The 69,559-nt window shown below is 34.4% G+C and overlaps 11 protein-coding genes across 14 annotated transcripts; 6 read left to right on the forward strand and 5 right to left on the reverse strand.

Moving 5' to 3' along the window:
- Positions 1-3,064: 3,064 nt before the first annotated feature.
- Positions 3,065-9,140, forward strand: LOC140817433 (metal transporter Nramp7.2-like). 2 transcript variants are annotated; one of them, XM_073177104.1, is made up of 13 exons: positions 3,070-3,341; positions 3,657-3,735; positions 3,839-3,879; positions 4,005-4,083; positions 4,179-4,283; positions 4,755-4,864; positions 6,678-6,859; positions 6,941-7,010; positions 7,619-7,792; positions 7,872-7,976; positions 8,198-8,329; positions 8,399-8,494; positions 8,610-9,139. In XM_073177104.1, the coding sequence occupies exons 1-13, from the start codon at positions 3,195-3,197 to the stop codon at positions 8,952-8,954; spliced, it is 1,665 nt and encodes a 554-aa protein (XP_073033205.1). In that variant the 5' UTR covers positions 3,070-3,194; the 3' UTR covers positions 8,955-9,139. The 2 variants fall into 2 exon arrangements, with proteins under 2 accessions (XP_073033204.1, XP_073033205.1); XM_073177103.1 differs by having other exon boundaries at positions 3,065-3,341; positions 8,198-8,494; positions 8,610-9,140.
- Positions 9,141-10,710: 1,570 nt separating this feature from the next.
- Positions 10,711-11,887, forward strand: LOC140817262 (uncharacterized). The gene is made up of 2 exons (XM_073176901.1): positions 10,711-11,059; positions 11,184-11,887. Exons 1-2 carry the CDS (start codon positions 10,711-10,713, stop codon positions 11,885-11,887), a joined length of 1,053 nt encoding a protein of 350 aa, XP_073033002.1.
- Positions 11,888-20,433: 8,546 nt separating this feature from the next.
- LOC140817293 (uncharacterized) lies at positions 20,434-22,720 on the forward strand. 3 transcript variants are annotated; one of them, XM_073176935.1, is made up of 5 exons: positions 20,434-20,583; positions 21,269-21,456; positions 21,616-21,714; positions 21,837-21,988; positions 22,239-22,720. In XM_073176935.1, exons 2-5 carry the CDS (start codon positions 21,289-21,291, stop codon positions 22,624-22,626), a joined length of 807 nt encoding a protein of 268 aa, XP_073033036.1. In that variant the 5' UTR covers positions 20,434-20,583; positions 21,269-21,288; the 3' UTR covers positions 22,627-22,720. The 3 variants fall into 3 exon arrangements, with proteins under 3 accessions (XP_073033036.1, XP_073033038.1, XP_073033037.1); XM_073176937.1 differs by lacking the exon at positions 20,434-20,583 and adding an exon at positions 20,590-20,876; XM_073176936.1 differs by lacking the exon at positions 20,434-20,583 and adding an exon at positions 20,590-20,750.
- An 821-nt stretch (positions 22,721-23,541) lies between these two features.
- Positions 23,542-24,297, forward strand: LOC140816408 (acetyltransferase At1g77540). The gene is made up of 2 exons (XM_073175656.1): positions 23,542-23,976; positions 24,053-24,297. Exons 1-2 carry the CDS (start codon positions 23,701-23,703, stop codon positions 24,122-24,124), a joined length of 348 nt encoding a protein of 115 aa, XP_073031757.1. The 5' UTR covers positions 23,542-23,700; the 3' UTR covers positions 24,125-24,297.
- A 111-nt stretch (positions 24,298-24,408) lies between these two features.
- LOC140816407 (F-box protein 7-like) lies at positions 24,409-29,058 on the reverse strand. The gene is given in 12 exon segments (XM_073175655.1): positions 24,409-24,647; positions 25,235-25,445; positions 25,593-25,651; positions 25,730-25,789; positions 25,791-25,832; positions 25,933-25,986; positions 26,518-26,591; positions 26,953-27,049; positions 27,134-27,250; positions 28,053-28,165; positions 28,454-28,540; positions 28,901-29,058. Coding segments are annotated over 12 exon segments (1,020 nt in total). The 5' UTR covers positions 28,947-29,058; the 3' UTR covers positions 24,409-24,587.
- A 7,150-nt stretch (positions 29,059-36,208) lies between these two features.
- LOC140816930 (uncharacterized) lies at positions 36,209-37,768 on the reverse strand. Its single transcript, XM_073176439.1, has 3 exons — positions 37,248-37,768; positions 36,778-36,899; positions 36,209-36,577 (listed from the first exon to the last, which is right to left on the reverse strand). The coding sequence occupies exons 1-3, from the start codon at positions 37,581-37,583 to the stop codon at positions 36,427-36,429; spliced, it is 609 nt and encodes a 202-aa protein (XP_073032540.1). The 5' UTR covers positions 37,584-37,768; the 3' UTR covers positions 36,209-36,426.
- Positions 37,769-40,251: 2,483 nt separating this feature from the next.
- LOC140817556 (uncharacterized) lies at positions 40,252-51,671 on the reverse strand. Its single transcript, XM_073177308.1, is given in 20 exon segments — positions 40,252-40,842; positions 40,943-41,110; positions 41,296-41,585; positions 41,664-42,835; positions 43,407-43,536; positions 43,617-43,708; positions 43,816-44,132; positions 45,221-45,300; positions 45,771-45,830; positions 46,137-46,349; positions 47,332-47,416; positions 47,501-47,577; positions 47,823-48,002; positions 48,081-48,179; positions 48,299-48,397; positions 48,399-48,467; positions 48,599-48,802; positions 50,074-50,196; positions 50,358-50,424; positions 51,216-51,671. Coding segments are annotated over 17 exon segments (3,423 nt in total). The 5' UTR covers positions 48,740-48,802; positions 50,074-50,196; positions 50,358-50,424; positions 51,216-51,671; the 3' UTR covers positions 40,252-40,691.
- A 479-nt stretch (positions 51,672-52,150) lies between these two features.
- Positions 52,151-55,444, reverse strand: LOC140817451 (WAT1-related protein At4g08300-like). The gene is made up of 7 exons (XM_073177139.1): positions 55,071-55,444; positions 54,714-54,776; positions 53,864-53,980; positions 53,286-53,526; positions 53,034-53,192; positions 52,678-52,829; positions 52,151-52,563 (listed from the first exon to the last, which is right to left on the reverse strand). Exons 1-7 carry the CDS (start codon positions 55,385-55,387, stop codon positions 52,350-52,352), a joined length of 1,263 nt encoding a protein of 420 aa, XP_073033240.1. The 5' UTR covers positions 55,388-55,444; the 3' UTR covers positions 52,151-52,349.
- Positions 55,445-59,905: 4,461 nt separating this feature from the next.
- LOC140817007 (uncharacterized) lies at positions 59,906-61,324 on the forward strand. The gene is made up of 3 exons (XM_073176559.1): positions 59,906-60,262; positions 60,556-60,645; positions 61,148-61,324. Exons 1-3 carry the CDS (start codon positions 60,002-60,004, stop codon positions 61,223-61,225), a joined length of 429 nt encoding a protein of 142 aa, XP_073032660.1. The 5' UTR covers positions 59,906-60,001; the 3' UTR covers positions 61,226-61,324.
- Positions 61,325-61,513: 189 nt separating this feature from the next.
- LOC140817006 (transmembrane emp24 domain-containing protein p24delta4-like) lies at positions 61,514-63,637 on the reverse strand. The gene is made up of 4 exons (XM_073176558.1): positions 63,277-63,637; positions 62,422-62,634; positions 62,235-62,311; positions 61,514-61,744 (listed from the first exon to the last, which is right to left on the reverse strand). The coding sequence occupies exons 1-4, from the start codon at positions 63,475-63,477 to the stop codon at positions 61,600-61,602; spliced, it is 636 nt and encodes a 211-aa protein (XP_073032659.1). The 5' UTR covers positions 63,478-63,637; the 3' UTR covers positions 61,514-61,599.
- Positions 63,638-67,685: 4,048 nt separating this feature from the next.
- Positions 67,686-68,584, forward strand: LOC140817061 (uncharacterized). Its single transcript, XM_073176625.1, has one exon. It carries the CDS (start codon positions 67,744-67,746, stop codon positions 68,482-68,484), a length of 741 nt encoding a protein of 246 aa, XP_073032726.1. The 5' UTR covers positions 67,686-67,743; the 3' UTR covers positions 68,485-68,584.
- The last annotated feature ends 975 nt before the right edge of the window (positions 68,585-69,559 follow it).

Genomic DNA, 69,559 nt, shown 5'->3' on the forward strand with positions numbered 1-69,559 from the left:
TTACCTTGTAATAGCTAGACGTACGGGAGGGAGTACATTAATTCTGGTGTCCAAACCTAACACATTCCAAAAAGGTCTCGGAACATCCAAGAAAATCATTCATCTATCATACGCGACCTAAAAGCTCTAATGGTAAGAATCTGCATCCCCATGCATAGATAGAAAAACATCAACTCTTTTCCATAGCTTTCGGTCGGAAACATACAAAAGGAATTTGACAATTTAATTAAATATTTACATGAGATCAAACTTAAATTTTAATTAAGATATAAAATAATCAATTCCGGTTTGCACCCAACCCAATAGATTCGCTGTCGCTTTTAGCAATACTATTTTCAGTAGAAAGCAGGCTCTAGCTAGTGATCAAGATGGCGCACAATTAGGATACCGAGAATCATTTCTAAAACCTTCTAATTTTTTTTACCACCACTCGATAAGCATAATAGATTCGAAAGAGATATATAATTTTGTGCAAAGGGGGAGAATTTCTTACCACAAAATGATGAAGGCCCGCCAAACATCCCATTTGAGTAAGTACTGTTCTAAAAAAAGCGGGAGCATTGGTCTAAATTTGGTTTGCTAACGCGTTCTTGACCATTGATTGGCCACCTAAACTTTGGCCTAACTAATGGTTAGAGCTCTTTTGGGTTTATTTCATCCTACCTATGTGGGCATTGCCCCCATGATAGGATGGATGGTCAAGATTTGTCCATGCATATGTAAGACCCACAATTTTTTTTTGAAATTGTATGTTTGGCAAGATCTTGGCCATCCATCCTCTCATGGGGGCAATGCCCACATGGGTAGGATCTCATTAACCCTTTTGCTAAATAAATATTAGAGGTGAATGCCCCCATTTATGCCTTCTTCAAAATATTTAGTTTATATTTTTTTTATTGTTTATAACTTATCTGATCACAACAATGTCTTAGGTCGAGAACGTTATCTGAGTTCGAAACTCTATTGTAATAAACTTATCTCAAAACTCAACAAATATATAAATATTTATGTATGTGTTTCAAAATATATTTGTCAAAACTCCTCTTCATTTTTTTAGTTTACATATTTGTCATAATATGAAAAATAATTGTCACTTGTTTAATTTATTGCTTTCTAAAATATGTAATAAAAATAAATTTTCAATATTAATCAATATTATTTAAAAACATTAACTCATATTTTGGATTACAATTTAATGATTGATCAAATTTGTTTTTCGATCGGCCGGAGTGATTTCAATTGGAACTCGTGTTATGTTGTTTCTTTTGAATTTGCCATTTTCTAATTAACATCACTATTATTTAAATACTGTATTTTTTAAAATATGAATAAAGATTAATGGCATTTAAATATTTCTTATAGTAGACTACATAATCGTTTAAATTTAAAAGTCATTTTCCCTATGTAGTCATAGTTAAGTTCATTAATTGTAATTAATATAACATAATAAATTCAACTACTAGATTGTAATAATAAAATAAAAAATAAAAAAAGTATTACGTGATAGCTATCCATTGTGGTAATAATTTGAACATATTAATTTAGTACTCCATCCACTTTATATCAAGTAGAAATAAGTCACCGTTACCATTGTTCATTGGATAAATCCCGAGTTAACATAATAGCCAACGAATCACGTTAACCAGATAAGTGATACTGGGTAAGTCATGTACGACATGATCCTCCTATAAGATATAGATAGAGTATCGAACGCATAATCATTGGTCAAGCGTTTACTTATTCTACATCTATTGAGCGACAATTTACATTTTCCTTCCATATATTTAGCTAGAAGGAAATTAACCAGCCAAACATCGATCCACCATTAATACCGAACAAAATTGATTTGATTTATTTGACTAAAAAAACAAAACACAAATCCAATCAATTGGAAACGTATCTTAAATTATTATTATCATGAATTACTGTAAACAAAATAAAACTACAACTTTTCCTGAAAGCGTGCTTCTTCTTGTTCTTTTTCCAACATTGTACTCATTTAGTCTGTATTCGCGAAAACGTTGTTTAAATAGTCATAATTTCAAAGTATAATTTTCTCAATCCAGGTATATGAACGAAATATCTCTCTAGTGGAAGAGTAAAGCGGAAAAGATATGGCATCTTTTTTTTAGCATATAATCAATAGTAATTATCACAGTGGGGCCTCGGATTATATTTTTAAATTAAAAATATTACGTACGTACTCTCTTCTCTCTGAGGTTCTTACTTCCAACTTAAGGGAAGATATACTAAATATAAAAAAATTGTTAAAAATTCCATAATTACAATAAGAGAATTATTATCTCAGAAAGAAAATATTAATATCGTTAATAATATTGAATTTCATACAGTAGAAGAACCACACCGAGGAAATAAAACTAACTATCTTAATGAGTAGGTATGCATATATATAACAAATACTGGTTAATAATGAGGAATAAATTAATTATCTTAAAACTGTTAATGTTTTAACAATTTTGATTATAATATAAGTAATTAAATATTTTATAGATATTAATAAAATAATTATTTTAACAGTTTTATTAAAGTAAATTATTTAAATGTATATTTAGCAGAATAAAAATGCGTACGATTGTATCACTTGAAAAAATTGACATCGTCTTATTAATTATCCTTGGTTTTCATCAATAAGGTGGTCTTGGTCAAGAAAGTAAACTTTCTTAATTACCTAGGAAAAGTACCGCTATCTTTTACCATATTTTTTTAAGAGTAGGTCTCATGTGAGACCGTCTCACGAATCTTAATCTGTGAGACGGGTCAAATCTACCCATATTCACAATAAAAAATAATACTTTAGCATAAAAAGTAATACTTTTTCATGGATGACCCAAATAAGAGATCCGTCTCACAAGTATGACCTGTGAGACCGTCTCACACAAGTTTTTGCCTTTTTTTAATTAAAGTTCTGAAGCGTAATTCGTATGGTATAATATCTCCAAAAATCCCGACAATTAAGCTTTAAAAAATTAAAAATCTGATTCCAAAATGAGTAAACAAATAAATGAAAACAAAAGGGATGGAGAGTAAGTTTTTGAACAGGCGGTATTGTAATTCCATGAACTATAAATAAAGGGCATGCCAGTGAAACAAATCAAACAGGTTCAAAAGAAATCAATCAATTAATATAATTAGGAAAAAAAGTATTTTAAAATTGTGATATTAGGGAGAGGAGCATGGGAAACTTGCAAAAAGAAGAGCTGCAAAGTGGTGGGAGGAACAGCCACGGCCTTGGGGTCTCGGTGGTGGAGACACAGCCCGCAGGTGGCGTGAGCTCCGGCAGAAAACATTTTGATGTGGAAGAAGAATACCATGTGGAACGGGTGCCTTTCTTATTTCTCAACATTTTATAATATTTTTTGCCTTAATTTTCTATTTTTGCTTTGGTGATTTCGTCAAAGAAATTCCCAGAATAATTTTAGTGCAATGACAACTTTACTTATGCCAAGAATAACTAATTAATCACGTGGAGACCGAATCCAAAATTTAAAGGAAATCTTGATTCTTGAGGAGAAATCTGGATAAACAATTAAGCGATGGTTTGTGGAAATAACAAAAAAAATTTATTTTATTATTTAATTTTACATATGTTATGTTGAAAATGAATATTGATTTATGTTTCGGAAACTACGATGCAGAAACCAGGATGGAGAAACTTCTTGTCATATGTTGGCCCAGGTTTCTTGGTTTCTCTAGCTTACCTCGATCCCGGAAACTGTAAGTCTCACCAGCAATTCAGTGCTCTCTTAATTAATTATTTAGTACTACTTGCTAACTACAATAATTCATAATACTGCATGGAATGATTTAATTGTAACAGTGGAAACTGATTTACAAGCAGGAGCAAACCATGGATATGAAGTAATTACTCAACTCTGTACTCACATATATATTGAAATAAATACACACACATTCTAAATTAATTATAAATGATGTATATATATGACATATCTTATTTGTTTGTATCTTTTTTAATGGATTTCCAGTTACTATGGGTGGTCCTTATCGGATTGATTTTCGCTCTTATAATTCAATCTCTTGCTGCAAATCTTGGAGTTACCACGGGTCAAATTTAAGGATTACGACTTGATATTTAATTTCATACAAAATATACATGCTGCATGCTTTCTGGGTTTGATTTTATGTTCATCGATGTGCAGGCAAACATTTGTCTGAGTTATGCAGAGTGGAGTACCCGACACTAGTGAGATATTGTTTATGGCTCTTGGCTGAGGTTGCCGTCATAGCTGCAGACATTCCCGAAGGTACTTGCGTAGATAAGTTGTAAATTAATCACTCCATCCGTCTCAAATATATCATAGGTTTGTTTTCTTTCGTACATATTAAAAAATAAATGAATTTTTTTTTTCAAACAAACTTCTTATTTTATCTCGATTTGATTCAGTCATAAAATGAGTGTATGTTTTTCAAGAATTGGTTAATAAGATTATCTTAATAATAAAAAATTAGAAAACATGCTACTAAATATAGATACTAGATTATATATTTGGGATATATGAAAAATATATATGTAGAGTGTATATACAGCTCATACTCACTATATATATTGTGCAAGATTTTAGGCCTTTTCGCTGTTTTAAGTCGTGACATGAAAATAAATTAAATATATTTTTTTTGGTAACAAGCAACTTTTACAGAAAAGATGCATGAATCTTCGCAAAATGATAAATACTATTAATGAATGAATCCATGTGATAATTTATTAATTTTGACAGTGATTGGAACGGCATTTGCTCTGAACATATTGTTCCACATCCCACTTTCGGTTGGGGTGCTGTGCACCGGCTGCAGCACGCTGCTCTTGATCGGACTCCAAAGATATGGGGTAAGTGAAGGATTTAAAATTTTGGACAAAGTGAAAATTTTATATTTATAAATGAGAACTTATGTATACATTATTTTTTAAAAAATTAAATTTCACTGAGCTATATATATATATATATATATATATATATATATATATATATATATATATATATATATATATATATATATATATATATATGCTTAATTTATTATTTTTCAGATCTAAAATTTTGATAAGATAAGCGCGTTAAATATCGAAGCATCACGGACTCGTCCTCAATCGCCATGCCAAAGAGTTCAATATTGAATTTTTCTGCCTACCTATATCAAGTACACAGTACACCCCCCTCCAACCTCCTCCAAAAATATACCAAATATAACATGTGTGTCTATATATAAGTGTTTGCACAATATTTGGTCCCACCGGGCATGCCAAAAATATGTTTGCACAATATTTGGTGTTGCGAGTGTGCCAGGTACGAAGTGCACCAATTTGCGTAAAAACAACGAAAATCTAACTTCTAAAAACTTGACGATTATGGATACTAAATTCGACCGTCGGTTCTAATCTCCTAAAATGACTACGACGCCAAAATAAAGAAAACTACTGGAATTTGGGGAATAAACTCCTGACATCATTTATATTTTCAACAAACAGTAGGAATTTACAAAATATGGAAATATAACACAAATAATTGCTGAAATCTAGAACTAGAAGACGCTAGAAATGTACTGGAAATACTTGAAAACTAGTGCAATGAAAGATTGAATTTTGCAGAGAGTATTTGCAGATTTTGTCTGTGTCCTTCAGTTGTGTGTTAGCCGATTCCTTTTTCTTCCTGGCCGCTGCGTCCTTTTTCTCCACTCTCCCATGATCTCCACTATCTGCTCTCCTAATGCCACGATTTCTAACTATCCTCCCACGTTCTTTTTCTCTTCCGCGCTCAGTGCTCATTTTTGAATCGATTAAGAATTATTCTTTTATGGGCTTATTTAATTGGGCTTCAGAATTAACTTGGGCTTGTAATTAAATTATTTTTAGCCCAAACAATAAGAGCTCTCAAAGTGGATCGGACCAACTCGACCGCGAAAAATAAGTAGATTGATTCTACAATTTTTTAACCAACCAAAATGACGAGTCAACCTTCTCCGACCTGTTCCGCCAAGTGGTTGGTTGTGGTCTAACTCTCTCCACCAATAGGCAAGTTGGGTTGGCCATTTCCCAATCAACTCAAATGGCGGGCAGTCACATCAATTGGCGGGTTTTGATAGGTTGTGGGTTGTCTCGCGCGATTGATCTAATTTGACAGCTCTAATTTATATATATGAATTAAAAAAATATATAAAAGAATTAGGGAAGTTGGTGAAAAATCTTCAATCAAAACATTTCTTTGGGTTCAGTCCTTACCTACAAAATTGTGGTACTAGGTCATACAAAATGTGGTACACTTCATGTGGAAAATAGTTTTTTTCCATGGTTTTCAAAGTTTGATTTAGATACATTAACTTTTAATTTTTTAATTATTTTGGTCAAATTACTGATTTGTCAAATGTCATATCAATAATTTGACCAAAATAAGAAGATTAAAAGTCAGTGTATCTAAATTTAACTTTGAAAACTTAATGGATGAAAAGAATAAATTGAAAAGTTAATGGGAAAAAAAATATGAGCAACGAGGAGGAAACAAATAGAAAACAAAATCTTTAGAACTTAAGTTATTAATATTTTTTTCTGGTCGCCCCTTAAAACAAATTTCAAATCCACCGGGTATCGAATGATTTAGTCAAATTCAAATCTTATCGCCTAAAATCGATTTGAAAATTTGAAACAGGTGAGAAAACTGGAACTTTTAATAGCAACGTTAGTATTCGTGATGGCTGCTTGTTTTTTCGGGGAATTGAGTTATGTAAAGCCTCCCGCAGATGATGTGATGAAAGGAATGCTTGTACCTAAGCTTAAAGGCCAAGGTGCTACTGGCGATGCTATTGCGCTGCTTGGGGCTCTGATCATGCCGTACGATGAAGTTTCTTTACTAAATTCCTTCTGTTCTTTAGTTACTTTTATATTGATTTATTTAATCAATTTTGTACGCAGGCATAATCTTTTCCTTCATTCTGCACTTGTTCTCTCAAGAGAGAAACCCAACTCAGTCCGAGGCATCAATGTAAGTCAAAATTTATAAATTATTCTCTAGATAATAGTTTGATCAATGAGGAGTATTTGAAATCATGCACTCGTATCGTTGAAATATAACTTTTTTGTTCAATTTCAATTTCACTCCCACAAATTTTTAATCTAAACACTACATTAACATATTCGACAAAGGTATAAATTTTTGTTTTATAGTTCGCGTAGTTAATTTTTCATAATCAGAATCTGAAACTCCATTGTTATTTCATTTATAAGTAATTACGAACCTAACCTATGTTCTTAGAGATAATGGTAGGTGAATAACGGGAGACCTTGGAAATCCTTCTCCCAAAAAAAATAAACAAAGAAAAGAAAAGAAAAACACATTTTTTTTTTGAATTAAATAATTTCTTGATCAACTTGATATGATGTAATGAAATTAAATCTAACCATTCTTTTTTTTTTTTTTTTACCGACGATCAATAAAAATATTATGTGAATAACTTTCTTATCGTTGTTGACTTCTCAAGATAATTATGACAATTCCCTCGTTCAATATTAATTGTAACAAAATTGTCAAAAGTCAAAATTTGGCAATGATATGAGCAGACGGTGGATTTGACAATTGTCCATTAATGTCAGGATGCATGTCGATACTTTTTGATGGAGAGTGGATTTGCACTCTTTATAGCCTTTCTGATCAACGTCGCAATCATTTCTGTATCTGGCACGGTTTGCTCAGCCGATGACCTCTCTCAGGATAATACAGATATTTGCCAGGATTTAACTCTCAATTCTGCTTCATTCTTGCTGAAGGTCCGATCTATTTTATTCCATTCAAGATTTTTAACTAAATGGAAACAAATAATATGACTGTTTTTTTTTGTTATAACAGAATGTTTTGGGCAAATCAAGTTCAACAGTGTATGCAATGGCATTGCTTGCATCCGGTCAAAGTTCTACCATCACAGGCACTTATGCGGGACAATTCATCATGCAGGTACGTCCGTACAAAATTTAAGATTGCATCACAAGAAAGAATACTACTATAATTTTTTTACGAAAATAAATAATATTCTATTAAATTAGTCTCGTATATGTCTCCCCATCAATACCCACTGCGAGAAATTTGTTGATTGGCTAGCAGAGCGTATACATACGAATATTATATTGAAAGAATTAAAGGTACTTTATTTTTCACTTTGAATTATATTCCATTAGGGTTTCTTGGATCTCAAGATGAGAAAATGGCTTAGAAATTTGGTGACGAGGTGCATTGCTATAACACCCAGTCTAATTGTTTCAATTGTTGGAGGATCTCAAGCAGCTGGCCGATTAATCATCATCGCATCGGTTTGTTTGTACCCAAATTTATTTAACAAATTATGTAATCTTTCTAATTCAAATAATTTTCAATTGCAGATGATACTATCTTTTGAACTTCCGTTCGCTCTCATCCCGCTTCTTAAATTTAGTAGCACATCCACCAAGATGGGACCTCACAAGAATTCGATTTATGTAAGTTTATCATAGTACTATAAATAACATGCATGTGTGTTCTAAATTTTTGCGATATTCATTTTCCTAAGATTTTATTTTAATCGACTGAATCACATATAAAAATTAATGACAGATTATCGTTATATCATGGATACTGGGGCTCGGAATCATAGGCATCAACATCTACTATCTAAGCACAGCATTTGTGGGTTGGATCATCCACAATGGTTTGCCCAAAGTAGTGAATGTGTTGATCGGAATCGTAGTATTTCCGCTCATGGCGATCTATATAATATCGGTGATCTATCTAATGTTCCGAAAAGACAAGGTCTTGACGTTCGTCGAGCCGTCTAAGTTTGACCCTGTAACCCAAACCCAAATGCAAGTGGACGGGGGACACTTGAGCGCAAGTGGAAGAGTTGAGATGCAACAAGTTCCATTTAGGGATGACCTTGCGGATATCCCATTACCCCGATGAAAATATTTTTCCCAAGTAAATTTACAAGAAAGTCTGTTCTTGTTTTCGTAAGAATTTAAAGTTGTAGCAGCCCAATGGACCATGATGTAGTATATTGGGACATAGCGATATTAACTCCTTTTGTAGGTTGTGCCTTTACTTTCGATAAAATAAAACTAAGTTTTAAATTAAAATGTCACGTGTGAATTAATTTCATTCTGTTTCACATAAGGTAATGTTTAGTTGTAAATTAAATTTATTTGTGAAATAAAATATTATATACGATATCAACAAATAAAGTTTACAAACTCAAATGTATTATGTATTATTAGGGATGTACGTATACACAATCCAAACTAAGCTAAACAATATCTTGTTTGAGATTGGTTCGTAGATCTTTGAGCTCGATTCGAGCTTTTATCATCAGGCTCGAGCAAGAATTATCTTGAAATTACTAAATTCGCAAAAAGCTCGAGCTCGGCTATTTAAAAGCTCGTTTCTCATGTTAATCAAGCCGAGCTCGAGCGTGATTCATTAATAGCTCGTTTATTATGTTTGACAAGTCTGACTTGAGCTCGGCTCATTTTCGAGCTTTTAAAACATACAATTGAGCTTTATTCTAGTTCGTTTATCATGTTTGACAAGATAGAGCTTCTAGCTCGTTTATCATACAATTTACTTCAGACATACACGCAACGGAGCATTCACCAAGGTGAACCTCTTTCCATTTTTGTTTGTTCTTTTGTGTGCATGGCCTGTCAGAGATGCTATCCACGTTTCAGTATAGGGGACTTATACAAGGCATTAAATCTCCACTTATAGTCCTTCAATATCACAATCAGCAGAGATGACTCAATCTGAAGTTGCATTGAATCTTGGTGGAAATTCATGTGGTCTCTTTCGCTCCCACCCAAAGTCCGAATATTTTGGTGGAAATTCATGTGGTCTCTTTCGCTTCTGAAAGGAATTTTATTCCTTGATATACTTTCCATGTTTATCTTTAATATTTTGCCTTTCTAGACATGTGAATAATATTGAATATTTGATATGATATTATAATATTTTTATGATATGATATCACAATATCTTTAAGATATTATCCTTATGTTTAAAGAGTTTGTTTCCTAATGAAATTGCGTTTTTGTCTAGGTTAAATAGGACTACAAGAAGAAAAAAGGAGGCGACGACGAGTAGAGAGACGAAGGAGTTCGAGGAGTTTGGAGATCGAAGCTATCTCGTACTATTGTTTAAGTGTTGCTGAGAAGTGCTTACATCCGATGACGACAACACCTAATCATTGTGTTGATTAGTGTGTTGAATTTTTGAAGACTTTTTACTTCTCGGTTGATGCATACCTTGTATATTGGTTATACGGTTTGTTAGAGGTTTAGGATGCAATTTGTTACTCGTCTTAATAAGGGAGTTGTTTTATTCTTTCACTAGTATTGGTTTTTGTAAACTTACAAGTTTTATAGTGAATTATTTTGCCCTGAGGCACCGCACAAGTATTTTATAATTGTGCATAATTCATATCTCGTCTCTCTTATTTTTATTATAATTCAAGTTGTGTGTTAATTTCTGAAACTAAAACTTCCGCTGCATGTTGTCGTGAGTGTTGCAACACCTACGCACAACACCTATATTCTGTAACACACAACAATCACCCTCAACTCACACATACACTGTGGAAACAGAACTTTCAATTGGTATCAGAGCCTCCACTTGACGCTACTAAGTGAGATCCTGTTTTGTTTTGTTTTCAGAGTGAAAAAGAATTATGGAAGGATCAACAAATACTGTTTTTAGGCCTCCCGTGTTGGATGGATCAAACTATGCATTGTGGAAAGTAAAGATGAGGGTTTTTATTAAATCCATTGATGAAAGAGCTTGGCAACGTGTACTTGATGGTTGGAGTCCACCAAAACTCGATGATGCTGATGGAGACACATGGCTCAAACCTGAAAGTACATGGACTGTCGATGAAGTGCAAACTTCAAACTTTAATTTCAAGGCTCTCAATGCTATATTTTCATCTGTTGACACAAGGATGTTTAATTTAATCACCACTTGTGTATGCGCCAAAGATGCTTGGGAGATACTCCAGAAGCACTGTGAAGGATCCGCAAGTGTGCGTAAAACTAGGCTAAGGATGGTGACATCAAAGTTCGAAAGTTTGAGAATGGAGGACAAGGAGTATTCTTGAGTATGACTGCCGGTTGAGACAACTCTCAAATGAATCACATGGCCTAGGAGATCCCATACCAAATGAAAGATTGGTGAACAAGGTTCTAAGATCTCTTCCTGAGAGATTCAATGTCAAAGTCTGCGCTATTGAAGAATCTAAAGACACTTCAACGATCAACTTGGATGAACTAATGAGATCTCTCAGAACTTTTGAGATGAATCTTGATCTACAAAGGAAGGATAAAGGGAAGATAATAGCCTTTGAAGCCTCAACCAAATCTTATGATGAAATCCTTCAAATATCTAAAGAGGTGGATAAGTCTTATTTAGGTGAAGAATCGATCTCTCTTTTTACTAAGAAATTTGGTGATTATTTGAAGACTATGAGAGAAAAGAAGAAAATTGGACAAAAATCTGAGCTGCCCAATAACTCCACTTTTGCAAAAGCTCAAAAGTTTACTCCTATGAAAGGACAGTTTCGACTAAAGACCGAAGTGCAAATCCAATCTAATGTCAGAAACCTGGACTCTGTACAATGTAGAGAGTGTTCGGGATATGGACACTATGCCAATGAGTGTGCCAATCGACTTAGGAAAAACAAAGGCATGACTGTCACCCTGAGTGATGAAGAGTCTGATGATGATCAAGGATCAAGTGAATCTGAAAATCACACATTGTTATCTTCTGTGATCAAAGAAAAACGCTCAATGCAAATCAATCCTTTGGGTGTTGCCACCGGTGTTGCAATACCTGGCCGCAACACCTCTTAGAATTCAGTATGTCTTAAATCTACAACCCTTGCGGAGGCAATTCAGTCTGAAACTCAAGAGGTAGATGATGATGAAGTCACTCTAGAAAGTGTGCAGACGATGTACGAAGAATTATATGAAGACTGGATCAAAAGAACTAAAGGAAATGCAATTATCTCCAAAGAGAATGCTGAGCTAAAGTCACAAATTTCACCACTTGAAGTAATCTTAAGCAAGAAAGATTTGGAATTATGCAAAGTCAAAGAGGAACTTGGAGAAGCAACTCAGATTCTTGCCAAGATGAATTCAAGTTCATCCAAACTTGACTCACTTTTGATGACTGGACAGAATGACAAAGCTGGGCGTAGTTATCCGAACAGTCTGTTCGAAATTGGAGAATCTTCCAATACTGAGAGAAAACCAACTGTTTTTGTCAAAGGAAGTGTTGAAACCTCGAATGCTACACAAACTGAAAAAGGTACTCCATATAAAAGGCAAATATCTACCAAGAAGTCCAAATCCCGAAAACGTCACTTTATCTGCCACTATTGTTTTAGACCTGGTCATATCAAACCCTACAGCTTCAAACTGAGAGATGATTACAAGAGATGAGAATCAGAACAGGTGTTGCCACCGGTGTTGCATAACACCCGGCGCAACACTGCCAACAGAAAACCGACGGTAAAAAGGGTTTGGGTACCAAAGGCTAAGATTCAATGTTCCGTTATTTATACTTCATTAAAGACTAACATTGCAGGAATATGGTACTTTGACAGTGGCTGTTCACGCCACATGACAGGTTCTAAAAACCATTTGATTGACTATGTTGAACTGAGGAGTGGTCATGTGACGTATGGTGGTGGTGCTAAAGGAAGAATTGATGGCAAATGAACCTTGAATGTTGATGGACTGCCTAATCTACACAATATGCTTTATGTCGAAGGGCTTAACTCAAACTTAATAAGCATAAGCCAACTTTGTGATGACGGTTTGCATGTTAAGTTTGATAAAGACAATTGTGAAGTGTTTGATAATGCTAATACTCGTATTTTGACAGGTACAAGGTCTGCTGATAATTGTTATCAACTTGGAGAAGACTTAGTATGCAATCATTCAAAGGTGAGCGAATTAAACTTGTGGCATCAAAAATTGGGACATGCAAACTTCAAGACATTAAAGAATCTTGGTAAGTACGATGCTGTGAGAGGTATGCCTAATTTATCCTCTGGAATTCCGTATTTTTGTGGTGCATGTCAAAAAGTAAGCAAACACGTGTTCCCCATCAAGTGTTGCAACACTTTGGGACAACACGGTGTCTTGAACTCTTGCACATGGATCTTATGGGTCCAATGGAAGTGGAAAGCCTTGGAGGTAAGAAGTATTCATGTGTTTGTGTGGATGATTTCTCTCGCTTTACATAGGGTAAGATTTCTTAGAGAAAAATCCGATACATTTGATGTTTTTTAAGAAATTACATGCTAAGATTACTAATCTACATAATCTGAGGGTTGGTAAGATAAGGACCGATCATGGTAAAGAATTTGAAAACTCACACTTTATATCATTCTGTGAAAAGAGAGGGATAACTCATGAATTTTCGGCCCCTAAGACTCCTCCACAAAATGGAATAGCCGAAAGGAAGAATAGTACACTGCAAGAAATGGCTAGGGTCATGCTACGTTCAAAGAATATTTCAAAAAGATTTTGGGCCGAGGCCTTAAACACAGCATGTCATATTTCAAATCGTGTGTACTTAAGGAGTGGTTCTACTATGACATCCTATGAAATCATCATGGGAAAGAGGCCGAATCTTAAGTATTTTCATGTTTTTGGCTGTGTATGTTATGTGTTGAATGACCGAGACCATCTTGCGAAGTTTGACTCTAAAAGTGACAAATGTTTATTCATTGGTTATTCATCTAATAGTCGTGCATATCGCGTGTATAATCTAAGAACAAGAACGACTATGGAGTCTATTAATGTTGTTTTTGATGATCTTCCAGATCTAACTGGGAAAAACAATCGAGGATGATATTGATGGGCTGCTGAACGAAAGTGAGACACTGCCTAACACAGATGTTGCGCCCGGTGTTGTAACACCGGAGACAACACCCGCACTGGCAGAATCAAATGATGAACTAGGAAAGTATACTGAGGATGATGACGATGTAACCAATGAAGAGATTGATGTTCCCAGTAAGATTCAGAAAAATCATCCATCATCTCAGATCATTGGTGAAACTTTTGGAGGTATGCAAACTAGAAGAAAGGAGAAGGTAGACTATCGGAAAATGATGAGACTAGTATGCATGACTTCTGTATACTCCCAAGTAAGTCACTCTTGTTTTGTTTCGCTCATTGAACCCAAAAATATAAATGAAGCCTTAAAAGATGAATTTTGGGTTGATGCAATGCATGAGGAACTTGAACAATTTGTTAGGAATGATGTGTGGGATTTGGTTCCAAGACCTGATAATGTGAATGTTATTGGAACCAAATGGATTTTTAAAAACAAAACTGATGAATCTGGAATTGTTGTGAGAAACAAAGCTAGGCTAGTTGCTCAAGGGTATACTCAAATTGAAGGGATTGATTTTGATGAGACATTGCCCCTGTTGCTCGAATTGAATCAGTCCGACTGTTACTTGCTTTGCTTGTCACATGGACATAAAATTATATCAAATGGATGTGAAAAGTGCATTTTTGAATGGCATTTTGAAAGAAGAAGCGTATGTAAGCCAACCTAAAGGATTTGAAGAGCCACACCACCCGAACCATGTCTACAAGTTGAAGAAGGCACTGTATGGGCTTAAACAGGCTCCACGGGCATGGTATGGTAAGCTTACGGAATATCTGCTTGACTTGGGCTTCAAACGAGGTGAGGTTGATAAAACCCTTTTTATTAAAAAGTCAAAGCATGATATACTTGTGTGTCAAATTCATGTGGATGACATAATTTTTGGTGCTTCTTCTCAAAAGCATGTTACTGATTTTGTTAATTGTATGTCTACCACATTTGAAATGAGCATGGTAGGGGAATTGAGTTTCTTTCTTGGCTTAAAAATTAAACAAATGCATGATGGTATATTTCTATGTCAATCTAAGTATGCCAAGAATGTGGTAAAGAAATTTGCTGCCGAAAACACTAAACACTTGAAAACTCCAATGGGGTCGACTGAAAAATTGTCCAAAGACGATGTTGCCACCGGTGTTGACAACACCCAGTATCGCAGCATCATAGACAGTCTCCTTTACTTGAGTGCGAGTCGTCCCGACATTATGTTTAGTGTATGTTTGTGTGCCAGGTACCAGGCTGATCCTAAAGTCACTCATTTGAAAGCTGTTAAAAGAATTTGGCAGGTATATATCTGGAACAGTTGACTTAGGCTTGTGGTACACCAAAGAAACAAACACCAATTTAGTGGGATTTAGCGATGCTGACTGGGCTGGAAGTTTAGATGATAGAAAAAGTACCACTGGGGGATGTTTCTATCTTGGTAACAATTTGGTGTCATGGTATAGTAGAAAGCAAAATTGTGTATCTTTGTCCACTGCTGGATCTGAATATGTTGCAGCCGCGAGCTGCTGTTCACAACTTTTGTGGATGAATCAAATGATTAATGATTATGGATTCAACAGTGACACCTTATTTGTATACTGTGACAACTCAAGTGCAATTGATATTTCAAAAAACCCAGTACAACACTCTCGCACGAAACACATAGACATTAGACATCACTTTATTCAAGATTTGGTTGAAAAGGGTATAATTCGAATGGAATTTATTAGAACTGAGAACCAACTGGCTGATATCTTTACAAAACCATTGGACTTTGAGAGATTTTCCAATCTTAGGAAGTCTCTCAGCTTGTGTGCACAATGATCACTCACGGATGTTGTCCTCGGTGTTACAACACCCGCGGACAACACCTAGCATGCATGTGCATTTTATTTTTAGGATGCTAGACATATTGCATACATCCTGCTTTGTGTGAAGCCTGTACAAGTGTAGGATACTGAATGGCGGGCTCTCAGTTGTGAATCAAACTTTCCATCAAAATTCTCCAATGAAGACCGTTCTTCTAGTGTGGGAGCTACCACTTCTAAGTCAAAATACAGATGGAAAAAGCTACCTAGAGGAGTCCTATGAAGACCGTTCTTCTAGAGTGGGAGCTACCATGTCTGAACTAAACATGTTCAAGAAAGTTTGAGTCCAACCTATGAGTGTTGCCAAGAGGTGTTGCCAACACCTAAGTACAGACTTATCACAGTTTAATCACATGTGTGTGTATTTCATTTTTGATCATATTTTAGGCATAAACTTAAGTCACTCATACTGCTGTTTTGTGAATTCATCATGTCCAGTGGGCTACCAGTTTTTTTTTATTCATGACATTCGAAAAACACCCAAACCAACTTAATTTTGAAATATTTTGATTGCTAATTGTTTGTGGGGTTAATTCGACGTATTTTTGACTGGTTACTTGAGATAATAATTACACTGGTTCAGAAAAGTTACCGTTGGGTGAGAGGAAAAACTGATTCGGAAAGGTACTGTAGTCGCGGCTTAACAAAATATTACCGTTGGAGAGTAGTGCTTAAATACTTACGGGGGAATCCAGAATAGCTTTACTGTTTACTCTTTCCCTCACATTCTAAAATTATTGTCTACCCTTACTGTTCAGATTTCGTGCAAATTATCTGTGCTCTTCGCAAGTTCTTGTGCTCTTCGAATTGTTTTCTGCCTCTTTGCTTCTTGATTTTGCAGATGGCTGGCTTCGATCCTCAAGACATAAGGAGTGAAATGGCTGCGAGTATGGGTGTTGAATCACCAGTCACAACACCCTCCGCCGAAGCAAATGTCGAGGGGAAGGAAATTGTGCCTGCACCAGACGAACCAATGCCACTGGAGATTATCGTCCCAGGTGAACCTGGGAACGAGATCAATGTTAAGAATCCTCCGGACTTCGAAGCTTTGAATAAAGCGTTTCCCCCTGCCCCCATGCGCAGAAGGTGAAAGAGACAAGCAGGGTTCGACCCTGACTTTGTACCAACCAAGAAACCACGGGCATTTGCCTCCTCAAATCTTCTGGACCCTGATTTCTCATCTGGAGACGACTCTGATGATGATGATTTTGAGTTGGTGGCGCGCCCCAAACCATCTGTTGCTGCAAAAGAATCTGGTTCTACTTCTGGCAGTCAAAGGCCAAACCCCATCACAGATTCTCAAAATGTTGCAGAAGAAAGAGCTCCTGATGAACCTGAAGAAGATGAACAATCCTTGGCCGAGTTTCTTGCTCACCTTAAGGAAGAAAAGGCGGCCAAGAGACAAATGTCTAAGGAGGATGAACATGATTCAGAAATGATGAAGGAGTTTGAGCAAAATCGACCTGGAGCCTCTGATGGTTTCTCTTCCTCGTCTGTATCTGACTTTGAATCTGAGGAACATGATGATGATGAATCTGAGGACATTGGCTCTGAAGCTAGTGAGTCCTCTGGAGATGCTGCTGATGATGCTGCCGGTGTTGAGGAGGATGTTGACAACATCGAGCACAACACTGACTCTGCAGACTATGACTTAAGTAAGTCCTTTTCCCCCAAATTTTACTCTGAAGATGCCTTGGCGTTGTGGCCGCTGTTTGCTCAGAGAGGGCTGATAGAAAAGAAAAATATTGATGTTAATGCGTATGGGAGATACAACCTGATTGAGTTTCTCAAGAACAGAAGGTTGCTGTCCACCGTCGCTACAGCTGAGCCCTACTGCCGCCGTGTGGTGCTGGAATTTTATTGCAATCTCTTGAAGAGTGTTGGAGATGAGGATTCAGTGAAGTTTGGAAGAGTGTTTGTGGGTGATCATATTTACAACTTCTCCCCGTCAGTGATCAATGCATTCTACGACACTCCCGATTTTGAGGAAGCTGACGAGGATCTTGACATCCATGCTGTAACCTCCGTGCTGACTGGAGGTGTGATCAAAGTGTTTCCTGATTATCCCAAGAAATTGAGTGCTGCTAATCTCACCTCCTTTTTCTCTATACTGCACAAGACAGCAATCTGGACTTGGACACCATCAACTAATTCTACGACTGTGACCAGATCTCAGGCGTTGGTGCAGGGCCGTCTTCAGAAATTTGGAGGCCCCAGGCTATTTTTTTAGGTGAATGTTTTATATAATTTTTTTTAAAATTAAATATACAAATATCACATAAAAACTGATAATTAAAAGCCCAAAACTAAAGCCCTAATTATATTAGAGGCCCTAACAAAAAGAGAGGCCCTAGGCGGCTGCCTAGGGCGCCTACCCCTAGAGCCGGGTCTGCGTTGGTGCTATTTGCTATTGGCACTGGAAGATGCTTTAATTTTGGAAAGCTAGTATTTAGGACAGCTCTACAATATGCTGAAGGAGATTTCAAGAAAACAAAGCTGCCCTACCCCTCACTCATTTATGGAATCCTGGAATCGCAAGGTTTCATCAAGGATATTGATGAAGAACTCTGTCCTGTCGGAGGATCACTGAAGATTTCTCCTGTTTATTTTAAGAGCAACAGAAAGGTCGATCTGCCCTGGCAAAGTTCAAGTGTTGCTTCGGATGTTGGCCACACTGGAGACACAACATCTGAGCCCCAGCCTGACACTGCTGATACTTCTGAGCCTCTAACTGCGAGTCCACCTCCTACACCTCCTCCTGGTTATGTTACATTATCTGTCTCCTACATTCAAGCTCAAATTGACTATGGTCGACAACAGATTGCTCATGTCAAGCAGACCATTGATTATTACGAAAATCAAGTGGTAGATTATGAGCTTCTACTTGCTGCTAGCTACCATTCTGGACAAAAAGGGGGAGTATATGATACAGCTGGAACCAGTGGAGCCCAAATGGATGAAGATGATGAAGATGCTGATGGCAGTCATGATGAATAATGAGATTTTATTTTGAGTTATTTTCTCTCTTGATGTTTCTAGTACTTCAGTTGTTCTTTTATTCTCTCTGATATGTGTCACTCCTGATTAATGAAATATTCCGGTGTTATGATCTACATTGTTGCAACATCTAACATACAACACTGGCTAATTGTATCTGTCATCAGGTGAAGGCTTAAGTTCAGGGGGAGTCACTAAGTTATCCATTCAGGGGGAGTTCAGCAAAATACCATTTGTGGGTTGTTTTGTCCAGAAAGGCAAAAAGGGGGAGATTGAAAGGAATTTTATTCCTTGATATACTTTCCATGTTTATCTTTAATATTTTGTCTTTCTAGACATGTGAATAATATTGAATATTTGATATGATATTATAATATTTTTATGATATGATATCACAATATCTTTAAGATATTATCCTTATGTTTAAAGAGTTTGTTTCCTAATGAAATTGCGTTTTTGTCTAGATTAAATAGGACTACAAGAAGAAAAAAGGAGGCGACGACGAGTAGAGAGACGAAGGAGTTCGAGGAGTTTGGAGATCGAAGTTATCTCGTACTATTGTTTAAGTGTTGCTGAGAAGTGCTTACATCCGATGACGACAACACCTAATCATTGTGTTGATTAGTGTGTTGAATTTTTGAAGACTTTTTACTTCTCGGTTGATGCATCCCTTGTATATTGGTTATACGGTTTGTTAGAGGTTTAGGATGCAATTTGTTACTCGCCTTAATAAGGGAGTTGTTTTATTCTTTCACTAGTATTGGTTTTTGTAAACTTACAAGTTTTATAGTGAATTATTTTGCCCTGAGGCACCGCACAAGTATTTTATACTTGTGCATAATTCATATCTCGTCTCTCTTATTTTTATTATAATTCAAGTTGTGTTTTAACTTCTTAAACTGAAACTTCCGCTGCATGTTGTCGTGAGTGTTGCAACACCTACGCACAACACCTATATTCTGTAATACACAACACTCACCCTCAACTCACACATACACTGTGGAAACAGAACTTTCAGCTTCCATGATTCAATTACTAAGTTGTCATTTGTTGACTCATCATGTCCCGTTTAAGGTCGATGCCCCATATGCGATTTCGAAACGGAGATAACGAGTCATGCTCGTTTCTCACGCACAACCGATAAAGCTTGTTGGAATCAAAGGGATCGAATTTCTACCGCCTTATTGCTCGAATACAAGGCCATGATTCGAGGGATACATGTTATTGGCTGATGCACGAGCTCGGGCGTCGCGAGTTTTAGAAAATGGCTGATATTTGCATTTGGGCAGCAAACCAAGCGACCACTTTCACATGGTGAACTAATGGCCATACTGGAAGGACAAAGGATCTTACATGCGAAAAGATTTCAAAATGTTCAAATAAAGAGTTTTTTTTTTGGTGGTGCTAAAGATCTAATGGTTTCATCGTTTTTCCATATTATAAAACTATCAAAGAACATAATCATAATTTTCTGTTTTTATCCGTTTTTACGAATCTTGAATTTTTCCAAAAAACAATAACATAAATTTCGAGTCATGAAGTGAAGTTAGTGTTTCAGAGACTTTTTGATCAAGAAGAGTAATCTGGAACAATAGATCACTGTTCACTCCAATTATAGCCCAAAAATTGTGTGGCCCGCCAATCGACGGCCCATTTCGAATAATAATAGCCCAACCCATTACCATGTCAGAGAATTAAGAAACAACCCATCAAATTGAACGAACTGCGAATTCCGACTTTCATAATCGCCTGAAAGAGAGATAATCGGGGAATTCACTTCTCTTTGTAGATTGGTATGCTTCTTGTTCTTCTCGTTCTTTTTTGGTTTTTTCCCCGCGTTGGATTTTTTCTGATAAATCGTGTGCTTGGAACCCGAGCGTTGTGCTCCGCGTGCCCGCGGGATCCGATTTGGCATGGATCCGCCGCTCCGTATCGATTATTCAAGGATTCGATCTGTGTAGTAAGAAGATATGTTGATGTTTTTGTGCGTTCGTAGTGCTGCAGCAACTCTGTTTTCATTTGACAGATTTGAGAGTAGCTGCCCATTTTTTCCCTTGTTTTTGGAGTTTAAAATTTCTGAATGTGGGTAGGTTGTTTAAAGTTTATGCACTTGAGCCTCGTGATCTGAAGTTTTTGTAGTAGATGATAAGCAGCGATTTTGTTTTAAAAAAATGTTTATTATTTTAAGTTACTTCTAGGCCAAGAAAAAATAGTTCTTTTGAATCTTGTTTTATGCCTTGAGTTTTTTTTTTATCTACGAGATTGATCATTTTCCTGAAAAGTGTGGGCTGCAGTAGTAGTTTCTGAATTGGAAGGATCGAGTTCTAAAATTTCGCCAATTAAGTGTTCATTTAAGCGCGCGTTCTTGACCCATCAAGGGCAAAAAAAAAATAGTTTAAACATTTCTCAAAACGTTGCTTAGTAAATTTTCATTTTAGGGATCCCCTTTTTGTTATGATTTGATGTATTAAATTGCAGATCTTGCCTAATTTGCGGAGATGTATGATAATATTGGACCACAGACTGGGGTGCCTAGACCACCTAACACGCAGCCAAATCCTTTTGGGAATACGTTCTATGGTGCGAGTTCAGGATTCATTAGAGGTGGATTGGGTGCTTATGGAGAGAAAATTTTAGGATCTAGCTCCGAATATGTGCAAAGCAATGTAAGAAGCACATGGTTTATGACCATTTATTTGTTTAAGCTTTTCTGATTGGATATGCTAGTTGCTTGTTGTGCTGAGTAGAAGATTGGATATCACCATGTACAGTCCCCCATTATATAATTTCTTCATTCCTTGGCTTTCAATTATTGTTGTAAACAGATTAGCAGGTATTTTTCCGACCCTCAATACTATTTCCAAGTCAACGATCAATATGTGAAGAACAAATTGAAGGTTGTTCTTTTCCCATTCCTGCACAGGGTGAGATATCTATATCCTCTGAGATACATGGAAATGCACTTGCGTTGTATTCTTTCTGCTTTCTCGTCTCTAATTTTTTCCCCTTAGAAAGTAGATTTCACTTATGTGTTGGTGTTCTTTAGGGCCATTGGACAAGAATTACAGAGCCTGTTGGTGGAAGGCTCTCCTATAAACCTCCAATCTATGATATCAATGCCCCAGACTTATATATTCCGTTGATGGCATTTGGAACCTATGTTGTTCTTTCGGGTTTATCATTAGGTCTTCATGGAAAGTAAGTTCACCCTTTCTTTCTATATATGTTGTGTTGATTTAATTTTCTTTTTGTATTTTCTTAGAGTTCAATCACCTGTTCCCCACCCAAAATACCGTGCCCGTTGCCTGGTGATTTCTTCTATATTTTATTTTTCTTCTACGAGTTGAAGTGAACGAAGTGTACTTTCCATCCTTCTGTATCTGTTTTAGCTCACCACCCATTGTTAGAATTTCACTTCACTACCTAATAAGTGTACATGCCATGGCAGGTTTAGCCCGGAAGCTGTAAACTGGCTTTTTGCCAAGGGAGTTGTAGGCTGGACTTTTCAAGTAGCCCTTCTAAAAATGACACTGTTCTCATTGGGTAGTGGTGAGGCACCATTACTCGATATTGTGGCTTATGCTGGATACACTTTTACTGGACTGTCTCTAGCTATCTTGGGAAAAATCTTTTGGAGATACGCATATTACTTCATGTTGCCATGGACGTGTTTGTGCATGGGAATTTTTTTGGTGAAGACTATGAAGAGGGTTCTTTTTGCTGAAGTGAGGACTTACGATTCGAGCAGGCATCATTATCTTCTGCTCTTCATTGCCTTTGCACAATTTCCACTACTCATTTGGCTTGGAAACATTAGTCTTAATTGGCTTTTTTGAACTCGGTATTGTCTTCATGTTTGCAGCAGGGGAACACACTCTGTTAATTCGGATGGCAGTTTCACGATGCAATTTCATTAGTTTGTGTTACGATTCTCGTTCTTGTTAGGAAATTTTGTTTAAATTTTTTACTATATAAATCATTAGATACTCACTCATACGACTAATCAACTTACTCATACGACTAATCACAAAGTCCGCTCGGCCGGAAAAGAAGAAGAGAGATTTGACTGCCGGAACTTTGCTATATAGTTGAATACTTGAATGAAGTGATTTGAAATAAAAGATTTTTAATATTTAGGTGGAAAATTCTAACCCAAGAATGTGATGGTTAACCTAATCTTAACACAAGGAAACTCTCAAAATTATATCGTCTCACAAAAAAATTGATTTCATTTAAGTTAGATTAATTTGGAATCAATTCCAACTGGATAGGCGATTGTCTCACAAAAAAAAATTCTAATCTGATACTATTCATAAAATAATATTATAAAAATTCTAATCTGATACTATTCATAAAATAATATTATTTTTTATGTTAAAATTATGACTTTCGTTTTTTAAATATATCATATCAGCTGGAGACCATCTGTACCATATAAAATCTATTCAATCGTTTAACGTGTTAGTTACATAGGCACCTTGATACAAATCGTCACTCTCGGATGAGCTTCCACCCTCTCCCACTGCTCCAAGTTCTGTCTTTGACTTGCTGCTTGAATTTTGGCAGAGGACTGCTGAAATTTTTAAGAGGAAAGCCGTGAGATTTGTAAAAGAAATCATCTTTATCATGATTATAATCACTTGAGATTTTTTTATTATTCATTCTTTTATATATAAAAATAAAATACTGATAATAATATAATATATATATATATATATATTATATTATTAGATATAAAGTAAGAATACGAAAGACAGGATGGAGGTAACTTTGACAAATTCCCTCCCTAGCCCCACCAAAAAAATAAAGTAAGATCCCCGAGTTGGAGGGCGAAAAATTTCCCAGTTCAAAACCCTAGATAAATAGTATACAGGCGAGGCCATAGAGAATACAAGGCCAAGTAAAGAGAAATGGAAAAAGAAAGAGAAAGTCGTGAAAATGGTGAGAATAGCATCGTGTGGAATGAGAAAGAGAGGAAATTCGAGACGCGAGACAGAGAAGCTTACATCCAGTACGATTTGAGAGGAGGCGGCGGCGGCGGCGGCGGCAAAGTGATGGATTTAGTTCACACATATGTGCCGCCGAGCAAGAGAGGCTTGGGACTAGCTGCTCACCTTTGCGTCGCCGCCTTCTCTCACGCGGAGGCGCAATCTTTATCCGTCATACCGACTTGCTCCTATGTCTCTGTAAGCACATTATTTCTTCTTACCATCATCCAAACTCTAGGGATTACACCTGAAACTAGGCTAGTTGAGTGTGCAGGATACATTTCTTCCGCGGAACCCATCTTGGAATTCCATGGTGTACAAGGAAGATGTCAAATCTAACATGTGATGGAGTAAGGCAGCTGCCCTTTGTTTATCTACGTCTGTAATAAAATGCTACAGAGTTCGTCTCCCCAATTCATAATCGTTATGATGAAACATAAATATTTGATGAATTTGTACAAAGAAACGGACTTGCCCAAATCATTAAATATTTTCACAAGTTTCTTTCCACGCGGACAATTTTGACTCCTCCGATTGATTACTGAATTTACATTCTCGAAAACGTACAGGTTAAGGTAATTAAATTTTTATCACAATGTTGAAATTTTACATGGGAACTTAGAACACGGCAATATAATCTACTCAAAAATTCAGCATATTTCATGACACAAGAACAACAACCAGGGTATAATTCAAATGTATTACAAAATAGAGTAGCCCTCTTTACAGTTCTACACACACATACAAGAACAGCAACCAGCAACCGGGATCTTATTCGAATACAGGAGGTTTCCACTGCAGAGCTCCAATCAACCAGGTACAAAATAATCCATCTTGTCCACAGGCAGATTCAATACTGATGTCCCAACCTACAGGTGATACAATTGGACCGTTTTAATAAACATTGAAACTATATCTTTGAGATGATCTAATGTTTTTCTCATTGATCCCGACTATGAGTACAGATGCCTTGAACCGACTCAAATATCGTTTGATTCGTATTTGATATTTCAAATCCAAACTATCAAATGCGACCCCACCGTGATCATGTTCGAATACATCAGGAATCTAAGTTGAGCTCAAATTTTGTTGGTTGATAACTTGTGTGCCACCATGTGCTTCTTAAATAAACTAATGACCTCAAGCAGAGGATTTGCTCAATATCACTCGATAACACAAACCTTAATTGAATAAGAACTTCAACTCAAGCAAAAAATAATTCAATTTTCACGTTTCGAACCAGTTAAAACATATTCTAACCTGAGCTCAAATAATAAAATATTCACCTTGATTTGGTTCATTAGCACCTTTAGGTTAAACCAGCCATTGGGTCTAAAATCACATAAAACACATGGGTTCCTCATTGATCCATCCAACCGTCAAAATCCAACGTAAAAATACCCAAAATACGAAATCAAGTGTAGATGAGACATCAATAGAGAAAAGAAATACGTACTTCATCAAATGGTACGAAGACGAAAGAAGTTAAACCCCTTCTATGTGAAATTGCCGGAACATCAAGATTATGTGTTTCATCTTCTTCCCATCCTTCAACTACTCCAAGAATCGCCTCATCAGGCCCGCTGGCCTCTGCATCATTCACACCACAGGTAACGAGTGAAAGGAGATCCATTCTATTGTTAGCACCTACGGTTGTACCCCTCAACCTAGATGACATTGCGCAAAGGTAGAGAAACATCAAAATAATCTTCAGAAGATACGAAATCTTGATATTAACTAATAAAACGAGAAAAAATTCCTAGATGAAATATCTTTGTTTAATTGTTCCAAATGCACCTGAACTCTAAAAGTACCTCAAGCGCATTCTTAGCACAGTTGGTCGCAAGCCAGGATATAAAAGGGCAGCTTCAACCTGAAAATGCTTATATCATTCAAAATGATATGCCTTACGAAAGTGAAACAGCTTCGAACAGCGAATAGAAAATCTAACCTTGTCTTCGGCAAGTGTGTACTGCCCACTAAAAACACAATCAGTCTTTGTGGCCCTGAAAATTCATGCATTTCACCACATCTTTTACTTTTTGTGACGAATTCTATCGACGTTGGCAAGAAGAGAAAAATGTATTTATAATCAGATGCCATAATACAATTCTGAAACTAGACTACATCAGAACACCAGTGAACAATTCTGACCTTATAGAGAAACCTTCCAGAAGGATAGAATCTCAAGTACCGATAATAGCACACCTGGAATGCAAAATATGGCTGGTTATATAATTATCTTACATCCAAGGAGATATAGTAGGAAGTAAACCAACGAACTTGTTTGCTTTCTTGGATAATAACATACAAAAGAAAATATTTTCTTCTCTCGTATAATCCTTTTTTCAATTGTTTTAGGTAGCGCTTCTTAATCTTGAGCTGATAAAAAACATTCAAGATTTTGAAGCAAATAGCAGAATATGGTTCCAAAGATTAAAATATTACCGTTAATGACATCTTAAATATGACAAATCATCTCTCCAGCTGTCGAGAACAAATTTTCTGGAGGTTTTCAATAATAAGGCAAGAATACATAATGGATTATTCATAGTCATCGATAAAGAAGGAAAAAATAGAATCTAATGAATTCCATGTAGCTTTTAGCTGACATAGTCTATTCTCTCATTGAAGAACACGTTATCGATTTGGAATCTCAAGGCACATTTTTTATGAAACTCGTACCAATATTCTATCGGGGTCCGGGGAATATCACAACTGAAAATACATAAAGCATACAATATGAACTGGATTGCTGATCTTCCACTCTGCAATTCCAGCACGAATATAGGTATTCCGACTGACATAAAGACCTAAAAATTAACATTTAGAGATATAATTCTATTAGTACAATTCCAAATATCAAAAAAAGAATAAAAAAACTCCATGAATTAACATCTTGAAATGTTTAATGCTAGCAGCAAAACCACACAAACCCAAAAATTTCCGCTGCTCAAAAACATGTGTAAAAGTTAGTTCTCGTCTTCAAGGTACCCAAATAAAAAATGGCAGAACAAATTTCAACATGATATCCGATGGTCCGACCACAAAATGTTCATGAAAATACCACAAGAATTTACCAGGAACAGAGGAAAGCAAATCAAGTACCTGGAGTCTTGAGGTATATGTTAAAAAAAATACGCTGGTAAAATAAATACACCTAATAACTCTTACCATCAGTTCGAAGTCTTGGCCTTAAGAGCCACATTTTCTTCCACGAACCATCATACTTAGAATGAAGAATCTTATAATGTTCTGTGAGTCCATTGACCTAGCCACATAACCAAAGAACTCGTAATAAAATCCGGCACATGTAAATTATAAAGAAATGATTAACAAGAATAATAGTGTCCACCTGCCAAGCTTTTAGACATGCCCTGCGCCAAAACACAGGGATACGAATTGTATATCTCCATTTTCGGCAAACACAAGCTGCCCTCCCTAGGGTATATGGAGTCATTCTTGAAAAGATCTGCAATTAATACAATACAACATTTATTACCTCCGAGGATATGCAAGCTAAAGCAATACCCTAATAGATGATATGATTGACACGTGACCATGGGAGTCAATTGACCCCTATTTTTCTTTGAAGAAAAGCATTGCAGTTTTTGGAAACTACTGTAGAAGCGAACATGACTTACAAAGATTATTATTCAAAGACCCATACAGAGTGTTGCAATGAGACAATATGGTTAGTCATCATAAGAGCAATCCACAACCAGCCCAAAACCTATTTATGTCTTCTTTTTTTCATGTGGTCTAACTGATTAAAGTACTGATAGAAAGCTGAGGGTTTATGGCACTATATGACAAGACTTTCAGTATGCAGCAAGCTTTAGTTCTATTACTGAAGATATTAACAACCTTAATTGGAATTTCTTAAAATTTCATTGATTAAAAATTAGGGAGAGAAAAGGAGAAAAAAAAGGCATTCTTGTCCCAGTTTATGGTCTTTCTGAAAGAAATAGTAGAACTAAAGGTGTATCATGGATCAACATGTTATCCAGGCATTCCTTATTTTGCAAAGCTCAGTTCTAGTTTCGAAAACTTGCCTTCGTAATAGTATTGGATATAATTCAAAACGGTGGCCCGATAATCACTTCTCAAATGGTGGTTCACCTCCTAACACTCCAACCAATCAAGTGTCTCTTTTTTCATTCCATTTTTGTTATCATGTTAGTACATATAAAACATGAGCACGTCAACAAAATTATGACATTATCACTACAATCAAGTTTGAAACATATGCTTACTTCGCAGACGAATCATACCTCGAAAAGCAACTCATCAGGCAAGCACGTGTGTATAAGTGCTAGATCAACGTATGGTTTTCTACTGACGCTCCCAACCGGAGCGACGGGTCTGACATTTATCCCATAAAGATCTGGCAATCATAGAAATGCATAACACAACATTCGTAAATTAATGTAAAAAAAGTCATGTAAAAACACTTAATCATTTTACCAAGTTCAATGTTAACCAAATTAGTCGACCTCTATTTCACCTACTCGTTGTCCCCCCTGTTTTGCCCTTCCCCTAAGGAGTTGTTGTGTAACAAGCGCATAATGTCCACTGGAACGTCCATGTATTTTATCATCAACTTGATGAATTCATTTCAAGATATAAGGTTTTCCTATTATAATGGACTAGGAATATGATTAGTTATAATTACCAAGCCATGGCCTTTGCGTTACGAAGAATCTAGCAGCCCTCGATTGCGAAGCTGATTCAAGCTCAGCCGCAAGGTTTGCCACGGTATCTAGTAAAAACAAATAGACTCTTCAGAAGTTTTTGACAAAAATTGCATAAGCACCAAACACGATCCACACTAAACAACAAGACAGTTGCCAAAAATCACAAGAGATAAATCAAATAAACACCCGACATCAAAGTAATGCAAGTTGGAAAACTGTTGAAAATCACTGATAAGTTTACATTGAAAAGAGGAAACTTTAGCAATTAACTCCAAATTCTAAGTTGAAACCCATTGAATTCAGACCACAAAATAGAGAATTCGACGTCTACTAGATAAAAACTAGATTCTCAGATAACAACAAGGCTCAAACAATTATAATCTCTTTGTAGCGAGTAATAGGCAAGAAGATTGAAATCCTGGTGCCTGATGTCATAAGTTTGTGCTGCAATTGTGTTCCTCCTCCGCCCATACAGCTGAAAATTCGTTTTCTCAAGTTTGGATGGACATCGAGGAAAGGAAGATTCAACGATTTTTCTGTAATCAAATCAAAACCGCAACCTAACAATTGCGGTAAATTAACGGGTCGAACCGACTCAATTATTGATCCATGACCCGATCCTTTTAATTTACGCTCTTCATCTTCAAATTATCATTTTAAGTAATTTTATAAAATATACATATCTTACATAAATTAATGATACTACACGTTAAGGGAGGCTATCATTTAGAAAGAAACAGATCGGCTCCTATCACTTTGGTGGATTCGAAGCTTCGCAAAATAAACAGGCGTGATTGTGGCACAGAAAACTAGCGAAAAGTATAGTGAAGAAAAACCGTAGAGAAATGTACAACACTGTATTTTATACAGACCTTGGTTTGCTTAAAATAATACAGTGTCGGTTTGCTCTATTTTAAGCTTTTTTCTACTGTTTTTCTTCACTATACTTTTCGCTGGTTTTTTTTGCCAAAATATTTATGTACTATACCATTATATATATTGTGAAACAAACTTAAAACAGATTCGTCCCCTCATGTATGTGTTTTGAGTATCGTCTTGGACGTCTGTTTACCAGGATACAACGGAACGACCAGCAGTGACTTAGCACGAGACACTAGTATGGCGAACTGAAAACTTACCTTTATTTTATCACCGAAATTTAACGGAGGCCAAATAAAAAGCTAACAATATGAAATACAAGATAACACTTGAAAGAGATAAGATTTCCATATATTTAAAATGAGGAAATGAACACACTATTTATAAGTTCCAAAATACACCCCAAGAGTCATATAAGATTAATTAACTCAATTAATCTTCTCATTAATTCAAAAATATAAAGAGTCAAAACTCTTCAATTAACTCAAGAATGTGGAGAGCCAAAATACACTCTCACATTTATGAGACATAATTTTTATTCAAACTCTAAATTTGATTCAAATTTCCAACATAATCTCGTTCCTACTCCGGTGATTTAACATCTCATCATTTGTTGACAGACGATATGTGTTTATTATGCAAGTCTTGTAACGCTTCTGCTAGCCATTGCCTTATATTTTGCCCGGTAAGTTTGAAAAAACACCTCATTGTTGGGCTAGCTTAAAATTGGATTCGTGATGCTCCTTTCTTTGATTGTGCATTATTTATGCTGAAGAATATTAAGAAATAAGAGTTTGAAATGTTTGTGATTCTATGTTGGGCAATTTGGAATGAGACTTGTAAGATTACTCATGAATCTCCAAGGAAGAATGTTAAAATACAACTGGATTGGGTTTATGTTTTTGTTGAGAATGTTCGAAACAAATATGTATGAGTTGGTCATGATGCACTGCAGCAATCGGAACAAATGTGGTCACCTTCGAATTCGCCTACAAATCATTTCAGATTTAGTTTGATTCCAACAACAATAGATATAGCGTGGGAGCAGTGATTCGTGATGATCAGGCAGCACACTAGTGTGATGCGAAAGCTTGTCTGATCAGAAACCTAGGTAATGTTGAATGTGCGAAGCTGATGGTTATCAGATGTGGTATGGACTTTTGCTAATTACGCCTTGCTATGGCCAATGTGTATCTTCTCGGATTGTCTCGATGTTGTGCGTACTGTGAATCAACCTTCTGATGCGCTCGGCCTTGGTGGAGTTGTCTTTGGAAATCAATTCTATGCTTGAGCTGCATGCGAAGAACGACAAACAATGTGGTACATCTTATAGCCCGTGAAGCCTTATTTTTTCTTTGAACGTCAAATGGTGTGATGGGTTTTCCCATCTTGGCTCACAAATGTTATAACTCGGGGCTCTCCGATTTATTTTAGAGTAGGTTTATTGTGTGAGACGGTCTCACGAATATTTATTTGTTTACTTTAATGGTAATTCCATTTCAAAAAAAAATTTACTACACGTTTATATTATGATGATCATGAAATAAGTTAATGATTAATTAGTATTAGATACCAAAGTCTAAACTCGTGAATATACTACAAAACGCATCAAGCCAGAACCAAGGTTTTCTACCTGATGACTAAACTAGATGCGAATCATAATTTTTTATATGAAAAAATTAATCTTTAATTTAATTAATGTGTTAAGATACATAATAAGTCTATTAATATTTAGCATAATAATACAAAAACAATTCAGTCAAAAGGATTAAAAAAATACTAGACATGGTAATTAATATAATCAAACAAGTTTAATGGTATGGTTACCTGCTAGATTCCCGTCAAACTAATGTATTATCGATTCAACATATATCGAAAAAACGAATTCTTGCTCGTCGTAAACAATCATACAATGTGCCTGAATTTCGTCTTCCATTTTATCATATGATCAATTGTATATTTACATATTAATATGCTGATTATTAGATAATAATTCGGGGAAAAAAATTACTTAGAAAGACAAGAAGAATTAAGCATACTAACACATGAGAAACCCTAAGTCATCAAAGGATGATTAAAAAAAGAAGAAAAAAATGAATGATTTGACCAGGTTTGGATTTTAGGAAAGATTAGGTCTCTTGTGAGACGGTCTCACGAATCTTTATCTATGAGACGGATGAACCCTACCGATATTCACAATAAAAAGTAATACTATTAGCATAAAAAATAATACTTTTTCATGGATGAACCAAATAAGAGATCGTCTCATAAAATACGACCTGTTAGACTGTCTCATACAATTTTTTGTCTTTTTTTTATTAAAGAATTTGACTGAAATAATACAAAACCATTTAATTAATTATATATATATATAGAAAATTATTTATTTAAACGTGTATATATATTTCATACAAAAGTTAGATATATATTTGCCATGTATGTACATGTTTTTATGAGATTGATGTGACGCCCGAGCAATAATGATAATAATAACCTTCCATTTTTCATATCTTGGAATAAGATGGAAAGTTGGATATGTTGTCTGAATTTCACCGAATTTGCAACCACAGACAAGCTTGCAGTAATCCCATATTCAAAAAGAGAGACGTGGATAATCAAAGCATGTGGAGGAGTGGAGAAACAGATTGATATCGAAACCCTAATCTCGTTACACTGGCCCATCGGAGTGCTCTTTTTTTAAAATCTTTTTTAGTATTATTATGTACTTTTAGGCAATGCTGCCCCAAGTAACATGACAAAACAATGTGCCTAATAAAGACTTCTTTGACTTCAAATTGCAAAAGTAGCTCCTTATTTACAAGTGAATTGAAATCAAAATACCTTTGGGTACGCATCCTGAATTTTTTGGTGTAATAACAATAATGATTATACAAATTTATTTCAAGGATTGAGGTTTAAAAAGACGAAATTATATATAATTTTATATTTTTCGTCTTTAACGCAAGTTGTTCCGAGTTCTTTTGTTTAAACTTAAAATTAAAAGGATATACATTAATCTCAGACAACCGCTTGATCGATCGAACATAAAGGAAGAATATAATTTATGATGGAGCAACCGAGATTTAGTTGATTTGAGTTGTCATTTTAGTTAATTTTCTCTTTTCTTAACACTAAAGAATTGATTGTCCAAGGGACATGTTAAGAGGACCTAACAAAAGGGACACCCTACCCTACTATCTTCTTTATATCAGACTATTCAATGGTATAATTAATCAAAGTTCTCTGCACATGATGCTTTACAATTTGCACTTGCGGGGGGAAAAGGGCAAACTTTACTATTAAAAAATTTTGCGGAAAAATACCAAAATTTTTAGAGGACATGAAGATTGTTTTATAATCATGCATGCATATTTTAACTTTCTTTTGTCGAAAAACTAATTAAAGGAAATTTTCTTGGTATGGCAGAAATCGTGTGGCCCTAGCTAATTTGAGTGGAGCACCTAACAATATTTGTTTGTGTCCATCCCCTCTACAGAATTGGTAATTTCTCGATTTACGTGTACAAAATAAGACACATAATCGGTGGGAGTTGATAAATAATAGAGCCTAGCTAGTACTGAAAGACATTGATTGATATATGAATCAAAAAAGTCTAATTTAAGTGAATTATTTAGGTTTATTATAATTTCAAATTGGAACAGATAATAACATGAGTAGATAGATATGGATGGATATGTATTTATATATAACCTATCCTAAGTAGGTTTAACTCGGATATAATGATGACGATTATGTTATGTTACAGAAATGTAGGTAGATTTTGTACTTATGACATTCATTTTTTGTGTGAAATTATGAAGATTCAAATATATACAAATAATACATGTCACAGTACCCCATAGTTAATTAATGGGATTTAAGAAAACAAAGCACCCTCAAATTATTCTGATATCATTTCAATCATATCGTAGATTCTATTATTACTTCCAATTTCATATCAAGACAAGCTCTCACATGGAAGTGTAAATGGAGCAGTGAAAGAAAAGCTCAAGTGTCGCGTTCTATATATACAAATGACAAATCCCTTTATTTATTTTTCAAGTCCTCTTTGTGAGAGTCCTTATCCACCCATATTTGAACTTTGCTCCTTCTATCTTCGTGCCAACATGGCACATATTACCTTTAGTAGACCTCTTCCATTTGAGAACATGGAAGAGATGGCCAATCCGTCTTCGCCACCTCAGCGTCGTGCGTGGCTTCACATGCTCTACCACACTCTTGATCTCCTTGGCCTTGTGTATCGTATGATCATTCAAGGGCACTTTAGAGTTTTTGCCATTATTGTCCCACGAAGCGACACCATTTTCTTCAAACTTGATTGATATGAAGGAGTCTGTCTCACGACCAAAGCAAAGGCATGAAATTCTCAGAATGTATTACTTAATATGGTAAATTTTAAGGAGAAAAAGGGGTCGGAAAAAGAGTTTCTCACATTATAAATCTATATCGATAGATTATCGCCGTATGCATCATTAAAAGTTCTAGAGTATATTTGATGATCATCGTGTATACCGAAGAATAGGAACTGAGAAATTTTAACAACAAACAGTAGACCAATAGGGTCCCTTTTTGGATCTCGTTCAATCCTCGTACCAATATTCTCTATAATATCTAGTGAAGGTTCGTTAGTAATTAATAAATTCCTCTAAAAAGTTGGTTAGTTTACATGATTACATTAATAATTTCTGATGCAAGCTATTTGTCACTTTTTAATTAAATAATTTAAACTCATTAATGTAATCGGCATCACCCAAGAAAAATTCTGCAGCACAGTAAATATCATCGATGTATCATATATAATAGTGGGTATGTTGTCGTAATTTAAAAAGATCGAAACGAGAGATTACTGATGTAGCTATGAAACACTAAGATCTTTTAATCTTTATTCAAACCCTTTTATCATTTTCCTCTTGATTAATCTTTTTCTTATTCCTGGCTCTGGAGAATAATAATAATACGTACTAATAATAAACAATGAAAGAGAAAAAAAAAATCTTACCTTCTTGACTGGTAGATGAAGTGCAAAAAACCTCAGTTTTCTGATGTTTAATGTCCAAACGACTAAGCAAATTTGTGAGGGCAAAAATCTTTGGTATGGCTTTGGAGGGCCGTTTAGGTGCCACACTTGAAGAACTTTTTCTGATAATTTGGTGAAGATGGGCTTGTTGCGAAGCTAGAATTAAGAGCCTTTCATTCAAGCACAAAGCACAAACTCCTACAACCAGCATTTTGGGATGAAGATTGCAGCATTTGATCCTGTCATCTCCATAATAGTCATTCATTTTTACGATTTTTTGTGAAAAGGGATGTCGACAAGAAACTAGTTAGATAGAAATGAGAGCACCAAAAGAGAGTATTTTGATCGCATTATGTGTGTATGTGATATGGTACTGGCTATGAGGCAAGAATAGAGGGCTAGATGTCTAGGTGAGTGGGAAAATAGGGTGTCTAAAACAAAGTAATAAGAGAAAAAATAGCACACGCATGTGAATGAAAGATATATCTTTTATATATATAATTCGCTTTAAAAATCCGCGTACTATCTCTAAAATTAAATATCTAATATAACTGTATTTCATTATCCAAATAATAATTAAAAACTAATAAAAATTATGAATAAACTCGATCTATTAATGATTTTGATCATGATTCATATACATAATAGTCATTATTTTACGCATGCATCACATGTACATAGTTCACTAGTATATATAAAAGATCACTCACGTAGACGATCACGTTCTTTGTATGATCCCGGAAGCAAAAAAATAAATTAACCTAGTTTTCAAGAAAAGTGTGGCGGGAAAAAGTAAATTTTATTACGGTATTGGTCAAAAAATAACATGTTACTACCTATATATATTCACATTCTCGATATTCCACTTCATTTCTCAAGTAAAGGATTTGCGAGTAATGAAAGGCCCACCAATTTATATAGATGTACATTATTTAGTTGGTGTTTAAATAGCCATCCACTTCCCGATTGAAGAATATCTTTGACATAGCTCTCTCTCTTTTGGAGTTTACCGATGAATTAATTAATTTGATGCATTGGGAATTAGCCCTTTTCATTATTAGGAGTAGACAACATTATGGTAGTATGAACTGATCATAATGTTTGATCATATACGGATGTATACGTAAGACTAGGGGTGCAAGTTCAAGGGTCTAGATTCTTGTATAAGTAGTCGCCGACGTCGTGACAACACGGTGAAAATTTATCCACTAATAGATGTAGAATCTGGACTAACGCTATCTAGATTTTTCTATATGTCATCGATCATCCTCCCATAAAGAATTAACCCCGAGAGTCGCCAAGGTCGGTCTCAGAGCGCAAGCTAGATGATCGGACCGATAACATCCAAGTTTGGTGGAAATTTGAGACTGTCGTTTGATGGAAGAGATGTGAATGAGGCTTTTGGTTGGAGGTGATGAGAAGTTTTTATACTGGTAGATCGAGTTTTTGAAATTTGACGTAACCAAATCACATCAAATTAGTTAGTAAATGTCTCTCGTACTTAATAAATAGTGGGGGATGTGACTAAAGCAAATATTTTGTGATATAAAGTGTGTGCGTATTATTTGTATTGGTGAGAGCTTATAGCGCAAGAGTGTGGAAGATGTTTAAAGGAATGAAAAAACCTACGAAAAAAGTAGACAATTTTGGAAGTTTATAATTTGCGCAAGAGTTTGTCAAACACAAACTCGGAAGTCGTTCAAGCTAAGTGACAACTCGATATATGTAACCCGCAACACATGAACGTGCATTCTAGAAACTTCATGGTAGTTGTCTCCCCATGGACATATGGAACCAAAAATAAATACCAACATGCCCGTTTCGAGAAGAAATTCATGCAATGCTTACAAACAGCGCATCTTCTTACTCTGGACAAAACCCAAAACCATCTTTTTGCTTAGCCTACCAAGATATATAGCCAACCATATATACATAGTACATATATATAATAGTTGAAAATGTGAAAATAGAGACCAAGTTTTATGAAATTTAATACACATATTTGGGGAAAGCTCTACATGAAATCATTAATATCTAAGCCAAGAGCCAGAAGTTCTTGTGCCATCTGGTGCTGATGAGATACCCACTCACTCCTTTGCTCTGCTTTTGAACTCCAATTGTCAAGCATTCCATCTTATTGATGCATTGTTCCACAAATTCCTCTGTCCCGCTTTTCAAACAAAGGCTGCCAAAATTCCAGACAACACAAGCACACTCAACTATGAATCCATATACCAATAATATTTCATGTAATATTGGTGACATTTTGTACAGTATTATATATTTTTCATCTATGGATTACATGGGTGAGATCTTGTCCGATAGCTATGAATTAGGGGATTACAACAATTTGGATAAGCTATGATAAATGGATAATGAGCTAACCAGTGGAGTAATGGGGAGAGCTTCTTCTGACCTAAGACCAGAACAGAAACTTCGAGCTTCTTCACCTGGCTCTTCACAGTAGCCATCTTTGGTCCTTGGATTACTAGTACTTCTACTTCCACCTTATCACATCAAATCCCATAAAACGAAATGAAAATTATTAAAAACCCACCTCCATGTTCTATTGAAGAATATAGAAACAAAATGTTTATGACAATAATAACTTTCTTCTCTTTTTGACTGGAAAGATAGGTGCAAATGAGAAATAAATTGCCAAAAAATTAAAGCAGTTCCAGAGTACGTAGTAGCTGCAGATATAGGAAACAAATATAAAACCTTGATTTGATATTGATCAAGTGACTAATGAAAAAGCTAAAATCTTTCGAATCCCACGGTAATCTACACACACCTTGACATCTCACCGCACAGGTAAAGCAAACTGCTATACGATCATAAGTTTGTGAACTAACCTCGGGCTTAGACGCTTTACAGAGTGAACCAAGTGTAGGAGCGAGAGAATTAGGAGATGAAGAAGAAGGAACAATGTGGAGCAGAGTGAGTACATCTCCCTTATTGGCCACATGAGTAAGAGCCCACATCATTGCGTGCTTCGAATATGAAGATTGATCCACTAAAACCATCACTCTTTTCTTCATAAGAAACATCCCATTTTCAGACAGATTGTTCAGCCCTTCCATTTGCTTCGAGCTACCCCCATACCCCACCCCGCCCCATCTCTTGGAACTTGACTTCCGATATCCTTCCTTCCTACTTAGCTGCCGTAGAAATGAATCTGAACTTGGCATTTTTGTTTTCTGCTCTAAACTTTTGAACCAGAAAAGGTTGCTGGTTTTTCTTGAACTATGAGTCAATGCATGTACATAATCACAGGGGAAGGCGGTGGGTGTGATGAAAAGATCTTATTTTTAAATGCTACATATAGTCAGTGTAACTTTAAATTGCTCCACGTGAATCTCTGGCTATTTGGTGGACAGATTTTCAAAATTTAAGGAAGGTGACGAAATATATGGTGAATTATATATCATACGTTCGAATTTCGGGGAAAAAAAGTTGAATTTAAACATCCATATTTTGTCTGCAGACAAAAAAATAAAAAACGGTAGGCAATTTTGAAATTCGCCTCTTCAAAAAGTCAATATTTTGGAACCCATCTGTCGCAAATGAATTTTTTAGCACTTGGTCAAAATTTTAATTCTCGAACACAAGATCTAAGCATGGACCAAATGATTGTTGACTAATTAAAAGGCAATAACAATTAACTCACTCAAATCGTAATTAAGTCCGTGATTCATGAATATCGAGTGTATTCACGAGGAAATTGAATGCATTAAGATGTGTCTCACTTTTTATGAGAAAACTAATGTAGCTACAAAATCTAATGTTAATATTCTTATTATCATTATTATATAACTAAATTTAAAATGGTAAAATGAAGTAATCATAGTGAGAGAAAGAAAACAAGAAAAATGAGTTCTCGTCATGTTACAATAGAATTTTATTTTATTCATATAACGTATATGTCTTTAAAAAAAACATGTTCTTCTTTTACCTGGATTCATCGTTTTCTCTGATAAAAAAAAAATCTATAAAAAATTTAAAGACAAAAACTTATGTGATCTCACTGGTCATATTTTGTGAGACGGATTTTTATTTGGGTCATCCACAGGGACGGATCCAAGAATAGAAGTGGGGGGGCTTGAACTCAATATGATAAGTAATATATTATTAAAAAAATTACATTATATCGTTCAACGAAGTTGTGCCCTACGAGATTTTAAAACATAAAATTCATCAATAATAAATTTTACATCAATATGTTTAGCTAAATCTCGTTCAATATAGAGTGTCAAACAATCGGCAAGAAAGTCATCCTCCATTTTATTTCGAAGTGCCGTCTTCACATGCTTCATTGCTGAAAAAGCCCGCTCAGTAGTGTTAGTAAACACATGTAATGTCAAAACAAGATGAATCAATCTAGTCAACATAACATAAACACTTGACCGTCCACTCTCGGTCAATTGCTGACACAACTCAACAAGTGTAGAAACCTTTAAATTCTGCATCACATCAAGTTTATAATGTATCAATTCATACTCCAAAGCAACAATTTCTTGAGCTGTGAAATCTCTAGGATAAAACTTCTTCGCAAGCTTGCAAATATCATCACTGTTAAATGAGTCAAATGAATTTTTAGGATCTAAAGCTGTACTAAGAGAAAGAAGTTCCACCGATGACTCATTGAACCGAGTATTTAACTCCATCAAAATGAAATCTATTGATGCATTAAAAACATCAAAGTGGTAATGATGTTCTATTGATGTTCCATTTTGAAATAGTTCAAGTTATAATCCTAAACAAGAATAAAATAATTATTAAACAAATAAACAAGTAATAGTCAATCAACAACTCAACAACAAACAATCAAGAAACCACAAATCACGCACAGAGAAGCTATAAAAAACAAAATAAAAAATGTATAGCCGATTCTTACCTGGATTGTTGCCTTGCCGATGAGCAATTCGATTTCTTCGGGAGGTCCGCAATTCTATTCTGTCGCTAAAAGGCTTGGGACTTGGGAGAGAAATTTTGTAGAATTGAGGTGGGGCGGATCAGAGGATTATGGGATGAATTTGGTCTCATCCTTGTAAATGGACGGGACTTGATTGGACTAAGACATTGATGTACGACGGTTTTTGAAACAACCGTCGCTATTACGACGGTTTTTCAAAAAACAGTCGCTAATTAGCGACTGTTTGAATTAAACCGTCGCAAATATTAGCGACGGTTGATGAAAAACCGTCGTTAAAAAAATAAATCCGTATAATTTTTATGCTAAAAGTATTACTTTTTATTGTTAATATCGGTAGGGTTGATCCGTCTCACAGATTAGGATCCCTGATGGTCTCACATGATACTCATTCAAATTTAAAAGACCAAAAAATTAAAAAATATATATTTACAAATTACAAGAATTAACAAAAATATCACTGTAACATAAACAAAAATAAAAAAATTACAAATTATAAGACTAAAAATACAAATTTAATAAAATTAAAAAAATAAAAATTACAAACCAAAAATACTCCCCGGTCTTTTTTTTCTACATTATTTATTTACTATTATGCCCTCCAATTAGTTTTCACGGGTATGGTCTATAAAGAGACAAATCTAAAGATTCCATATCTATAAACATGCATCATATATTATTATTATTTATTATTGTATATATACTATAATATTATTCTGTTTGTGTTGAGTCAAGTTTTCCGGAACTTGTCATACGTTTTCCTTTACAATATTTTTTGTCCGATATTTCGTGTCCTGTCCAGGGGTGTCAGAGTAACATTCAGTAGATGTCTTCAATCATATGGTCTCAAATTTTGAAAAGAAATGTAAGGTTAGGACGAAAATTAGTTTACAAGTGAAAGAAATCTCCTCGCAATATAGTCGTAATTGAACACATGGTAATCTTCCAATTCTTTAATCTTTGATCAAAAGAACATAAAAAATAATCGATACAATCATGTTCAAAAAGAAAATCAATGGTACTAACGGTACTCTCTATTTTTTTTCTTTTGAAAAATTTCATGACTCTTTTACAATGTAAGATTCTAATTATACAAATTCATTATCAGAGGTGGTTATGTGAATTGAAAGGGGAAAAAACTGTACCAATCTGCTTCCAACTTCCTAACTGGTTATCAAAGAATTATGACAAATTGCCAAGTTTGAGGAATTTTTTGCTGCACATATAGTCAACTGTCAGCATAATCTTGTGCTCTATTCAATTTTGGGTGGGAAACGCATTGTAAATCCTGTTTACTCCGACGGTTCGTCGAACCAGCTGAACCATAATGGCTGTCGTTTAACTGGGCTAGCCGTCGTCAACATGATTAGCTTTCGTTATTTGAGACCTTTCTTCTGAAATTTTCATAGCCAAGAGAAGCATCCAATTTGTAGGCATTGTATTGCTCCAGGGAGGATATTTCTTCTATTGACATTGTTGATGAGCCAGAAGTCAAATAATGGCGAGGTACGCGGGCTCTAGTAGATCAGGATAATGTTATTAGCAAATCAATTATATATATAAATGCTACAAAACTTATATGATTGCTGGACTCGCACTCGGACATGCAAAATATACCTTCTTCGTTTATTATTGCCAACGCTTTCAGATAAACGAGAGGTTTCAAATCTTGAAATCTGGCTTAATGTTGAAAGGTATTCATGAAATGGTTCACCCTTCACTGCTAGGTATGATCTCGATGGAACCACAGATTCGAATATATTGCAAATATGTGGATCTGATTTGCTGCATTGCAGAAAAAATTACAAAAATAGCATTATAACAAGAAGCTGCATATAACCAAAAGCTACCCGTATGTCGATGAATGAGGCCGTTATGTGATTCACTTGCATTATCGTATGAAAATATGGCGAGTAAAAGCAGCATGGCAAGTGCCACCAAATATAGAGGGTGAGTTAAAAACATCATACCATGTTAAGGGATTGGAGCTTTTGGATGTTTTTGTGTCTGATAACTCAACCATTTTGCGCTCCAGACTAGACAATTTCCCAAGTGCAATCGAGCTTACTGAGGATGATAGCATTTCTGTGGTCAGATCCAAGCTGATTGCAGATCCTGTGATTGACCCTAAAGACGCAATTTCCTTGGCATAAAAACACATCCCATGTTGAGCAAGAACAGATGACATCTTCAATTGGTCATCATGAAAATTATATGAATGAGTTTTTTCACATGGACTCATCAATGGTCGCAAAGAATCCTGCGATATAAAAACAAATCATTATGCTCATTAAAATCATATGCAGAAAGTAGTATCAATATGAAATTGAGCACTCACATAGAGTAGAGTGTGGCAATCATTGAGTAAGAGATCGGTGTTTGAAATTACATCAGTTATTCCATGCGACAATTTCAGAATTTGCCAATAACTTTTCTCCTCTGTAGTGACATAATTCCTCAAGTTCTTGCATTGACTACGCAACCGATTCCAGGATTCTTGCACAGAATCAAACACCTTATCAGTTTTATGTTGGTTGTCGAAGGAATTCAATCTACTTACAAAATCAACACAACTACACTCGTCTAACACTTGATACTCTCTTGGGACATCTGCCTCACATTTTGATAGAGACTCTCCAACCTCCTCTTGATAGACAAAAGCTACACCAGTCTCAGGATTTCCAAACATTTCCTGGTCAGTGGGAATTGCATGGAATGATTCATTATAGTAGGCACCAACTGTAGCTTCCAGGACAGGTAATGAATCTTGGACAAATGAATTAGCAGCAGTTGCATTTGCGAAATGACCATAAGATACTGTTGTTGAGTATAGATCTGTATCATGGATAAGCTCTGTCTCGGGAACATATGATGATTCTGGCACACACGATATGTCGGGTGACTTGCATATGTAATCCATACATGAATAATCAACTCCTTCAGAGAGCTGAAAACAGTGTTCTTCCAACTTGTCTACAGCAGAACTGTAGATTAGCTCAGTTGGAAGGGGGCCTATTTGAGTTGTTAAGCAATGGGAAGCTAGCATTTTGACATCAACATCTAGTAATCCACCTGAATCTAGGAGAGTACTGCCACCCAAAAACTCATCTTCAGAATCTGAAGAAAGAACTGTATTGGTTTTTCTCCGACGACGTAGCCGTCCAAATGCAATAGGGGAGCAAGAAGAATCGAAAAGCTCAAGGTTGGCATCAAAAGCTGTATATTCAGCTTCATCCTGATGCGATGTGTGCAAGCTTAACATTGCTTTCTTTTTCGCCACAAAGGGATCTAGTTCATCATTCTGAATATGGATATTTTCTGCTATACTGTCATTTAGTTCCTCACAATTAATTGGGATTTCTTCTGTCAAAACTAAAGAATTAACAACCTCCTTAAACACAAACTCGGAAAGCTGTGAAAAGTATCCCCAAGGGATCATTTTAGGTAGGATGTGGTGCCCAGCGTCAAGATCAAAAGGAACCGGGTTGTATGTTGTATAAAGTTTATTGCCTGGACAATTAATACATTAGGTGTACATGAAATCAAGATGGCAAAGCAAGTTGAACAAGAATAATAACATGAATTAAGCAAGCCCAAAATTTTTACATGTTTAGGCAATATGCAAGTACTTGAAAGCGAATAAAACATGGAACCTGGTGGAAAAACTAGAGAGAATTTGGTTCCATCAATTCACAGAACATGCAGAGCATTGGTGCAGATGAATTATGGAAATATAACAAAATTGATTTCTAGGATTTAAGCTTATGAATAAATTTTCAAGTCCTCATTTCAATGTACACGAATGCCAATGAGGCCTAAAGCAGTCAGTTGAATGTCATCCTTGAATTTATACATAAATGTTACTCATGGTCAAAAGAAGCCAGAAAGCATCTATTATGTTATTGGGCAGACACGTTTATCTAAAGAAATATATTGATGATTAATTTTCGACAGGAGAAACCTAAGAACATAAGGATTGGTTCAAAAATAGAAGATCTATGCCTGGTAAAACCATCAAGACGCATCACAACTTTATCAACAGAGAGAAATTGAAACATCATTATTAGTCAATGATTATAACCTCTCTTCGTACTTTGTCCACAGCACCAAAACTGAAGAAGCATGATGGTTTTACGAATGTCTTTTTGACAATGATCGACAAATCTTTCCACCAAGAAAGGATGGATTTTGATATTTTCTGCAGCACAAATCTACAAGGGTGTGATAATGTAGTCTGGATGGAAAGTACTCAGACGGTATTTTGATTGCATAATTCACCAGGAATGCATACCACACTAATATGTCCAAGAAGATCTTTCAATGATGGCAGAAAAAAGCTCAACTCTGCCCTGTCCAGACTCTTAGGGAGGACAGGATTATTACCTGCATATCACAAAAACAAAAACAGAAAGAAAGAAAGAAATACAATCAATTAACCATCAACTGGCAAGGAAAATAAGGGTGCAAGTATGACGGATGAAACTTCATACTGTTGCTAGTTAATATCATGGGCCGCTTTGCAGTCTCTGCTAGTTGTTGTATAGTCGATATAAAACCATGATCTTCACATAGAGTAGCATCCACATCCTCAAAAAGAATCAATGTCTTATTCCCATATTGAAACTTATCAGCAAGGTTATCTCCTGAGGTTATTTTGTCCGACAATGCATCAGCATTTTGTGAATCTTCCTTATCCAATAAAGGTGTCGTCTCCAAGACTTCCATGGCAGGGCAATGAGTCTTGGTATTGACAGGCGAAAAGAACATTGAAAGAGACTTGTCCGAATTTATAGGGTTTCCTGATGTTCTGAAAGAAAACCAGGCAATAAAATACATGAGTTTGTTTTCCTACTAAAGATCTATTTCATTTAGCCTTCCAAGATTAGTTTAAATTTAAAAAAAAAACAAAACAAAAACAAATCAAAATTGCAACAGATATGCTTACACATTCATTTTTCAAAACGGTTAGCATTAGAAACTTAAAATGGTTAGCGCTTGATACTTCAATGTGCTCTAAATTTATGTTGCGAGAGTAATAAGCACCCACATTTTCTTGTAATGGATTTTGAATGATTGAACGCGAGAAACGAATATACATGTTAAACTACTACAACAACTTCCTTATATTAAGCAATTTTACCACATGAAATACAATTTTCTTAGAAGGCTGTATAGAGTACTAATGGCAACTCATACATGGCTAATGAAATCGAATCTCATGAGGTAAAATTCATCGAGATAATATTGCTTCAGACACCCACACATTGACCCATCTCTATCTTCCAATATTATAAAGTCAAGTAAATGCTAGAGATAAGTGTATGGAGACTGGCTATGAGCAGGCTAGAAATTAATGCTGGATGAGTTATCCAATATGTTAGCACAACTCCCGTCTAAGGTATGATTCTGCTCCACTTTAGCGAAAACGAACATTCGACATTGACTCATTGGAGCCGCAAAGATCAGTAATGTGTATTCCTGATTGACCATACAAAAGTTACAAACTAGCCTTCCAAATGAGATTCATTTCCAAAGAGGCTTTCATTCAGAATTTTTAGTTGCTTTAAGCTCGTGCACTCATTCCATCCAGTAGACTATCACCTACACAGCACCTTTATTTGATTTTTTTTTGTCCCTCCCCATCTGCCTGCTCTTCAGGAAACCCAGTATTGTACAAACACCGAATAGAGTTCTCATGTGGAGTCCTTCTACTTTCTTCAGACTTTATCTCACTTTGGTTCTCAGTTTTTCACTAAGCTATCTCATATATATATATCCAGCCATATTAACAATAAAAATTAGTACAGGAATGTGTTTCTGCTAGCAAGAGAAAAACCAGACACTTGCTTTTGTAAAGACTTTGGCCGTTAAATGTAGGAAGAGTTTGAGACAAACCGTTGAAGCCAATGAGATTCCACAGCCTCGCCAAATTTTTGCTTTACAAGAGCTCCATTTCTCCAATCTGATGCATTAATCTAGATAGACCAGAAACAAAAATTAGATGTCTTGTGCCCTCACAGCTTTTATACAGCTAAATGGTAAGGTCATATAGAGCAATAGAGTTAGTGAACTATTTTCCAGATAAAGCAGAGGTAGCTAATAAACAAGTTAAAGTTCGTTCCACGAGTGTAGTACCGATTCAATTTCTTCACTGGCGTCAAACATTTTATCCTAAATATCAATCGACAGATCTCGGATCTGACTTACCCATCAACCATAATAAACAAAATCCATTTTTGGTTTAACACAGAGTGAGGAATGAATAATGGGAATTCAACCACGCCACGGCTGAAAATCTCCTAACTATGACATATGGATAACAATTCAGTTTTACATTCTGCCACATGAACTGCGTGCTATCAAATTATTTTCATACGTGGCATCACGATAAACCAAAGTTGCATAGCGTGAACCTTAAGCGAAGTCGTTCCAGTATAAGAAGTACCTCAATTATCTGAAATCCATATTCTCTTGCACAAGCATAGATAGCGGCAGACTTCCCACTCTGCAAAAGCCAACTCTTTCAGACACCAACAATCAAATAAGCTTCTAAAGTAGAACTACTGAAAAAGGATATTTATGCATTTGATATAGTATGTTCACAAGAAGGAACTAATACCAGAAAATACCATAACTTATGAAAGAGATAGAACTTTTAAGCTAATTGTTGATCAGATATTAAAAGGGTAATGGAAAAATGGGAAGGCAGAATATACTGGATCAATTTATTTTTTAGCTGTTTTTCCTACGTCCGGCCAAAATCAAACTTTACAAACGAGAAAGCAGTAAACAGATGAAATCTGCTACATACCCCAAACGGTCCAGTAACTAAGAGAACGTTCTTCAAGCTGTCGTCACCATCTGTAGTATCTGAGTCACAGTCACTTTGCAGACAGTAGTCACCATCATCTTGAGTGAGGAATTTATCTTCATCAATGCAACCCCTACTCGCCGGAGAACCCTTTTTCTGCCAGAGTTGAAGCCATTCACTTAAAAACTTCACTGATTCACCATTACCACATATCTGTCATGAAATTCATATAACTGTATTAAAAAAGAGAGAAAAGATCAAGAATGTCAAAGGACAGGAACTTTAAGAGCTTATACATCTAATTAATAGGGAAGCATTCATCATGTTCCCATAGACTATAGTAACTTGTCCAAAATGGGTAACAGAAAAAAGTAATGCTCAACTTAAATAATAAGCACACTGACAACATCAACAAGGAATCTTATAGGATTCCAAGTAGGTGAGGAATGATTTCTTGTCCGGTATTACTATCACAGAAAGAAGGTATAACAATTAAATGGAAAACTTTGTGCTTTGCTTTAGAGGAGTTTGCTTGAGTCACCAAAATAATTCTAAATAAAGTGAATGAAATGTAGACTAACATAGAGTAGAGTAAATTAAAAATAGTGCCATAAAGAAACCACGAAGCATCCCATCAAAGTTATGCTCAATTAAACTCTTTTGGCTTTAAAACATATAATCTAGGTTCCTTGAACTGACCTCTACGTCTGGATTTCAATTACTACCAATGAAGCACAAATTTAAAGCGAAAAAATTGATCTACACTAGAAAAACTTTTAATGCACTTTCAACAAGAACCCACTAATGCTGTTGAATTGGACAGACGGATGCAAGAAACTGTAATTAATAGAGAAGGCTTCACTTGGGGAAAAAAGTGTAAATGCTATGCTAAAATGGAGAAGCAGACATGCAAACTACTTAGGTAGTGTTTGCAAAAATTTATTTTAAATGCTTCCAAGCTTTTAGCCAATAAATGTTTGGAAATTGTATTTAGAAGCTGGGAAACACTTAAAATAAGATATTGCAAACACTACTTTAATATTGTGTATCAACTGAAAAAAAGATATACATAATTGGTCTCTTCAGAAAATTGTTGTCCTCAGCCAAAAATAAAGTTATCACTAACACATCCTACAGAAATGATACAAATAATTGCCTTGAAAATCAGTCGAATGTCACATAAAAGAAATTAAACCTGCTTGGCATTATGAGGTCGGTATTTGTCGGTCCATAGGCAATTTTCATGCTGATTGTGACTGGTATTGTAATTAGACATAATCCTGGATTGGCAGCAGGAAGAAATGCAGATAAAATGGTCAGATATAAACAGGAATGACATCTCCATGGAAAAAGTAAAATGTTACCTTTCCTGGAGGTTGGAATCCAAGTTTCCGCAGCTAGAATTTCCAGCAAATAAATCATTGCTTTCAAGTGTGAGATCCTGCCAATGATGAAAGTAATGATCTCTGGCCATGTTCACATTGATTTTGCCATGATAGACCAGACATAACTTTTTTTAAAAGAAAATACAAGAAGAATCATCAATAATTCCAGTAAATTTTCATATGCATTAGACACTTCTTTAAAGGAGCTCAATAGAAAGAAATGTCCAGTGAGATAGGTGTCGTGTCATGCTAGACATTCCAATTCTGAAATCGTGAGTACAACACTAGAAGTGAATATTACCACTGCAATTTGAACTGATGAAGCAAGTATCTCTTCTTTGTTGTATGTTATCATATCCACATCCTTCAGGTATGCATCACATAGTACTCTATTACCAGCCAATAGTGAGGATGTAATAGGATGTAAACATTCAGGTTGATCATGCGACCGCGTTGAAACCTCTTTCAGTTGAATAGAGCTCTGATGAGAGTTTGGGTGTAATGAAGTTCGTGTGAAACGAGAGCCGCTCAAATAATTATCAAAACTCAAAAACTCAACTGATCCTTCATAAACTGGAGAGCATTGATAGTAAAGAGTATCGCTGACACATGTTTCTGGAAATCTCAAATGTCCCCAATCAAGCTTTATGTGGTCCTCCTAAGTGTGCAGATTACAAATAGTAAATATTTTTTTACTAAAATGTTTTCACAGAAAAAAAAGGACAAATGACATCCCAAACACTAATTTGGATAAAAAAAAAACAATTGTATAAATACCTCAACATTTTCAAATACATGGATAGGGTTGAAAATAACGTCTTTCTCCTTTTTCTCAAAAAAGGACCACTTGCTATCTGAACCAGTCAAGTCTTGGTTGTTTTTTCCCCGATTTCCATGATGTGAAAAATGGATGTACTTGTTTTCCAGCAAATATACGAGAATTTTCCTAAAAAGCGCAGAAAATCCTCAAAACCAACAATTATCTCAGGACATCTACATGTAAAGTTCTTGAACACATTTACAAGCCAGAAGGTGTTGAGCCAGACAAGAGAAAAACATCCAATTTATATTAACTACCTCTGCAGTCAATTTTGCCTCCAATCTTAGATTAGGGATTGTTGGCAACTGCTGTTCATCCAGTGAAAGTTCAAATGCAATTTCAGTTGAACACGACTTTCTGGAACCATTTTTTGTCTTTTTGCTTGGCGTTGAGTTCATTTTTTCCTACTTTTGGACTAGCGTTATGCTGCCTCTTTGGCTTCTGAGGTGTACTTTTTCCATCTAAACGAGTCATAGTTAACAAATATTCAGGCATGCAGGATTAAAAAATAAAAAATCAACAGAGTTCTCTCACTTGTCAAATGTCTTATATGTATTATATCACATCGTCATCATATAGAGTGGCGGATAACAACATAAAATTTTAGAAGAATAAATTAAGGAAATTTACATGCTGGTGATATGGATTGAGAAGGAAAAAGTATTTGAATGTATTATTATTTACCAATAGAGATGGATCTAATTAAAAACACAGAAGAAAAACTGACTTGTACATTTAAATATTAGGTGTCATGTAAATTCCATCCCTACCCCTAATTCAGGGGGGTGGATTTTGGAGTAATTTGCCAGTTTCAAGAATTTTCCAAAGATCTAAATATATCTAATCAAAAAATTGTGACATCTGTAAATTCTACCTTTTTCACGTATTAACTGCTTATTGACTCCTGTAATGCTCGAAAGTAATCACAAAACCCTTAAGAAAAAATAGGCATAAAACCCTGTGATTTTAAATTTACTGTTAAAACCTCGATGTCTTCCGCTGGCGCACATGTTCTGCAAGTATTTATAGTTCTTTTACTTTTAAATCAACCACGCTAACATAATACACCTTTTAGCCTACTAAAATTGGAAGTTCGTTTATATAAATTGCAAATATAATTAAAGAAGATGATTTGTGCTAATTGTTACCTTTTAAACCTTTCTTTCTCAGAGATGTTAATAGACGGAGAAGAACCAAAAACCTTAGGACATGCATTTGAGTCACAGATTGCAAAGAAAAGAGTCCAAATATTATAAATGAAAAACATGTGTGTGTTCAATCACAAGGACTTTTAGGTGCATATTTTAGAATCACATAGACTATGTGTCTATCTTTTTTCAAGGGATTTTTAGCTATTTTTGAATATCAATGGGGGCCAAATACACTTTACCCTCTTTTGCATATAAGCTAAATCATTCCCAACTTTATTCATTTGATCTAAAAGACTAAAACAATATCATATATTAATATTAGGGCCCACAAAAAACTGTGCAGCCTGCAAGTCAGTCCCTTACACAGAGGAAGCGAAAAGCACAGAGCAATTCCAATAGTCAGGCGCTTAATCCATTGTATTTAAAACTTACTAGTATCAATGGGTGCTCATCGTAGAATGGATAAATCATCACCATTACTTAATCTAGCACCTCTCAAAAGATTTTATTTGACAAATCCTTTTTAAGACCACATTTTGTCATGCCATTGCAAAATTAAAATATAAGCTAAGAAAACATACTGGCAACTGAGCTTGGAGGCGAACATAATCCAACATTTTTTTCAGGTGAATCAACATGGACCAGCTGGTTTCTCTGCTTCTTGTTCTGCCCCCGTTCAGAGGCCTTCACAAAAAAACTTGACTCTACAATAAATTTAAAAAAGCAATAGAGTCATATATCATTTAATCCATGTTTCTTCACCTATTACATATCACGTGACAAGCAACAATAGTAACATAATCCCCGCTGTTGCTTGATAAGGATCAAACAAAAGGTAAGATGAAATTGATAAATGTTCACTTACTAATAGTAATTGGGGAATCATCAAAGTCCACTTGTTTGCTTGAAGTCTCCGGGCTAATATTTTTAACCTGAACGCAAAGCACAGGAAAGCGAGAGGAAACAAGGTGCTTGGGTTATAAGTAATTTTTCAACTAAATTTTATTTATCACCATATATTCAGGTAAAAACCATGCAAAACAGATGCCAAATACTTGCTTATGCCAGTTGTATTTAGCTGTATTACGAATTCTTTAATTACTGAATCAGCATTTTAATATAACTTGTTTAAACAAAAAACAATTACTGTTAGAAAAACATCAATACAGTGAGTGCCAGAGACAGAATTACAACACCAGCAGTCTTATGATCATCAAGAAGACTAAACCAGCACTCCAGGCAACAATTAACTCGATACAGCCTCTACTAAGCTCACAAACTCATTAGTACCAAAACCGGCACCGTGCAGGACAAAAAATTATTTACCATAAAGCACCAGCACAAAAAAATCATAATTTTTGGAATATATTTGAGATTGAAACCATCTGAGTACCCGAATTCTTAATGCTGAGAAAATAAATGGACCCTTTAACACTTTACTTGGTTCTTCGCATTTCGAGCTCGTTTCGTCAGCCAAGGGTTCAATATTTAAGACCTAATGAAAAAATTGCCGCTACCTATTTTTAATTAATCCGCAAGTCAAAAAATATTAATTTTTTAAAAGCGAAAAGGAAGGTTCGATCCACTATTTTCCCTAATCTTCCCAGTGACTTATTCATGTATCCTAAACTCATTGAGTTTGCAACAACAAGCTCTTCATCAAAACAAGCAAAAAGTGCCGATCAAGTCGAGCAATTAATAAAGTAGTAGGTACACCACAAACCTTTGTAGAAGAACCTGGCGGTGTCGTTTTTGTTTCATAATTAGGCTTTCTCTTAGTTTTCCTGCGCTTTTCTATGCTGCCACACTCCTCCTCTTCCTTCACCTCCTCTTGTTTATTCCCGTTTCCAACGTCGATTTGGATCAGATCGCAATTCTCAGCTTCCTTGACTGAGCTCTCCTTGTGAGGAAAGAGCGTGGATTGTACCATTCGCCGCCTGACTCCCATCCCCTCCATAGCAGAATTAAGGTTGGATTTTGACCGATCTCTCGCTCGATTACGTCGGGGAGAAGGGGAATTTCGATTCACGAGAGAATTTGTGAGCCAGAAATACTTAAAAACTGAATTACACTTTCGCCCCTGAAATAGGGAGCAAAAGGTAAATAGTGAAAGTGGGAGGATTCCTGGTACCGGTGGAAGCGTTAGGTTATCTATCGTTTGGATTTCCCGCGCGGTTCTGGCTTTTTTATTTTTTTCCCGCGCTTGTATTCTGGACTTGAGCACGTTGTCGTCGATTATACTTGGCCCGGCCCAATTTGTACTTTTGGATCAGGTTTAGTTTACAATGGCCAATACTGACAATAAATCGAAAGTGAATACCTGACCTATTAGGATTCTATAGACGACTAGATTTTTTGTGAGACGGTCTCACGAATTTTTATCTATGAGACGGGTCAATCATACCGATATTCACAATAAAAAATAATACTCTTGACATAAAAAGTAATATTTTTTTTAATGAATGACCAAAATAATATATATGTCTCATAAAATACGATCTGTGAGACCGTCTCACACAAGTTTTTGCCTCTGAAGACACATCCCCATCCCGATCGGTCGGTTAGTTATTGCCATATTAAAAAGTTAACCTTTACAGATCGAATACAATCTCAATTAGCATATGTATTTCTCACGATGAATATCAGGTATGCGTGTACTGAGCTAATTCTTCTTATGATTCAAAAACAAAAATGATTTGGTTCTTCTAAATTATATTTTACGTTCGACGCATATAATGTATATTTAATATCTTAAAGTACATTAGCATCTAAAAAGAGATACATCATGATAAAGTGGCATAATTATTGAATAGTAAGTAATATGTTACAAAATATGTCAAAATTATATGTTTGATTATCATTTGCATGGCTTTTGGAGTGATAAAAACTTTGAATTTGCACCAGTTTCGATATCTTTATCAAGAATCACTGGATTTTTGTTGTCGACGCCATCAAACAGTTCATGGGCTTTAATCATATCACTCGTTAATCCCTTTGAATCAACATTCTCTTTGCTTTTGCCCCATATCACGGAGTAAAGTCCAAACACTATAACGACGGCTCCAATTAAACTACAATTCCAAAATAAAAGAACCCAAAGTTAATCAATCACTTCACTATCCTTATTTGCCGAGATAACTCAAAAAATTCACAGTGAAATTTACCATCATTTAGATAATTACTACCTTCCAAGGTGAACCTGCTCGGACAAAACAATGGCTCCCAAGATAGCAGTGATGATCATACTCAAAGGGCTGAATGCGGTCACGAACACCGGACCCCTTGCTTTGTTCACTACACTTTGCAGGTAGTATGCAATTCCAGAGCAAACAATGCCCTTTTTGTCATCAAAATAAATATTAATTAATTTTCTGTCAAACTTCTCTTTTTTAAAAATAAAAAATTAAAAATAGCCAATTAACATGTCATTTAATTCAATTCATATTAACTTGCCGCCATCTTCTTCTAATTACTAATATGATATAGATAGTCCAGACTCTATTATGGAAATGATATTCGAAATAAAATAAAATAAACTCACAGCATATGCAGCAGCTAGAAGCCGTAAATCAAATCCAATAACCCAAGCACTCCTGCGTGGTTCCGTTATCGCGGCGACTAATCCACCTTCCACCGTCCCCATTAAACATATCAAAGATGTGAGAGATAGTTCTGCTGGGTATTCCTTCAATGTTTTATTCTGTACAAAAATTGAACTCCATTTTTTTTCGATCTCAAGACTGATAATGCAGCAATAATTTAATGATTCTCTAATAAATAAATAAAAACCCACTTGCAAGATAAAGAACATAGACCAGCCCACTATACAAGACAACACCATAATAGTGCCTGTGATCCAATGCTGATCAGCAGAGACGGCGGCGGTTTTATGGTGGCTGCTGCCGTGAGAGTACCACAGAATATCGACTATGGGGCCTTTGTATAATGTCATTATCATTGCTCCCGCCACTGTTGCCAATGTACCGATCACTTTAGCCAAGCTGTACGTTTTTTTTAGATTGACTTTCTCCAACCTGAGGAATAGTACCAAAAAGTTTGCACTAAATTCATTTAGAATTCTTTATAATATATATATAGAAATTCTTTTAATATATATATATATATATATAATATACATGGCTTTTTGCCTATGATTTCCTGTTACATTTGAAACAATAGATTAAATCACTCGAGGTGATTGATGCAACATGAAGCTAATTTCAAGAACACTAAATTGAGGGCTCTTTAATTTTATTTCAAAAACAATAATTAAAGATACATGAAATGCTTCTGATCTCACGACCAATATTCGAGCATTGTGTAACCAAGATGAATCAATTTATATTAAAGTTAATGGAGAGATATTTGTACCTGAATATTACTGCCAATATGAAAGTGAAGGCAGGAAGAACATTAACAATGGCAGATGCAAATGTAGCAGACGTATACTGCATTCCCATATAATACAGGTTCTGGTCCAGCACCGGCCTATTAATTAATTAATTAAAAGGTTTAAACAAAAAATTAATTTAATTATTTTAATATTGCAAGAATAAAGAAGGATACATAGAATAGAATTAAGAGAGATATTCGAATTAAGTTAGATGGAATCGGAAAGCAAAACACAAGTTCCATTATGCAACTTTCTATATATTGAAAGATTATATCTTTTGTGAGACGGTCTCATGAATCTTATTTGTGAGACGGTCAACCCTACCGATATTAACAATAAAAAGTAATACTCTTAGCATAAAAAGTAATATTTTTTTCATAGATGACCCAAATAAGATATATGTCTCACAAAATACGATCCGCGAGACCGTCTCACACAAGTTTTTGTCATATTGAAATTACCAAACTGCCACGAATAGTGTGGATTATTTTAGAATAAAAAAAATATGTTTTTTTATTAACCATATAGTCTCTTCAAGTACAACTTTAATAATTCCTCCACATATGTTGCGCTTGAAAATATAGATGGAATGTTGAAAAAAGCCGACATAGAGCCAAAAAATAACGACGTGTTTGACATCACGGCAATAATTAAAAAAAACTCAAAATGAAACAAGTTAGTTAATCACAAAAATTATTACCCCTTAAAAAAATATTTTAGGCGAATTTATTATATACGAAATTAAAGTCATGCATGTCTAACAAAGAATATATATTGTTGTTGCAAGCTTCGATAAGATAAAACATTTGAGAAGTCGGAGGACATTACTCTAGGAAAGCAAGCACGGCTATCTTCAATAATATTGATTTTGTCACTTTAGGCCTTGTTTTTCTGCAAAAATATAAAAATAACATCACAATAAATATCATAATCACATACTATGAAAACAACTACCAGCTACTACATTTTACCATATAAACTCAAGTATAACTATGTGATGCCATAGCAGGACCTACGCCAGAATTTCTCATGATAAAACTTTTATCATATTTTCAGTGATCGTTTTTTCGCACACGCGCATATATATATATATATATATATATATATATATATATATATATATATACATATATATATATATATATGTGTGTGTGTGTGTGTGTGTGTGTGTGTGTGTGTGTGTACCTTTCAAGAAAATATGCGAATGGAGCAAAAACTAGGGTGGCAATTGCATGACGATAGACAACCAAGATCCAGTGACTAAATCCACCCTTCAAAGCAACAAGGGCGATGATGTACATTCCGGAATAGCCAAATTGAAGCGAAACCATGGCCAGATAAGGCTTCAACTTGTTGAGAAAAGGCGAATTTAGGAGTCCCCATAGACTTTGGCAACCCATTTGATTTCTCTCTTTATTAAACTCTTCTTGATCAACAATTCTAATGCATGGAATACACAAGCATAAATGTTGTGCCTTTTTATACCCACAAAAGCAAAACATAAAGCACAACTTTGATTCCCAAAATACAACGTCATATTTGTGAACCTGGAATCCATGATTAGACTGTGGTTGTGAAATATATCAATTATATTCTTACATTCATCTTTCCATTGCCTCGAAATATTAACTCAATTAATTCGCGGTATCCTTCTTTAAATCTGCAATATAAAATTTTGGAAATTTTGTTTTTTGGTCGTTTATATTTGTTTTGTTTTTTTTTTTTGAAATTTTTGTTGTCTATATTGTCAAATTTAAGCTTTAGTTATTATTTTTGTTTTTTTAGCAATTTTAATCTTTGTTTGATTTGACGCTAACGTGATAATAAGACATTGCTGATGTGATGCTGATGTATATAATGTTATATCAGCATTCTCGATGAAAAATGACTAGAATTGTCAAAAATAAAAAAAGAAATATATATATATATATATATATATATATATATGACTAAAATTGAAATTGATAATGTAGATGACCAAAATCACAAAGTAAAAAAATAAGAAGACCAAAAAAAATAATTTTCTCATAACTTGCTAAAATATATATTTTATGATATCTGTTTTGAATCAGAACTCATGACCCGCACTGAAAAATTAGAAAACAATCAGCGCACTAATCTTTTAAATACTTATACAATTTATTAAGCATCGACACTTTTAAATATTTCTTCTACCCCTTGATATTGTCCACTACTCCACTAATCAGTCAAATTTATGGAAAGAACCAATTTTTAATTATTTCAATTAAACTGGAAATTAAATCTTTTTGTTAATTATCATTCGAACTTAATTATAAATAATAGTTAAAAATAATATTTTTTTTATGAAATATAAATCAAAATATCAAACTAAATAACTGGTATATAAACCTACATATACATAATATAATAATTTATACTACTTTACTAGATTTGGGATTGGGACCGGCTCAAAAACTAATTGTGATCTCCAAACTACCAATTTTTCAAAATATCCTCTCCATTTACTAAAAAGAAAAACGAAATTTAATAAAATAAAACCCAAATGTGACATTCGATGAGGATATAAATTAAAGTTATCACTCCATAATTCATAGAAGTTATACATAAATTATTTATATTTTAAAATAGTTTTCATCAACGAAATTAAAATACTGCTAAATTACACTTTGATTTAAAAAATAAATAAACCTGAAAGAAACCCAAAGATACCAGTCCATAACACTAGGCCGCAGGAATTTCACAATTGACTGAAAGCAGCCAAAATAAAAATAAATACATAAAACCATGGATTTCCATCAAATAATTATATATCAATGTGTATCATACAACGTCCAAAAAACGGTGTCCAATATCGTTATCTTTCTAAACAAATCAATTTCTCCACTTTGATAGCTCCCTTTGTTAAAATTGTAGAGCTTTAATTCCTGGAAACTTGGCTCATTTGGTAATTTATGTTATATTATTTGAAAGTTTATTGACCAACAAATCTTGTTAGGGTTTAGTGGTTAGTGATTGTAACGTAGGGCTATTGTTTCTTCATTGTGGATTATGAGTGGACACTTTTCTCAAAAATGGCATACATTGTAATCAAGTTGTGTTCTTAGAATCTCAACTTTTAAATTAACCAGTGCTTGTAATTAAGATTACCACTATATCATTGATGATGTAAATTGTTTATATTGGAACTTGGACTTAACTCAACCCCAAAAGCTAGCTCAATGGAGGAGGATTGTCCAAGCCCATATATACAACTTCAAAGTTATTTATCCAACCGATGTGGGATAATTAACATAAATATGGTAATTTGGGCAACAATTATTCATACTCAAAACATGGTGTTTGATCTATCATACAATACGTACAAAAAATTAGATACGGAATTACAAACATTTAGTTCTATTATAAAGGATAACTCAAGTTTTTTATATATATAATTTTTGAGTTGGTATACGATACTGATTATCCATATTAAAAAAACGATGTACGCTCGATCTTATGTAATAATATTTAAATTATAGCGAAATTTTCATGAAAATTAATTAGATACAACGTCCCTCACTTCCAGCCATGTGATTTCAAAGTTGGGGTTAATTAGAAATATCTTTTCAATTTTAAAATTAAAATAAAAAATGAATTGCAGGTCTCCTTGATTAACATTTTGATATGTAAGCAAAGTGCATCAAATGGAACAATTTATAGTGTTAATATAAAATATTTTAATTTGAGCATAATCCATTACTCCGAATCACATAATTTTTTTATTAAAATTCCACGGTCGGTGATCATTATTGTGATAACGCGTCACAACAAACATCTTTATGGAATTATTATTTCGTTTATCGAGTAGAACGATTTATATTTTTCAATCAAATATAAATAAATATATTTCTTTTTTTTTACTCATAAATAAAGATATTTGAATAACCACGTGTGTTCAAATCTGATTAAACTAAAGTAGCGTGTGCAAAAGTTTAACAAAAAGGTATATATTATAATTTTTTTAATTTATTTTTTGCAAATTTGTAAAGAAAAAGTTCACAAACATTTTTTAAAATAATTTATAAATATTATTCAAGACAAGACCAGATAATCGTGAGATGCCATTAAATGAAAAAGAAATTAGTGCTTATCGTGTTGAGATTCCAATGTCCAATTTTGGTGGATTCCACTTTATAGATGGGGAAGAAGTATATTATTTTATTCTATTTTATTTTTCACGAAGTGTGAATTTACTATCACTGTTTTTCGGTGTATATAGATAAATCATCCAGCTAACGCAATAGCTCACAAACTACATTGATCAGGTAAATCACAACGGATAAACGATGTGCTATAAGCTCCGCTCGATACGATGTTGGTAGGAGAGATCGAACTCCTTATCATTGATCAAATGACAACTTTGACACATATATATGTATCTTTGACAAGTCATGCATGCATATTGATTATGTTAGATTTTCTTGTTTTTTTAAGTATAATTTTTTAAGTAGGAATTATATTGTAAAAATATAAAAGCTTAAATAAAAATGAAATAATATTTCAATAGTTTTGAATTTTTTTTAAAAGTGGATATTATATGATAGTTATAGATAAACTACAAGTATATTGAAAACAGATTATTATGATATTTTTATGGTAAAAATTTGTATGAGACGCTCTCATGGATCATATTTTGTGAGACAGATCTTTTATTTAGGTAATCCATGACAAAGTATTACTTTTTATTGTGAATAACGATAAGGTTGACCCGTCTGACAGATAAAAATTCGTGAGATCGTCTCACAAGAAATCTACTCTATTTTTATTAAATAAAAATATGTAACTTTTGTGGAGACCATTGTTTATTCTGTAGACATCACACATGACAATGGATAAGAATAATTAGACAGCATCTTATAGCAATACCCTAATAAAAGAAGTCAATTACTCAAACTCTTTCTCTCTCCAATTTTTCTATTTTATCGTTGAATATCGACTCACCCTAAGATTGATCTCATCTAAATATTAACTTTCTATTTTTTGTTCATATTTCTCTAACCATGCAAATTGCAAATCATTTACCAACATAACAAGAGTATTCTATTTGATAAATTATTATTTTTAAAACATGAAGATGAATCACTTGACGTGAAAACAACTTATGGATACTTTAACAAGACAAAGTTGTGTTTAACTTGGCAACCCTTTTTGTTATCGCAATTAATCAGTGTCCTGAAGTTAAAGAGATTACATTGAGACGATAGGGAGACCCGATATGGAAATGGATTTCTATTCTATAGGAATGGAAACCGAGTTGGACTGAATATTATCCACATTAATCTATTTATTGTGTTAAAAAACCTTACTTTTATTCCAATTTTCAATTTAAATTTTGGCATGAATTGTACAAGAGAATATTTACATTCATCTTCCATTCTATTGGATAAAAAAATGCTTCGTATATGTAAGCCTACTTTCTCTACGTCAAATCAAAATTTTACGATTCACATTATTTATCCTTTCTTAATAAATGATTTAAAATATATATATATATTGTCATTTTCGTTATCAAATACATTATTCATACTTTTTGTGCTTAGTTATTTGAGCATACAAGAGTTTTTATTTTAATTTTTTTATCAATTTGAATTAATTATTTTTATAAATTAATAATCCATATCCTCATTCTTAACTCACTTCAAATTTATTTATGAGTGTTTCTCATGTGAGACCGTTTCACGGATCCTAATATGTGAGACGGGTCAACTATACCAATATTCATGATAAAAAATAATGCTCTTAGCATAAAAAGTAATATTTTTTCATGGATGATCCAAATAAGAGATCCGTCTCACAAATACAATCCGTCAGACAATATCACACAAGTTTTTGCCTCTATATTTTTTAGACGGGCGAACATTCCAAATTAGAGGTTTGTTCCTCCAATTAATCTACAACATTCCAAAATATAATATAAAAATATTGTGTTCAATTTTTTGACTTCTTAATGAACACTGCGGTTTAGGTGTTATTGCCTTGAAGATCATCATAACACGACTTTTCCATCCTAAGACGAAGTCGCGTTTTGAAATTTCATCGGTTTCTTGACCCCATTTTGGAACAGGAAGCATCAGATAGAGGGGACTGAAACGAAAATGGCGAGTTGGATTCCCATTGGAAATGTGGCTGCCAGACCATTACTATTCAAGAATTTCATATTTGGGTTTAGACCCATTGTCCTTAATGCCCAAACGGTATTATTCACCGCATCAGCTTTGCCTGCTTCGTCCTCGGCGTCTAGAAAGCTCATACTCTACTCTAAGCCCGGATGCTGTTTGTGCGATGGCCTCAAAGAAAAGCTCGATGCTGCATTCTCTCTTTCCGGGCCACATTCTATCCATGATGTCCAGCTACAGGTTCGAATACATCTCCTAATTTCGTTTCACTCTCTGCTGAAGTCTGGATGCATATAATTCTAAAGCGAAGGATTTGTTATGAAGTTCGAATCCTTTATGCGATTGCCGGATCGAAAAAATTTTAAACTCTATTTTATGTGCAACTTTAGAACACATTAAATTGCTCCAGTTCAACTAGGCTGATATGTCCGCCTATGTATTTAGTATTTAAAATGCATTGCCTTTGAAACAATTTGCTAGTTCAAATTCCCATATTTCCCATAAATATGAAAAACTGCTTTGGGTTTTTGTAGATAAGGGATATCACGAGTAATCCCGAGTGGGAGAAGCTTTACCAGTATGAGATACCTGTGTTGGCCAGAGTCCGAGAAGATGGCACCGAGGTTTGCAATTTTAATTTATCAATGTCAATTAATTCTTGGAGAAATGGTGCTTAGCTTATTTCAAATCTTTTACTGAAATGATGTTATTTTACATTTTCATACGTTGAATAAATGTCCCCATTTGTTGTTAAATGATTTAGACATGTACAAACATCAGATCCTGAGATAGCTAGCAAGAATGAGCTATATTAAGAAGACATCAGTTCATTTTATTCATGTGGTCTGTGAGAGGTTACCTTGATGGAGTGGAGTGGTAGCTTAAAATGAATTCTCATGTATGAAAAAGCAATGAGATCAAAACGTGTTCGAATTTGTGAATCTATGCATGAATTTTCCTTAAGTTAGTTTAAAATATAATTCCTCGTCTGCTTTCGCAGTTTCGCCCATCTCGGATATGGAGATGTTGGATATTTCGCACAAGTTGTATTCGTTTTGTTTAATGAAGCTCGTTTAGGTTGTTTTCTAAATCTGAAAATCTCAGAGACTCCGATATCTGTTGCAGGAAGTGCTTCCAAGATTGTCACCCCGCCTTGGAGTCGAACTTGTTCAAAAAAAGATAGCGGCTGCATTTAGTTCATAGATGATTCAAGATGGTAGCTTACCTTGTAACTTGTTTATTTTATTTAATATGAGAGTGATGGAGGAGCTTATTGCTATAAATTCATTTGTGATTTGCGTGCACACTCGATCATCAAAACATGTGTTATTTAGACATCAAATCTTATTCAAAGTATACTTCTTACTGAAATCATCAAACATGTTTTACAGGTGGAAGTTCAAATACTTTTAATGAAAGTTCTCGATAATTTTTTTTTCCCAAATTGTACATACTTTTAACAATTGAGATGCGGACCACAAGTTAATCCCATAGACCCAAAAAATATTCTTCAAAAATTGTTAAGCACTTCAGAGTACATTGCTACAAGGCGAAAAAAATGAGTAATTTTGTTATCTCTAAATAAGCTTTTTCTTCTGGAAGTAGCGCCTCAGATACCACAATTGGAATACGGCAGCAATAATGCACAGGCCAAGCGCCATAATGCTATACCACACAACTCTAGCATTTGTTTGCTCGCTCACTTCCCTCATATCCGCTTCCCTGCAAAAAAAAAAAAAAAAAAAAAAAAAAAAAAAAAAAAAAAATATATATATATATATATATATATATATATATATATATACATATAAATATATATATATATATTTTGGCCAAACATAACACGAAAACAAGTCATAATATAATCGGTCAAATAATATTTCTTTCATGTAGACCATAGGTTCATTCCATCAAAATAGTTCATCAAAAATAAATGGTTCCCCCTAGGTTTCAGAAAATTATCAATTCATTAAAATACACATTGATTTTCAAATAGGCAACATCTTTATTATTGTAATTTCCCCGATTCGTCGCCAAAAACAAAAATACTGAACCGGCAAAGAAGCGATTGACTAGAAAGCTAGTAAATACCTTCATTGTGAAAAGAAGAAAATTTAAGATAGTTTCGAAACAAAACACTTGCAAGAAAAGGAAAAGACAAACTTGGCTGCATAACTAGGAAGGTAAAATTGGATGTGGCCTCGGAAATTACCTAGAAATCAGGTAATTTAAATTCTCGTGAATTGCTTGCACAATTCCTTCAAGCTTTGTCAACTCAAGCTCGAGACCCTACAAGCAGATTAAATTTACAGCTCATGATTATACAACAAGATAACTACAAATTTTAAAGTGACAGAGAGATAGTTAAATAACAACATATGAAAATGGCATGAACTTGCCTCAATTTTTTCTTTCTTTGCCACTGAATCCCAATCTTTTGCAGCAATCCCTGTTTTCCAGTCGATCCCTACCGTTACAATTTTGCCTCCATGATGATCACCATCCACGGTGAAGCAGGCCATGTAGCTACCGGTTTCAGACGCTGTAAATGCGAATTGTCCAATAGAGGTATTTTCCTGGTGATAAAGCTCGGTTCCATATGGCGAAGTAACCTAATAAAGATGATAAAGCGTCTAAATGAGCTTCCATTTTTTAAATCTATAAATGTAGCGAGAGCGAATCAATCAAAAGAGCAAAAAAAAGTAGAGGAACCCAGATCTCTTGAAATGATAAGGGTTTTGTTGGTTTCATAAAGTACAACCAGATTTGATACTGTGTATGAGGAAAGCAGCAGCTTTCTAACACATTGTTAAGACTTCAACCTGAATTGAACAAGAATTGGAATATCAAGGCTGCCAGTTAGCTCCAGAAACTGAGAGAGAAAAATAAACCAAATTGGGACAACTTATTTCTTTTATGAGAACATCTTCAAACTAGTTAACTAATGCGATCGAGTGTCCAAATAAATTCAGCTCCGGATGATGAGATGGTAACACGTTTACCGAGATACGTATAGATTCAGCACACCAACGGTTAAATGGAGACAAAGGAAGTCAATATTATATTTTCACAACCTCGAATTTGTGTTGATCCAATCAACTAGGACAAGAGGTCAGATCTGCTCGTACTTATATCAGTTAGTTACTAGAATTTGCCTAAAGTATCAAATAAACACAGAATTTTTCTGGATCGAAAAGTTCTGCTGGGTCGGGGCAAGTTTATCGATCAACTAAACTGAAAAATTGAAGCCTCACCTTAACCGATACGGTGGGTGCGACAGTATTATTCGAATCATCTTGCTCGCCGAAGAAAGAATGGTAATCACCCAGAACAACGACTTTGCCGTGCAATTCCTCCGACACGCACTTTGACCCCGAGCTCGGCAAGTTCAGCCATAGTCCACGCGCCGCCGGGATAATCACCACCAGCAATATCGCCGCCTCCACCAACTTCATTTTGATAATTATTTAAATACGATATATTGAATTTACGCGTAAAAATGCCAGTGTTTTTAACTGGATGGATGTCTGAGGAGTTCGACGGGTTTGAAGCTGATGGAACCTGAAACGCAACGCTTGACTTTTTTGAGCGTGGAATGCACGCGTTGTAAGGCTAGGTGTCGAGTTTGACTAAAGTAGTGGGCTTTTACAATTGAGGATTCCTGGCTCCACGAAGTTACAGGTCCTTTGAACCAATAAAATTTCGCCATGTCATTGACTGGAATTCCTAATTCGGACACGTACTATTATTTGGCACCTTCTCCCGCACTTTTTCTTTTATCATTTTTCTTTGGGCTCAGCCCACAGAAGCCCCGATGATGAATGGGCTCGTTTCAAATTATAAACTTTGGGCCCCCAAATTCTATCCTCTGTTTTTTTTCCCTTCATTTTTAGTGGTGGCCTGTGTCAATTAGAAAGCCCTGGCAAAAATATGCAAGATGTTTTGGGTCTTTTTAATGGAGACAAAAGCATAGGAAAATTTCTTTCAAAGCAGATCCAATCTGATTTGACTTTAAATTAGTAAGACTTAAATTTAATAAAAATAATAGAAAAACAATTTCATAAGACATTGTTCGATAGCAAATGATAAGACATTAAATTCATTACATGGTATTGTCTCACCGAATGTTTTAATAAAGTTCTAAAATTAATTAGAATTATAAGTCATTATATTATTCACACACACATATACACACACTAAAATACGGGCAGTCTCGGCCTGACTATACTAAACTTTACTTATCCATGAAGTTGATGTTGTCGTGAAAAATCGAATAGAATATATCGCATTCTTCTGAGTTATTTCCCTCCGGCATGTATGTGTTGTTGCCTGAGTCTTCATGGTCCGACAACCTCCGAGATTCAATGTTCCATTCATCTTTATCCTATAACAAATAGAACATTTATGAAACCATCGATCACCAAATAACTTATTTGCCCTTTTTGACCTAACAAACATAGTCCACGCACCATTAGCTGTATTGGCCTACTAATTAATGACAGTACAATGTCTCTTTGCGCAAATCGATGCTAGCTGGGGTGCGTACGGAAGGTCCTCCCACAGAGTTCACACTTATAAATAAATATTATTATTCTATGACCTAATACGAATCCAACAGCTATTCGATAATTTTACTTTTATTATAAATGTAAATTATTTCCGCGATGAATAAGAAAAATAGAAATGTGATCATAATTCATATATAAGAAAAAATAATTTAGAAATACATTAAATTATAATAGCTGGATGAGAGTCGACAAACTACAGCTCACGATCGAAAACATATTTAGGTTATAAAAAACAAATCGAAGTTCTCATGATACTACAGAGAGATGTAAAAATATAATAATCAACTAATAATTAATAATAATAAAGTAAGTCCAAATAAATTAGTATATATTTATCGTTTATAAACTTTAAGTTATAGCAAATTCTGTAATTGTTTGCAATTTATGTGTCATTCAATTTTTTCGTCAAATCAAATATGTCAATTCAATTGCAATTTAAAATCGCAAATCATAATTTTTTTTGGTATATCATTTTTCATGTGTGAAACCTGACCCAAATAGAAAGAGTCGTTATCATATAATTTTCAATCGCTTTTATCAAAATCCTCCATTTGATTTTTTTTTTAAAGTTAAATAATACCCCAAATGTTTTTCAAAAGTAATTAAGAAGCCGATTCAGGCATGCTTGAAGCCCGTTGCCCATAAAATTAAATACCTATATATATATATATATATATATATATATATATATATATATATTTATATATATATATATATATAGAGTTTTGATATGCTGTACACCTACCGTACACACATATGTGAGCACCGATGAGATGTCACTCACTCATTGGATGTGATGAAATATAGAAAAATTGTGCATTCAATGGGTGAGTAACACCTCGTCGGTGCTCACACACACACACACACACACACACACACATATATATATATATATATATATATATATATATATATATATATATATATATATATATATATATATATTGACAAACGTTTTCTCAATTTTTTTATTTCATTAACTAGAGATCTAAAAATAATTATATTTTTTCATGTTTCTCCTAAAATTTACCCTCGATCTTCCTAAAAATTTTTTTTTCCTTTTTTTGCCTCCAATCTCCATATTCGAGCAATGAGATTAATTATTCTATTAATTTTAGTTTTTAAATAGTTTATTAATGGCGTTTCTGTTTCCCTTGATTTCTGTAAGAAGAAAAGCAACGAGAAACATGAAGTTATGAGATAACGCGTTCTTAGTCTACATGCATGACAGAGCAGCACCAGCTGCTTTCTTCTCTAAATGTACATTAATTATTTTTTTCTTTTAATATTTTCATTTTCGTAAATTAATGGAGTATTATACACCATCCTATCACATTTATAGATATATGGGATTAATTTTATTTTTCGTTTTTTTCCCAAATATACAGTCAAATTTTCATTTTTAAAATTATTTTTTCTACTTTTTACAATTTACCCGTTTTTATATTGCTTTTTTATTACTATTTTTTTCATTCGATTACTAAAATATTCGTTCAATAATGGAGGCACACTCCTCCCAAGCTTCTCGCAAAATCCAGGAAGCTGCATATGACAGATTAATTAATTAAGATACTTCACATAAATATGCATAATGCTTCCTACAATTTAATTTTTTTTTTTTGTAAAATGTTGATCGACAATTGACTCTTTATTACTTTATTATACATATATTCGAATATTATATTTTACGAAATTATAAATACATGTAACAGGAGTTTTTTTTAATTTGCAAGTATGGAGTATAGGATTTTATGCAACCCATGAATTATATAGCGGAAAATGATTATTATAATTAATTAGTCTAAGATACGGCAGGTTAATTCTATAATTAATTCTAAACTACCCCATGTGACCAAATGACTTTGTTGCCTAAAGAAAGGAAACCTAAATTTCAAATTTTTACTGTGCGAACAAATTTATTATTCTTTCTTTATTTTTTAAAATTCTTCTTCCCAATTTATTTCTAGAGGAACTCATGGTTTGAGTTTAGTTCAATGTAGAAAATTAATGGTTCATTAATGTTGAAAATTTTGATTAATGTTTCCTTTGAAATTTTGGACATCTGTCTGCTGTACTCAACATTTTACTCATGCAATCGTACAATAAATACGTGGTTTTCTCTTTTCATTAGTCATATATATATATATATATATATATATATATATATATATATATATATATATATATTATAAAAGGACGACCAATTAGTTTGATAATAATAGGATTTATTTTTAAATATTATTGAGTTGCTTCTAATTTATTTCCATTGCTTTTTTCCGAGTGTGCTAACTTAACAACTACTGCCATTGCTGCAACTATATTTGAACAAGTCTTCTCAAAAGACTTTCTCTACCGCGGCGAATCAGAGAAGCGATGTATCGAATGATATCACTTACATTTTAGTACAAATACTTCCTAGAATTTATTTTCTTAATTCCAATTCATAAGAGTTGGTTAAAATATAAAATCATGTGTGTGTGAATTAATGTCAAAATAAAAATGGTGAATATTAAAATAAAGTTAAAAATAAAATGTATATATAAATGCTAATTTATTTATTCAAAAATTCGAAGTTAAATTAATATGTGGACTGGGAATACATCTTAATTATCGTTTTGGGTTGTTTGTATTAAAAATTCTGGAATCAGTTTTCCTACTAATTATGTTGATTAATAGATCGGCCCTTCTTGGAAAGACCCTTAAAACTTTTTTTCTATATATCCTTGTTAAAATATTTTCAATTACCTAAAAAGTGGAATAATTTACCAATGGAGGGCAGAAAAGTCATTGTCGTGTGAAGTAAGAAACATCTGATTCTCAGCATAAATTACTGGAAAATCTCTGTCAACCAACATTGCATGTTATTTCATATTTTGACATTACTATTCTTTGACAATGGGATATTCCTATTTTCGATTACATATTTCAAACAGTTTAGTTTTATATCCTATACGGAATAAATATATTGTTTAAAAAATTTCACTTTATATAATAATAATTAATCATTAGCTGAAGAAAAATCTTGTATTCAGAATCTATAAATATAAGATATCCATTGTCATTCAAAATCACTTCCCATGTGCATTTCCCCTTTCTCAAAAAATAAGGTTTTTTCCTTCGAAAAACAAAAAAAGGTTTTGAATACTCGCAAGAATGGTCATGAAGACAAAAAACAAGATCCCATCGACAAACAATACACCAAGATCTCAATGCAAGAACAAGTACAAAGGAGTGAGAATGAGGAGTTGGGGCTCATTTGTGTCTGAGATAAGGGCACCAAATCAGAAGACAAGAATCTGGTTAGGTTCTTATTCTACACCAGAGGCAGCCGCTAGAGCTTATGATGCTGCACTTTTATGCCTAAAGGGCTCCTCAGCCAATCTGAATTTCCCACTTTCAAAAGCTTACCAACAAAATATTGACCCTGAAAACGTAATCATGTCGCCCAAATCCATCCAACGATTCGCAGCAGCAGCCGCGGCGAACGACATGGTTCTTGGAAACCCGAATAATCCGAGCCCTAGTTCTTCTAAGTTCATAGCGAACCCACCAACAGCATCATCCAACGCCATATTCTTAGAAACCCCAAAAAATCTAAGCCTTTCGCCTAACACTAGTATGACTTCTACTACTACTTTATCGTCGTTTGATTCGAGTTCATCAACGTCTCTTTCATCTTCCCCTAATTATTGTGAGCTTCAAATTATTGATGAAGATGATCATATTTCATTGGATGCTTCACATGTTCGTGACTACAACTACATGGCCATGGCCTCGTGGTACAACTTCGATTCTCCAAAGTACAATGACATGATAAATGGGGTGCTCTTTGATCCTTTGATGGCAGAAGATACTTACGAGGATACCGATATCCGTTTATGGAGCTATATGTGATCGAGAAATATTCACGTTAATTCATTTCCATTAATTATAAATATTATATATATCATAATAATATTATTCAATTTTCAGTTGTCTTCAATTTATTTCTTGACGACACAACTGACTATAGTCATCATTTTTTATAATATATTCGAGGGTTTCTAAGGAGGGAAACATACATTTTTGCCTGGCTACCGTGTGAAGTATTCCCGTTGTTATGTACGCGTATCATTTACGTGGAAATGCATTTATTCTAATATTCTAATATGTTTATCTTTTTCCCTTTCGATTATTCTCACCTCATACGTAGTTCGATTCAGATTTGGTATAATTTGATGCTGAATGTGAGAAAACATCGATTGAATATCGTTAAATATCCATCGTCTCAAATCATTCTTAGGAGATTAACTCGTCAATTAATTTGTACAATCCATCTAGCAGATGAAAACAGATAAAAATCAGCAACCATTAATTTACAGTCAAGTTTTGGTAAAAATATAACATGCATTTTTAAAATATTCAGTTGCAAAAATTTTAGTAACTAAAGACTTCCTTATCTTGTTTGGGCTTGGTTGGCATCACTTTGAGAGATCTTCCAAGTATTACACCTTGCTTGAGTTTGATTAATTAGCAACGCGAAAGATGGCTTCATTAAATCAAGATTTAATTATTTGTTAGTCATTAAAAAAAAAGAGAGAGGCGATATTCGGTTTCATTTTTCTTATATGGAAAAAAAATATTAGGAAAATTGTTTTCAAAAAAGATTATGGGAGATAAAAGTGCATCCTTAAATTAAATTTTTCATTGTGTGACAGATTATGTGATATTTTCTTTGATAAATATCAGTGTTTTATGTTTTACATATTTTGAAATTTTAAAATATAATTTACATGGTTACAATACTATATATTAAACAAAAAATAGAATTGTTGAAAACTTTGGAGTAAACATAAATATCGTTCGATGTTTTGTTGCATCGTACTTGGTCTTTTCAGAACAAAACTTGCGGGCCATGCCCACGAGTTGCGGATATTATAAAATTGTTCTGTTATTAAATGCTAGGATAATTTTTTCCAAAAGAATATAA

Source organism: Primulina eburnea, chromosome 16 (genome assembly GCF_022965805.1).
Source record: "Primulina eburnea isolate SZY01 chromosome 16, ASM2296580v1, whole genome shotgun sequence".
In the NCBI taxonomy this organism is placed as follows: Eukaryota; Viridiplantae; Streptophyta; class Magnoliopsida; order Lamiales; family Gesneriaceae; genus Primulina; species Primulina eburnea.

Excerpts from the sequence above, each read along its gene's own strand:
- LOC140817433 (XM_073177103.1), top strand. The coding sequence starts at position 3,195 with ATGGGAAACTTGCAAAAAGAAGAGCTGCAAAGTGGTGGGAGGAACAGC. Across the intron at positions 4,284-4,754 it reads AGCTGCAGACATTCCCGAAG|TGATTGGAACGGCATTTGCT; the intron begins GTACTTGCGTAG and ends TAATTTTGACAG. Across the intron at positions 7,977-8,197 it reads CGGGACAATTCATCATGCAG|GGTTTCTTGGATCTCAAGAT; the intron begins GTACGTCCGTAC and ends ATATTCCATTAG.
- LOC140817262 (XM_073176901.1), top strand. The coding sequence starts at position 10,711 with ATGGAAGGATCAACAAATACTGTTTTTAGGCCTCCCGTGTTGGATGGA. Across the intron at positions 11,060-11,183 it reads GCACTGTGAAGGATCCGCAA|GAGATCCCATACCAAATGAA; the intron begins GTGTGCGTAAAA and ends CACATGGCCTAG.
- LOC140817293 (XM_073176935.1), top strand. The coding sequence starts at position 21,289 with ATGTATGATAATATTGGACCACAGACTGGGGTGCCTAGACCACCTAAC. Across the intron at positions 21,457-21,615 it reads CCGAATATGTGCAAAGCAAT|ATTAGCAGGTATTTTTCCGA; the intron begins GTAAGAAGCACA and ends TGTTGTAAACAG. Across the intron at positions 21,715-21,836 it reads TTTTCCCATTCCTGCACAGG|GGCCATTGGACAAGAATTAC; the intron begins GTGAGATATCTA and ends GGTGTTCTTTAG.
- LOC140816408 (XM_073175656.1), top strand. The coding sequence starts at position 23,701 with ATGGAAAAAGAAAGAGAAAGTCGTGAAAATGGTGAGAATAGCATCGTG. Across the intron at positions 23,977-24,052 it reads CGACTTGCTCCTATGTCTCT|GATACATTTCTTCCGCGGAA; the intron begins GTAAGCACATTA and ends TTGAGTGTGCAG.
- LOC140816930 (XM_073176439.1), bottom strand. The coding sequence starts at position 37,583 with ATGCCAAGTTCAGATTCATTTCTACGGCAGCTAAGTAGGAAGGAAGGA. Across the intron at positions 36,900-37,247 it reads GTAAAGCGTCTAAGCCCGAG|GTGGAAGTAGAAGTACTAGT; the intron begins GTTAGTTCACAA and ends TGATGTGATAAG. Across the intron at positions 36,578-36,777 it reads CTCTCCCCATTACTCCACTG|CCTTTGTTTGAAAAGCGGGA; the intron begins GTTAGCTCATTA and ends GAATTTTGGCAG.
- LOC140817451 (XM_073177139.1), bottom strand. The coding sequence starts at position 55,387 with ATGTTTTGCTTTTGTGGGTATAAAAAGGCACAACATTTATGCTTGTGT. Across the intron at positions 53,193-53,285 it reads CTATGTTCTTTATCTTGCAA|AATAAAACATTGAAGGAATA; the intron begins GTGGGTTTTTAT and ends ATTTTTGTACAG. Across the intron at positions 52,830-53,033 it reads TTCTAGCTGCTGCATATGCT|GGCATTGTTTGCTCTGGAAT; the intron begins GTGAGTTTATTT and ends GATGACAAAAAG.
- LOC140817007 (XM_073176559.1), top strand. The coding sequence starts at position 60,002 with ATGGCGAGTTGGATTCCCATTGGAAATGTGGCTGCCAGACCATTACTA. Across the intron at positions 60,263-60,555 it reads TCCATGATGTCCAGCTACAG|ATAAGGGATATCACGAGTAA; the intron begins GTTCGAATACAT and ends GGGTTTTTGTAG. Across the intron at positions 60,646-61,147 it reads TCCGAGAAGATGGCACCGAG|GAAGTGCTTCCAAGATTGTC; the intron begins GTTTGCAATTTT and ends TATCTGTTGCAG.
- LOC140817006 (XM_073176558.1), bottom strand. The coding sequence starts at position 63,477 with ATGAAGTTGGTGGAGGCGGCGATATTGCTGGTGGTGATTATCCCGGCG. Across the intron at positions 62,312-62,421 it reads CAAAGAAAGAAAAAATTGAG|GGTCTCGAGCTTGAGTTGAC; the intron begins GCAAGTTCATGC and ends ATCTGCTTGTAG. Across the intron at positions 61,745-62,234 it reads TTAAATTACCTGATTTCTAG|GGAAGCGGATATGAGGGAAG; the intron begins GTAATTTCCGAG and ends TTTTTTTTGCAG.
- LOC140817061 (XM_073176625.1), top strand. The coding sequence starts at position 67,744 with ATGGTCATGAAGACAAAAAACAAGATCCCATCGACAAACAATACACCA.